The sequence below is a fragment of the Aegilops tauschii genome, chromosome 5, assembly GCF_002575655.3.
Source record: "Aegilops tauschii subsp. strangulata cultivar AL8/78 chromosome 5, Aet v6.0, whole genome shotgun sequence".
NCBI classification, from domain to species: Eukaryota; Viridiplantae; Streptophyta; class Magnoliopsida; order Poales; family Poaceae; genus Aegilops; species Aegilops tauschii.
In genome coordinates, this window is record NC_053039.3 from 458,451,238 (window position 1) to 458,521,783 (window position 70,546).

Below are 70,546 nucleotides of genomic sequence, written 5' to 3' on the forward strand. Positions count from 1 at the left end.
GATGGAGTCATCATCGGGGAGTCACGATAGAGTTAGGTTCCAAAGGAGGCTGATCTTTGAGCCTGAAACCGAACGGCAAGGTGTTGCCAAATTTCGATGGAGTGCAGGCAGGGGCGGGAGATGTGCTTGATGTCCTCAAAGAGGTGACTGATGTGTGAGGAATCGTTACTTGGAGCGATGTGTTCTATGTTGCATGTTTGCCTTGGAGTTTAACCTGTCATTCTTGACATTTGTTGAAACCATGTCGCCCCAAATTAGGTTAGCATCGCTGCATCTCACTGTGAGCCCTAGCTCCCGTGTTGCTCTCTTTGGCCGACCAGGGAGCCTTAACCCTGGCGACGCCAAGGGCTCCTTTGACGATGCTACTCCAGAGGCCAGAAGAGAAAATAAGTTTGATAGGGTAGTGGGTACAAATAAAAAGTTAGAGCGAAGGCTTGAGGCGGACCCAATTTTGAATTAATGAAGCCATCAGTCGACCAGGAATTGTAAGATAACAGGATGCCGAGAAACGGCTTACAACACACGATGGAGCATAAAAATGAATGATTAGCATCACGACTGAGGCCAACCGTCATTTTTAAGGCACATGTACTCCACACAGTGGCGAAGGACGGAAAAGAATTAAGGTGGGGCGAACTCATAAGTATTTTTTTTTCTTGTACATAAGCAATTCTAACATCATCTTTAATGTCGGGGGTAAATCTATCACGTGAAATGCGAAGTTCTGGATCACTATTTATGTAATCATGACAAAAAAAATAGTTATTCCTTCAACGCCGAGAACCTCAACATTATTTTTGTCAAATCTGTAGTTCACAACACAAAAATGTATTGTCATTACAATTGCACATTACAAGTTGTAAAAAAAAGCCGATGCAAAAAAAAAGTTGTAAAAAAATGCTAGAGTTCCAAAATTTAGACAAATTGTATAACTCTTCTCTTTTTCTTTGACTTTGCTAGTCCCTTCCCCTTCCTCTCCATCTTGTGCTGGTGATGCACGGTAGGTTTTAGCCGCTACCGATGTGCCGTCTCTCGCTAGATCACAGTCGCAGCCGCTACCGATGTGCCGTCTCTCGTTAAGGATACCCCTATATTGCTTCGTCGGACCCGGGGAAATTGCCAAAGCATTTGGCGATTGACACGTTGGAATATAAAGGACTAGTAAATAAAATCCTAGATAGGAAGTGGGTCGGTCTCAAAATAAATGAGTTGTTAGTTGTAGAATATTACTCTCGTCAAACTTGAACTTAACGAAAAAAGGAAAGGTTCATAGAATTTTCTTCCCCTTCCCCTTTCCCCGAACTAAATCGCCCTAAGACCATTACCATTAATTTGTATTTTCCCATCAACTAGCTAAAATTGATTAACCCTAGGATTAGAATCCTTTTTTCTTTTTTCCTCTATGTGTATTTTACATACCACAGTAATTTGCTATAGAGAATTTCTAATTTCTATTAAATCAAAATAAGATAATATAAGATATTATATTATTGCTGGAAAAAATGTTATTTGATTTGATACATTGTGATCCTTAACGTTGATGAATTAAGAAAAACGGAAAGAGAGGGATTCGAACCCTGGGTAAACAAAAGTCTATATAGCAGTTCCAATGCTACGCCTTGAACCGCTTGGCCATCTCTCCTACATAACTTATTATGGAAAATAAACTGAGTGAATAGCGGGTTTTCTTATTCCTGCAGTACAGGTACAACCGCAACCACTCGGGGGTTCCATAGTTCTATTGGAAAAATTCCTTTTGATCTAAGTGGAAGGATACAGGATTTTTTACTAGAAATTGCGCTCGCTATAAAATAAAAGTTTTAATTTGGGTTTTCCCGAAACTAAAGAAAAAGAAAATGGAAGAATTCTTCTTATTGCATAATAAAATAAAGAAACCTTAGAATTCCGTTTGCATAAGATACGCTACACCATACTATCGAAATCAAAAATAGGGTATGAGACAATTAATAACTTTGAAAACACGAAATAGTTGATAACATAAGTTGTTGTTCAGAAATAGGAAAGTGGCATGAAATCCAGTCTTAGTCAAATATTTCATATCTCTTCGTGTCCAAGCAGAAGGAAAAGGATACAATTTGAGCTGAGCGGAAAATCCATATCTCTCTTATCCATTTAAAGCATATGGATTTAGAGTAGAGCATATGGATCAATCTATTTATAATTATAAGAATCGAATGTGTTTGTTTTTATGTTATTTTGTGAAGGAATGAAAACAATTCTATATAGAATGGGTTGGGAATTATGCCTAGATCCCGTGTAAATGGAAATTTCATTGATAAGACCTCCTCAATTGTAACCAATATTTTATTGCGAATAACTCCGACAACCTCAGGAGAAAAAAAAGCATTTACTTATTATAGAGATGGTGCGATTTGACTCTTTTTTTTGCTTTTTTAGCCCTACCTATACCTCAGTCTTACGAAAAAGAGAGGGGGTTGGCATAAAGAGAACCAAATTTGTAAAGCAAACAAACCCACGCTTCGGGAAGGTGAGGCGAACTAACAATTCCTTCCGTCGTGTATCCTCGATTGATGCGGCTTCAGATACTTCAATTGTAGATTTGAGTATTCAGCGAAAGGTTACACCTACAGGATATGGTATGGTATGGATTACAGGCCAATCCTACTCTATTAGTATCCGTAGGCAGCATAGGGGAGAAAAGCACTACACCTAGAAATAGGAATCAACAAGAGAAAAACTTTGTTAGAAATTACCCCTTTCATCGGTATCAGGGCTGGGAAGAATGGTTGGGATAACAAACAACCATCAGGTTTGTACTTTGGATACCCCTATAACCATCAAAGACGCCACCGCCCGCCATGCTAGATCGCTAGCTAGGTTGCTCCGTTCGTGGAACCTGATGTGCGTCTCCGTTCATTTCTTTTCTTTAAGAACTACTCCAGTAGTTGCGTCTTTGTTCGTGTGTGATGGTCTCGGTTTGGGTGTTGCAGGCTAAGGCCAACACTATAGACTGCGAACTAGAGAGCGTGAGCCTGTGCTAGCTACTTTTTTGCAGCGAGAGATTACGGGGCTGTTTGGTTCCCAGCCACAGTTTGCCAAGCCAAAATTTAGCAGCCACAGTTTAGTTGGCATGTGTTTGGTTTTTGTCACACTTTGGCTTGCCACTTTATTGCCTCTATGGCCCATTTGTCATAGAGACAATTTTTTTTGCCAACTTTTGCAAAAGTTCTCAACCATACTTGTGTGGCTAGCCACACTTTGGCTTACACTGGTCTCCAACCAAATAGACCCTACAACCTGTAGGAGCAATGATTTATCCATAGGCATAAAATACTTTTTGCTCCAAATCAAGGTGTGGCGGCTGCCACACCTTGTCCATTGGGGTCCTCTCCACAAGTCGTCGCAACACTACTGCTGGGGCCCCTCCCTCCCAAGGTCAAGGGTGACGGCTCATCGGTGGGCATAAAGACACATACAACCAAGCACGAGGATAGAGGATAGCAAACACGATGGACTCATGGGACCACAACAACAGAGACACCTCATAAACCTTGTTGTCGTTTAACACCTACAAAACATGACACCACAAGTATGCACCCCTTACCCTAGTCAACGCCCTAGGGAGTAGGCGACACCGCCAAATGTGAACTAATAGTAGGTTTTCATTAGTGGGAGAGGGACCGGGGGGGAGGGGGAGGGAGGGGGAATTGACATACACGGTGCTTGCAACACCCGCAAACGTGGCCACCGACGTGCTTGGCTGGGGGTTCATCCTGGTCAGTATTTAGTACCATATGTCTCTGTCAAGAGCAGATCTGGGAACCAAAGGTCCTCCGCGGCAAGATCCATGCTCCACACATGTCGTTGACTCGCCGCACCCACGGGAGAGGACACGCAACCAACACCCATAGCGTCCCTGGCGACGCCTTGACGCACCAAAAGTCCTTCACCTGAGCAATGAAGCAAATGGGATATCACTACCACTCGCCCTCAACGGTGAGGGAAGGATTGACAACACGATGAAAACCCTAGTCGCCCTCGAGTTGCCCACATAAGGATGACATGAGGGCCGAACTGTTTTTCACCTTCTGCTTCACTAGCTAGCGAGAGCGTGTTCACTGTACTGTTGATGGATAAATGAAGGCGGACATTTTAGTAAAAACATAGTTAATTGTATGTGTGTTATAACGAGGACATCACTTATTCTAATGGCTCAACTCCAATCTTATCTGACATATACCTTACTCCCATTATATTTTAATATAGGAAGTAATTTGATTTGATTGAGTTACTGTAAACGGTTTAATTTGATTGCCCGTGTCTGACATGTAGCTAGAATGATTTTTTTAGGTTAGCTAGAATGATTTAATTTGATTGAGTTAATGCAATTATGTTACCCCACCGATACGGGGCTTGCAAAAGATTTAATTTGATTTGATGAGGTTTTTTTTTTGAGGGAAATGCCATCATGGCGGTTTATATTTCATGAGCAAAAAGGGCTACATCTTCTGACAAAATGTCTAACAAAAAACCCGGAGGCTCGGACTGCCATACAATGGTTCGCGAGTCCTCCGACATACTAGCTAACATATCAGCCGCCATATTAGCTTCCCTAGGGCAGTGTTGAAAACTAACTGAAGCAAAATTACGACAAATAAAAGCGCACTCCTCATAAATAGCTGCTGCCGGTCCAAGCGAGTTGCCTCCAGATTGCATCACTTGGATTACTTCCATACAGTCGGCCTCAATCATCAGTTTGTTGCAGCCCATGTCGTTTGCGAGAATGAGGCCGTCTCGGAGCCCTCGGGCTTCCGCCGTTGCCGCGTCCTCAACGAACCGAATGTCGCTACATGATGCTGCAATGAAAGATCCAGAAGCATCGCGTAAGATTGCACCTGAACCCCCTGAACCACTGTCCTCAGAAAAAGAGGCATCTACGTTGAGTTTTACAAATCCCTCACTTGGCTTGGTCCATCCATGTCTCTCAATCTGGCCTGGACCCTTTTTCTTTGCTCTTGAGAAGTTCTTGGACAGCGTCGAAATTGCTTGTGCTGATCGTGTAGGATCCTGTAGTTGTTCACCGTGCGTAAACTTCCTCCGTTCCCACCACAGGTACCAAACTGTCGTTGCGATTAACTCTTTACAGTTAACACTCGGAAGCAGCTGTGCCGGTACATTAGGAGTTAGAAGTAGGTCAGCCAACACTGCCGCACCTTCCCTTTCGAGGGAGCAAAGCTCGTTGATCCTGTTTGCCATGCCCAGTGCACACCAGACAGCTTGAACACGTTGACACTTGAAGAAAGCATGGCTGATACTCTCACAATCCAGACCGCAAATAGGGCACTGTGAGTTAGTGATCATATGCCGATTAGCCATAATGCCCCGACAGGGTATTGCACCATATAGTGCCCTCCAGTAGTGAATTTTCACTTTGGCCGGGACTCGCAATTTCCAGAGAATACTCCATATAGGACTAGTACTTGCGGAGATCGTAGAATTGGTTCTCCTCAACTTTCGTCCATGCTGGTGATCCCACTCCATATGATAGGCGGTCTTAACCGTGAATATCCTTGTCCGGTTATAATTCCATGAAACGAAATCCTCCATCATACCCAAGGCAAGGGGTATGTTCAGATTTCTTTGAGCATCAACGGGCCAGAATATATCTCTGATTAGTTGTTCGTCCCATTCTCTACTCTCCAAGTTAATTAGCTCAGAAACTTTGGTGATGATTATATTACCTCTCCTTGTCATAACTCTTCTGTTTGGGCTGCAAGGAACCCACGGGTCATCCCATATGCTGATTTGGGTGCCGTCTCCCACCCTCCAAATGTACCCTTTTTTGAAAGTGTGGATTCCACTCCATAAACTCTGCCAAGTGTATGAACTCCCTTTTTGAGGCTGCAATTTAGGATGTCCCCATCTGGAAAGTACTTAGCTCTGAGTACTCTAGCACATAGTGATTCCGGTTCAGCTATTAGTCTCCAGCATTGTTTGGCCAAGAGTGCCAAGTTAAAACAGTGTAGATCTCTGAACCCCATGCCACCATTTCTCTTCGGGACACACATCTTCCACCACGCAAACCAATGCATATGCTTCTTCTCATCCTCATCTCCCCACCAGTATTGGGACATAGCAGTAGTTATCCCATTGCACACTTGTTTGGGAAGCTTGAAGACTGACATTGCATATGACGGTATAGCCTGCACGACGGCTTTCAATAGGATTTCCTTTCCCCCAAAAGAAAGTAGTTTTTCCTTCCATCCTCTAATCCGGCTAAGAACTCTATCCACAAGGTGTTGAAAACAATCTGTTCTATCCACCCCCACAATTGGGGGTAAACCCAAATATTTATCTGTTATTGCCTCCACCATAATATTCAGGATCGTGCACACTTCAGCCCTAGTGTCTACTGGTGTGCAAGGGCTGAAGAAGATACTAGATTTTGCTTCACTTACCAGCTGGCCGGAAGCTGCACAATAATCATCAAGTGCGCGGCGGAGACTCGCTGCATTGGTGGCGTCCGCCCTCATGAGAACGAGTGAGTCATCAGCGAACAAAAGGTGGGACACTGCCGGCGCATCCCTGCACACCTTAACCCCCAACAAATTTCCATTCTCCTCCTCATGCATAAGTAGGCTTGAAAGACCCTCGGCACATAGTAAAACAAATAGGGTGACAGCGGGTCTCCTTGTCGGAGCCCCCTAGTAGGCACAAAATAATCTGAAAGGGAATTATTCACTCGCACCTGGTATTTAACAGACCGCACATATTCCATAATAAGTGTCACCCAAGCCACAGAAAAACCCAAGCGGAGGAATACCTTCTCTAGGAACACCCACTCGACCCTATCGTATGCTTTGTGCATGTCAAGTTTGACCGCACAAACTCCATATTTTCCTTTTATCTTCTTTTTGATTGCATGATAAGATTCAAAAGCCACCAAGAAGTTGTCCGTGATTAACCGTCTCGGGACAAATGCACCTTGGTTTGGAGAAATTATTTCTGACAGAAGAAACTTGAGCCTGTTGGCCAAAAGCTTAGAGATCACCTTGTAAACAACATTACATAAGCTGATAGGCCGGAATTCTGCGATCACCTCAGGGCTCACCACCTTCGGGATCAGTACGATGGTAGTATTATTCCAGCCCTTTGGGATTTTCCTCGTGTTCACTGCCAGCAAAACTTCGTCAGTTAAATCTTCTCCAATAATGTGCCAAAACCTCTTATAAAATACCGCGTGCAACCCGTCCGGGCCAGACGCCTTCAGATCACCGATGCTATACATTGCTTTTTTCACTTCCTCACGCGTATAGGGTTTATTAAGCTCTTCATTCATTGCCTCTGAAACCCTCGGTTGCACTTTATTTATCACCTCTTGGTCGGGCTCCAGGACACCCGATGTGAACAAAGAGGAAAAATAAGACGCCGCATGCATCTTAATTTGGTTTTGGTCCTCTAACCAATTTCCCGCATCATCCTTCAAACGTTTAATGAAATTTTTCTTTCGTCTCCCTGTTGCCGTGCGATGGAAGAAATCAGTATTCTGATCCCCACGACAAAGCCAATCTGTGCGGCCTCGTTGCATCCAGTAAATCTCCTCCTGTTGATGAGGTTTGATTTAATGCAAAACATTTATGGGCGGAGAAATGAAAAGAAAGACCTCACCTCCCCTCGTCTCTCCTATCAGTCTCAGCCCAGAACACAGCAGTCCCTTTCCCTTCTCCCTACGCCTCCAGCCCATCTAGCTCGCTCGGATTACGGCCGTCGGCAGCGGCGCTTCCAGAGGTGAGCGGCATGGCGGGGGCGGGGGCGGAGGAGGCGGTGGTGGGCGAGAGCTTCGAGTTCGCCTTTGACAAGGAGGCCTTCTCCGACAAGAAGCTGCGGGTCGAGGTCGTCGGCAGCGACGACGCCGCCACCCGCAAGCGCCGCCGCGAGGACGACAAAAGTGAGCACAGCACCTCCGACAGACCGATCGCATTTCCCCCCTTCTTTGCGCGCAGATTAAACCCCTACGCAACTCGGATCTGGATTCGTCTGATTTTTAGCTCTGTTTGTTCGTTAGGGATTTGTGGGTAGGTAAAGGGGGAGCGAAACAGAGGAGTTGTTTTTCTTAAATAAATAAAAAAGGTTTGGATTTCGAGCTGTACGCCTGTACTCTACTACGATGTAATCCAGGCGACTAATCTGGATGCAGCACATCTGTGGCGAAATATTTGGATGTAGCAGTAGTGTTCAGCAGACTGCATCATACCATTACTAAAAAGATTTAGAATTTATTTTGTAGTATGTGATAGGTCTGCAGGACCGGTGAAATGCGGACTGGTTAAGGGTAGCTATGTGTGATTTGTGTTTCCGTGTCTGTATGTGTGATCCAGGCAGCACAATTCTTCAGACTAGGATCGAAGGAATAAGCTGATCAATTATTTCACATCTGTCACAAGAAAAACGTGATTTGCTTGATTGCTACATTGAATCTGCAGTTGTTATATCTCTGAATGTAGCATCCAAAGGTCCAACACAAGTAAAAGGACAGATTCATCAAAACTGTTATTTCTGGAATGCATACATGGATATGATGAAATATATTTAGTTTTTTTTTTTGCAAATAAGAAATATATTTAGTTAGGAGGTGTGGAGTGAGGAGCTCCCTAAGTCTCTAGAACTCTCTGTTCCACATTTCATCTCAATTTCTGTTGTTTTTGCATTGATACATTTACAGTCGATATTATTCTGCTCATAATCACTTTTAGTTAGTACGAACACTTGTGGACTGTCGTACGCACCTGTAATGTTGGTACAGTACTAGCACAGTCCATTGGTCAACTATGTAGTGTACTTAGTTGACTATTTTTTCATAAACGAGCAACATATGTACATTTACGACCCAGTCCTAGCGAGATACCATGCTACTGCTTCTAGTTGGTTGGGAGGTATGGAATACTGATTAATTAGATAAAAGAAGATAACATTGCAAGACTTAGTCTGGTTTTTGTCACTTGAGTGCAAGTTGAACAAAATTCTAATAGGATCCCTGTGGTAACTTTTGTGAATACTTCACTCGCCGACATACGAGTGTGCTTATTATGCTTGATGCAGCTCAATATGCGTCCAGTTTTTTATATGTTCAACATTTTGTCGCTTTTCTAAAGGTTGATTAAATGAATGTGCGACATAGAGAACATGTTGTTCCAAATATTTGAACAGCAAAACGTCTAGTAATTTCGTTAAAAACCTTCCACTCCCCTAATTTTGCACACTTTCTCTGTATTTATCTGACATTGGTATTTTGCAGGTGATGAAGGAGAATGTGTCGATTCTTCTTCTATAGTGATGGCTGCACCAATTTTACGAGTTACTACCATGAATATCAATTCGGCGATTCTTGCTGTAAAAAGTCCTTTCTTTTTCAAGGTAATTTTGATGACATTCTGAAATGCATTTTTTCTATAGCCACTTTACTTAGCTTTCTGATAAACTCAATGCTTCTTAGCTTTTCTCAAACGGCATGAAAGAGTCTGACAAGGGACAGGCAACACTTCGAATCGCTGATTCAGGTAAGAGCGTACAATGTACTCTTAGATTCTTCATCTTATAATTGATGATTCTAGTTTGCTACTGTGATTATATTGTCGATTTCTGTATATTTTTTAATGGTTACTTGTGTGTTTGTGCTTGGGGGTGGGGGGGGGGGGGGGCTGGCACACTTATTTTTAGGTTGATTATGAATTGGTCATCCTCATCGACCTACAGACCACACCTACAAAATGGATTCTCGATTCTTTGTGTATTATAGTTTTTCGAGTTGATTACTGAAAGTCGATGGTCATACTTAAATGATCATGCAGGCATAAAAATAGCTAGCCCCTTTCCTTTGTGATCCTTTATTTAATGTTACTTTTTGAGATTTATTAAACTGTTCCATTTATCCTAATTCCTTCTTGCTCTCATTTCTTACTGGGAACAGAGGAAAATGCCTTCATGGAGCTTTTGTACTTTATGTATAGTGGAAAGTTGACTCCAACAACTGAGCCCACTCATCTGGTTGATATCTTGATGGCCGCTGACAAATTTGAGGTCGTTTCTTGCATTAAGCTTTGCGGTCAGCAGCTCACAAGCTTGCCTATGACCCCAGAATCTGCAGTGCTCTGCCTAGATCTACCATACTCCATTTCAATGGCACCTGCCCTGGCAGAGGCAGCCAAGAAATTCTTTGCTGAAAGATACAAGGATTTCCTGTCAACAAAGTGAGTAATCCCATTGGATTGAGATACCCCTTTCTTTTCCTTTGTTAGTAAGCATGTCGACATTCTTGTAACAAAATAATTATGTCAACTAAGTGATCCCCATTTCGTTTTGTTGCATTTCAGGTTACAAGACGAACTGATGAGGATCCCTCTTGCAGGGATCGTAGCCATCTTATCAAGGAATGACCTCGGGGTTTTACCTGAAGAAGCCGTCTATGACTTTGTGCTCAGGTGGGCTGATTCGCAGTACCCAAATCCAGAAGAAAGACGCAAGATCTTGAGTTCACAGTTACTTCCACTAGTACCACTAGTGCGAAGTAGGGTCAGAACCATTGTACTCGATTAGCCGTCTTGTATAATCAACTTCAGTCTAGAGTTGATTATCTTGTGTGTGATAGACCCTGTAGGGCTGTAGGCTGGTGAGATACATAGTACTGCTTAAGGGTAGTTATGTGTGATTCGTGTACCGTGTTGTTGCCGGTTATGAGCTGTTATGTTTGCTTGTTTGTCCTGCTATGCTGCAAAGTCGCTGAACTGTTAACGTCTTTGTCGGAAGTTGGCTGATACCTCTGTAAATCGACGGAGTGTAATCCTTAGAATCTATATTAGGTTATTCATGATAATCTCTGGACATTTTAGTAGATACTTCCTGGCAGCCGATCAATTTTTCTTGCCAATCTGTGCTCCCTGGAAACAGGAACTTCAGCAATGTGTGACCCCGGGACTGAATGCTGCTGCATAGTTCAATGTTGACAAAGTCTGTTGCTCTGCAACATATTTTGCCTTCTATGTCAAATGAATATTGAATAGTACTCCCTCCGTTCCATATCATATTAGTTGTTGCTGATTTAGTACAAAGTTGTTCCATATTAGTTGTTGCTGATTTAGTACAAAGTTGTTTCATATTATTTGTCGTTGATTTAGTACAAAGTTGTTCTATATTAGTCGTCGGCGCGCGGAGCTTTCGCCCGGACACATGTCAGCACCACCAAGAGGAGTCCCAGGAACCACCTCGACTGTCAACTCGTCTACCCCAGATTTGGGCACTGCCAGAGCAGGCCTGAGCCTCCCGCCACTACATCCATAGTCGCCCACACGACCAAAAGATGGAGCCACCATCGCCACCATGAAGCCTGTCGGAAAGCCAATCATGAAGCCCGCCGTTCGGGGCTGCCGCCACGGCATCCATGCCCCTGAGCATCGCCGACCATCCATGTCACAACCACCCGACCACGGTAGTAAGAGTGAAAGGGACAACCTTTCACTCCTAGCCCGACATCAGCCATCGGGTTTGGGTCGGCACCTCCACGGTAGGAGGCGCCCACGCCTGTGTCCCCAACCACTCCCAGTGGACCGGGGGGGGGGGGAGGGGGGGAGGGGGGGACAACCCAGTGACTATCGACGGCCACAACCAAGCATGCTCGAACGTCACCATGTCCGCGGTCATTGGCGTCGATCCGTATGATGACACAGCAACGCCCCGAGAGCAACCCCTGGACCGACGGCCCAAATGCACCAAGCAAGAAGGGCACATCGTGAAGGCGTGGACCAGGTCAACCCCCGTTACCTGTGCACCGTCATACATCGTCCACCACCAGGACCTAGATCCGCATCGCCCGTCGAAGACGTCATCCACCCGGATCACACCGTCGCCCAACCAAAGCAGCTGTGTCGCCCCATCACCTCCGACAAACACCTCCCGGACCGTACTTGACCTCACCTACCCGGAGTACCAACTTCGATTTGTCTCGGGCCCAGATCTGGTCCGCCCGAGCACAAACCGTAGGACAAGGCCATCCCGATGAGCAAGCGCACGCCATCGGCCCGTACCCAGGAGAAGAGAGACCACCGCCGTGCCGCGCCGGTGCCGACCACCTGTGCACCCACCACGAGCACCTACCACCATGCCGAACCAAGGCCACTAAGAGCCTAACCAGAGACAGTAGCCACCGACAGGAGAGCTCCTACCCGAGGGCCCCACGCCACCCAAGGCGAGGCAGCCAAATCTGGGACTGCCAAATCGGGCACCAGGGCAGCCCCGGGCGCGCCCCGACAGCCCACCACGCAGCACCAGAGACCCCAGCGGGCGCGAGGCACGCGCCAGCTCCCACCGCAGATGCCCTTGGCCGCGCCCCGCCGCCACAAGCCGGAGGCCTCCTGCCCATGCCAGAGGACACCTGCCCAGGGAGGAAGAGATCCCGCCGCCACCGTCGCCGACCGGGTTTTGCCCGGCGGCGCGCCTCGGTGGCGGCGAGGGGAGGAGGGGTTGGAGCTATGGCGGCTAGGGTCCCCCCCGGCCCGTGCGGGCGCATCGCGGGAGGGAACGAGGGGAAATGGGGGGACCCAGGTATCTCGATCATAACAAAAATTACTTTGAGATTTCGAGACCCTCATCGCTCCCCGCCGGCCGCCGGAATGGGCATGTGGAAGTGGATGCTCGGCAGGAAGGCGAAGCACGACCACAAGGCGGGATCGTCCTCTGCATCGTCGGGCAGCACCGCCGTGCACTCCACCTCGCCGCCAACATTATCCATCTCCCCTCCAGCAGCCCCTCCACGCTTCTGGCCGTACGTGAAGGTGAAGATATGCCGACGCTACTGGGAGACCGGCACCCCACTGTCGTGGTTCGATGCCCACCTCCCCAACGGGTGCCATCTGAGCCCAAATCAGGTGCCGATCCTCGCTATCCCGGCGTCCGGCCGCACCTGCCTCGTAGAGATCAACTGCCTGCAGGCTCGTATCCTGCACCACCTCCTCGCCGACTGCAGGTACGATGTGGACACTTGGTTTCAAGGCGAGCACAACATGCGTCGGCAAAGAACCATAGCCCACCCCGTGAGCCGCGCACGCACGCACCGAGCCCACCCAAAGCACGCGCCGTGACGCCGACTCCCTTCCCCTCCCCGTCCCCACCACCACCGCCGCGTCCAACCATGACTGCCGAAGACGAGGAAGTGGCTGGTGCATGCCATGATGGAGGACTCCAAGAGGGAGTTCAAGCGCAAGCAGGAGGAGTGTGAGGGCCTAGAGGAGATGATGGCGTTGTCGGCCGCAGGCGATGTCTATGTCCCCGAGCTTGACGTGAAGGAGGAGGTGATGGAGGACCGGTTGTCCACCTCGGAGTGGAACACGGCCTTGTACGGGCAGTCATGGTCATGGACGACCACAGTGCTATGCAGCCCGCCCTCACCACCACCGACAGTGCCGCCGGCCTCATGGGCGCCGTGGTCACCACCCCCACCACCATCACATCCAGCCCCGCAATGGCAGCCACAGGAGGCGCCCGCCCCAACTTGGCAGGTGTCGGGGGAAGGGAGGGGGGGGGGGAGACCACCTCTCGTCGCAGCCGCCCTACATCAGCCTCATCATGGATGACGAGGACGGCGACATCGTAGGCGGACACGACGACGGCAGGCATATCTACCCTTTTCTGTTATTTTTGTTAATTTCAAATATAACTAATGTGCGGACGTGACTTTCTAATAAAATTTTAAAAATAGTTCATGAATTACAAAAAAGTTTATTGATTCATAAAAAGTTTGCTGATCCGAAAAATGTTTGTGAATTTTTAAAAAAAATCCACCAATTTTGAATGAAATGTTCGCCGATTCAAAAGAAAATGCTTAAAAACCGTTCACAATATAGAAAAATGTTCACAATTTTAGAAAAATGTTTGTAACTAGTAACAAATGTTCACGATTTTTAGAAATGTTCCCATATTTATAAAAAATGTTCACGAATGATCGAAAGTATGTAGTTAAACAGTAATGCTTCTGAGTTTTTGTGACTATATACCCGCTTGAATTTTGAAGAATTATCTGCCAGGCTGGATTGGAATATTATAGTATGTTTAAAAAAACGTTTCTTGAAATTCAGAATAATTCTTTGAGTTGCCAAGTTTTTTGACAACCACGCCATTTTTTCGAAAATGTGAACATTGCTTCAAATTGTGAATAAAATTAAAAAAACATTTTCTTGCATTTGTGAACAAGTTTTTAAAATCATACGATAAGATGTGAACAAAATATGGTTATCGTCGTTGAAGATTATGATTTTTTTTTCTTCCGTTGCAACGCACCACCCCTTTTCTATATATAATTAAATCAGTCGGCCTCTTGTTTGACTAGGTTTGGCAGAGAAATTAATCCTCTGTCAGGTCTTGCTTGATCTGTTTATTAAGCTGGCTGGATCCGGCGTCGGTGCTGCTGCTGCCACGCTTCCTGCTCTGCTCACGCGACGTCTCCACCATCTCCTCCATCATGGGAGTCAGGTACGGCCGGGCCTTTTTCGCCGACTGCAGCTCCACCGCCGAGGCGCGCTGCTGCACGTGCGAGCTCATGCCAGCCATCAGGCATGCGCGCCCCGTCTGCTGGTACTCCCGCCGGTCCCCCACGCGGGCGCTCAGGTCGCGCAGCTCCTCCTTGATCGCCTCACACGTGGGATCATCTCCCGCCATGTTAGGGTCTCTCTACTGATCTCACGAATCACTTACAGATACAAGGATTTGGGTAGCTAGATTACATGAACAAGCAAGAACTAGGGGATTGAGGAGGAGAGCCAGAGGTGGGAGAGGAAGCCGCCGTGCCGTTTCAGTCGTGATCCAACCGGATGACCTGCTCGATCCACCCTTTCAAGTATTTGTAGTCGCTGGCTCCATGGCCTGGATGCTAGGCCCGACCCTCTCATGCCGGCCCACGGCCCACCCGTGGAGGGTTGCTAACACGCCATCCCAGGCGCCGACCGCTCCACCGCCTTTAGCCGGGAGTCCAGTATCCGCGCCGCGCCAGCGTGTTGCCCTCCTTCAGCTGCCTCCCGTGCGGCCGCGATGTCTTGGGCCGTGGCAAGGCGGACGCGCTCCCGCTCCACCTCCATGCACGGAGGCGACATGTCGGTCAGCTCCAGCGGCCTCTGGATCACCGCCGCGGGTGCGGCGGCGTTTGCGGCCTGCCCTGTCGCGGCGTCCTTGTAGCCGCAGGTCACCTTGATCAGGCGGGTGACCGACTCCGCAGGCCGGGCTCTCGACACGTACACCAGCACCAAGAAGCGCCTCTCCTCGTCCTCGTAGAGCTCTCCGACGTCGATGGAGGCGGCGCGGCCCTCGGCGTCCACGTGGTTGCCGTAGCAGCCCGACTTGACTTCCTGGACGTGCACGCCTCGGTGCAGGCACGTGACGGCGATGCGCGCCTCCTGCACGGCGACCGACAGGAGCCCGCCGATGCACTGCGCGAACGAGTCCTGGATCGCCGCCTGGTTCCCGACGAAGGAGAAGGTGCCGCCCGTGGCCTGCGCGATGGTGTGCAATGCCGCGACGTCGTGGTTGGCGCCGAAGCCGAACGTGTGGACCGGCCCGGGCCGGCTACCAGCGAGCACGAACAAAGGCGGCACAAGGTCCATGTACCTCTTTGCCCTGAGGCGCGAGTCCTGGCCGTCGGAGAGAAGGATCATGCTGGCGACGGAGTTCTTGTGCCGGCGGCCGACGAGCACCTGGGCGCCCACACGGAGGCCCTCGCCGATGTTGGTGCCCGACTCAACAACAAGGGAGTCCACCGCGAGCTTCGCCGAGGCCTTGCCCGCGTCCGACATGCGCGCGAGGCAGGTCAAGCGGGCCGCCCGACCCGAGAAGGACACGACGGAGAGGCGATCGGCGGGGCCGAGTTGATCGACGACGAAGGCCATGGCCTGTTTCAGCAGCGCCGGCTTTTGGCCCTTCGAAAAGGTGCGATGGCACCCGGGTTCCCCGACACCCCCTTATCCAAGCCGTTCCTCGATCTGAAGATTCGTGCAGTGTCATAGCCAGCAGCAGACCACATGCGGTGTCAGGTTAATTAAGCACTGAGACATACAGGGCAGGCCCTAGGCTTTTGGAAACAGTATGCATGCAGGGTGTCACCGCGGTAGGCCTGGCAGGAGGCCAGGCGGGCCATCATACGGCGGTGCAGTGACGCAGCTGGCAGGGTTCCCCATGCCCAAAATTGTTTAACTTTCTTTTTACATCAAGTTACCCACCCCATCACGTCTTGCATAAACAAATGAAAAAACGCCATGGCCCATAAAGTAAGCGGTCATAAGCTTTGACGTGGAGTTAGTCTAAAGAAAACCTGGAGTTCGTCTTTGGTTCTGGTACGGAGACCAAGGGTATTATCTAGGGTACATTGTCTTTTTTAAATAAACTTTCCACAGTTCACATCTCTGATGAATCACCACGTGCTAAAAATACTGCAAAAAAAAGTGCTAAAAATATGGGTCCACCAAGCTTAAAAGTAATTATAGATCTAACGGTTATATTTAATTGATCTGTCACATTAAGGGTCGGATGTTTCTGATTAATGTGGGAATTTCTAGAATATTTCTCTATATTTGACCTGTATTTTCCTTTTTTAGGTGTGTATTTTTCTTTTAGTAGATAATAAAAATAGATATGTTAAGACGCATCTGTACAAGGTTCACGATTCAAAATTGGAAAGATTAACATGGAAGCGGACAACAACTCTACATGATCCTTCAATTTATTTATGTCTGCACCAATGTTTGTTAATGATAGCAGTGGCGGTGCCAGGATGAAAACCTTGTGATGTCAAGCTTTTCCAATGATTTTTTTTTTGTAGAAAATGAAACAAGAACAGAAAACGCCATACTTTATTGCGGACATATTTATGGTAGCAGTCCTTTGTGATCATGCATATTTTGATCTGTACACATGATGGCATGGTACTAGAGTGGAATACACCGGTTTCAACATAAGTTACTATTGAGACAATGATAGAAAAATTTGTCGCCTATTCAGTTCTGCAGATCAGACTTGATATATTTTATTATGAAGAATGCAATTCTTATTTATAAATAAAAACAATAGCTTACTCCCTAATATTGCTACAGAAAAAAAGTGATACATAAGGAAGAATATCACAGTGTTGGCAGACAAAACTTACAAATAAAAATGGAAAAGTGGAGGCCTTGCCCTGGTGTTGGATCGGATATAGAGTGCCGACTAGTATAGGAGTATTGATCAACACGATAGATAATACATGTGCGGTTGCGGGTGGGTTGCTCGCGGCTCGCCGGACGGCCAGAGGTCGCGGTTCCTCACGTCTCACGGCCAGATCAGAGATCGCCAGCTCCGGGCGAGGCGACGGACGGGAAGACATTGCAGTGCGGCGGTTGTTCACGGCCATTCAAGAGAATGCAGTAGTTGGAGAAGTTGAAGGAGATCGCGTGATTTCGGGATCAACCGATCCGGTTCGTTCAGGTAAGTGATTTTGGACTTCTATATGGCCCAACCACTTGTTACCCAAATAGATAGTAGATGATAGATGGGTCTGTTTCACAAGGAAAGAAAAAAGGATGATAGATGGGTCAGTGTAGACGTGCAGTCAAATTCCATTTTTTGTTCGTTCACCAGCGTGGTATGCGTACCTGGGGTTCAACGACCTACGAAAATCCTGTGTTGTCAACCGACAACACAGGCATAACGTGGCTTCGCCACTGAATGATAGGCACATAATGCCACGGACCCTTAGAAAAAACGCTACCAGTAGAACATGTTTTAACTACTGTCATGGTCCAATGGTGTGCCTGGAATACCTTGCAAGATGTACCTCAAGGTGTACCCGGAACAACTTGCAAGTAGATGTACCTCATGGTGTGCCCGGAACATGTTGGAAGTAAATGTACCTCACATATTATGTGGACCAAGTGCACTCCGCCTACCTATACCTACGCCCGGCAGTACTAGGTATTGGTGTATGATGAACTGCAAAAAAAGCGATATCATGTGCATGGTACAAAGAGTTTTTTGGCTTCCATAGTCCAGGTTAGTACACTGTTGGCTTCCATAGTGCAGGTTAGTACAAGTTTTTGGCTACTCTATATGGAGTCCTAAGCGTCATCTCGTCATCCGCCCACGGGCTTAGTGGCGGGGGACAGGCCTAGGGAAACTATGGCTATAGCCCTAGGCCTGGAAACAATACCCTTTGTAATTCCTTAGAAAGTACATAAAATCATGAAAGTTCATCTCTCACGCTAGGCCCCAGGCGTAATCCACTGCTAGCTTCGTCACTGCACGGGCCCACACGTCAGCCTCCCAGCCACCCTTGGGCGCGTTCATTTTTATGGTTGATTGTACCAAGTTCTAGTATGCCTGATTATACCAAGTACAAGTATATAGTTGTCCATTCAATGTACCAGGTACATATACGACTAAATGTATCAGGTACAATTATACGATTGTGCACTCAATGTATCAGGTACATGTATGATACAATCTACCAGGTACAAACGGTTGTTCACTTAATGTACCAGGTCAAGTATGCCTGAATGTATCAGGTACAAGTATGCATTGTCCACTTAATGTACCAGGTACAAGAGTAGCCTTGTGGCGGCCGAGTGTACCAAGTCCAATTACTGTGCGCTAACTAGGTACATGTATGTTTGTGATGGGTTAATGTACTCACTATCGCTACAAAAGCATCAATCTCATCGCACCATTCCAAGTTGGGTTCTCATCCTGATGTTAGGGAAGGAGACAAGCTTGTGTTGGCGACATATGTGGGTGCACAATGGGAGTTGTCCGTGTTCGACGTGAACGGATGCGAGAAGCTCGTGAATGTTCTCGGGGAAGTGTTCGAAGGAGGTACCGCGGATGCATGTGTTGCTCGATGCTCGTAGAAAAAAAATCTTTTCCATTTTTTATTGATGATGTGAATACTATTATTATGTTGGGTGTTGTTTTGTGGGGTCGCCTAAATGTGCCAGGTACAATTATTCCTCAGTGTACTACGTACAAGTACATAGTTGACCATTTAATGTACCAGGTACATATATGCTTGAATGTATCAGTTACAAGTATACAGTGGCCCACTTAATATACCAGGTACGATAGTATCCCTGGGGTGACCAAATGTACAAGTCCAATTAATGTGTGTTGTTGATTGTACCAGGTACATATATGTTTGTGATGGGTGAATGTAACAGGTACAAGTTATGGGTAACTACCAATATTACTGCCCAGCATAGTGCATCTCATCCGAGCAGTCCTCTCCTCCTTGCAGGAAGAGTCGTTGGACGACTCGACATAGTGCTTCTATATTTACTTCATATCTGAATCCATTGTTTCAAAGAGGAATGGACAACAAAATTTAGCATGGGCAATCCAGCGAGCACTTGTCGAGCATGGTGACTACCGTATGGGCGAATGGTACGTTTGCAGTGGATGGAGCAGTGGTCTGAATCGGCTGACGATGAGAAGCGTCCCGGATCCCGTTCAAGTAAGGGCAGGGCGGCCGGGGTGTTGGAATGACGGAACTGACAATAGAGAAAATAGATGGAGATAAAGTTTGTATTAATGGATGTGTCGGGTCGGGGGGGGGGGGGGGGGGGGGCGTACGCTTTTAAGCATGGGCCTTAAGTGCGGGGTCGGGGGAGAAGCGGCTGGGGGTGCCAGAGTCCTGCACGGCTATCAAACACATGATGAGTAACAGCTCTGGCAACTGTGATGGTTGTCCGTTATTGTAAAATCTAGTTTATTTGGTGTTTTGCCGTACTTATTAGTTTAGTTCTACCTAATTGCCGTGTTGTCACATGAAAAGTTTATCGATTATTCTAAAACATAGTTGTCGATTGTTCAAAAGTAAAACCTTTGCAATTGAAATAAACAGAAAATATAATTTTGTTTTGTGTTAGTTGTGATTGATTTCGAGGTGGAAATCCCCATTTCCATCACTCGTCACCCTAACCGACTGGTGGGAGCTTCCTTCATTGCCGCCAATTCCCTCCACCCACATGTTCTTCATCGCCGGCGCCAGAATGTACCAGGTACAAGTATGCCTGAATATACCACGTACAAGTATGCCCTCATGTACAACGTACAAGTATGCCCTAATGTATGTGTGGGGTCCGCGGGGGTGTAATTTTAAGCACGGGGCCGAAGGAGAAGTAGCCAGGGGTGCCGAGTCCTACACGGCTTTCGTACGCATGATGAATAACAACTCTAACGACTGCGATGATACTCACTATACCGCAGTAAGACATCAATCTCATGGCACTATTACAAGTTGTGTGCTCATCCCGATCTCAAGGAAGGAGATGATTATGTTCGCGACATATGAGCGAGCACAATGGGAGTGGTCCGTGTTCATTCATCGGGTTCCATGTTTGACACACACATTCATTTCCGGTAAATATGTAATGATTTTTTTTCTTGAACCACTCGCCCCGAATATAGCAAGTCCAATTACTATGTGCTGATTGTACCTGGTACATGTATTGAAAAATAAAAAAAATATTTTTTAGAAGTATAAATTTTTTAGTGACAAACATTGAAAAAGTTTTCAACGCTTGCAAAAATTTCGTCGTGAAATGACAATTGTAGAAGCTATGGCCAAAAAAAAAAAAATCATCACTCTAAACTGATATTGGAAATGACATTTTTAGAGCATCGATTTTTTTTTTAGCCAGTGCTTCTACAAATTATTTCACGATAAAATTTTGCAAGGGTTGAAAACTTTTGTCAATGTTTCTTACTAAAATTTTCAGAAATTTTGTTTTTCTAATATTTGTTGTTTTTACTGTTCAGCCGAGTGCTAAGAAATTCCATGTCCAGTAATGGGGCCTTTCTATTAGATGCATAGCTAAGCCGAAAGTAATCTGTATCCTATCCAAAAAAAAAGAATTAATCTGTACCCGGCACATTACCATCCATGTAACGGGCACATGCACATCTGAGCCATCCGGATAGAAGTAATCTGTATTCTGTACCTCACATGTTACCAAATACTGTATGTATTGGGCACATGCATGAACCCTTGCATGCACACGGTTGCAAGGCACAAGCCTGCTCGGCCTGCAGCAGAAAGATTCTTGCTCACCTGTTGTTAAAACGGCCACACGCCACGCGCTGTCAAAAATTACGGTCCCAATGAGCGAAAGATGTGTAGTCACATGGATGCATGTGACATGCTGAAAGCCTCAGTGGCCCTCTAGATTTATCACCGAGCAGGCCGATGGGTGTCAATCCGGATGTAGAAAGGCGCAGTGGATTCTGCCCTACAATGAACAGTGCGAGCAGCTAGGCTTAGTTTTCTTTGTCTCCCGCATACTAGACCTGCTAATACAACTTTGTACAGAGCCTTGGTCCAGATCTCGAGCAGCTGTTTTGTGGATGAACGCTGGTGATAACCGGGTGCCTAAACACCCGGGTGTCGAAAGTCCATTCTCTTTGGCCCTTCATGCTGCCGCTGACGTCGAGCACGGTGACGAGGTCGAGCGGCGCGCGCGCCACGTCGGCGGGCGCCCTGGCATGGACGAGCACCGCGAACCTGTCCCTGAACGCGCCCCTTCCGATGGCCGGGAACTCGCAGTGAGTCTTGAGGACCAACCCCCGGCCGTTGTTTGCCAGGGGTTTCTTCTCCTCCACCGGCTCGTCGTCTTGGTAGTACGCGGCAGCCGGGGCCGGCGGCGGCGGCGGCGCAACCTTGGTGTGCGACATCGATGTGCTAGCTAGGGTTCGGTCGATTTCGTTGGCTAGATGGATTTGAATCGGCCTGTGCCTAGCCCAACTGCCGGAGTATATGGAAGGAAAATCTCCTATAACGTAACTTGCTCCATGCATGCAGGGACATCCCAAAACATATTATTTCTTTCCAGAAATGTAGGATGTTTTCCATACCTATATGGCCTGCACAGTTTTTTTTTCAGGGTGAAAGGGATTTCATTGCTCAAGGAACCTACAACATAGGAACATCCGCAGGCCCAGATCGCACCCACACAGCTGTGCGATCCTCCACACGGCCAAAGGCAGCTTTTTTTTTTTTGCGGGAAAGGAACTTTTCATTCATCAACCATAGTGATTACATTCAGAGATGACGATGCTAGCTATTTCGACTAGGGAGTTTCGAAGCCAACAGGCAGTGCGCTGTTGCGAGCGCCCCATACAAGCAAGGGTGTGACTCGTACATTTGCATACCTGCTAATTTTAGCTAGACTAATGTTCCTTTCATGAGTCAGAATCCTTCTGATCTCACTAATCTGGTTCGCATACCTCGATCGCTCCATATCATTAGATTGCACCAGCTTCAACAATTCGGCGCAATCCGTTTCAACAACCAACGGCAAGCTGGACCAATGGAGAGCAAGCCGAAGCCCCTCGTCCATAGCTGCCATCTCCGCTTCTAGAGGGCTCCCACAATTAAAGAGCACCCGCGTCGCAGCGAAGATGACTGCGCCTTCATGATCACGCAAAATCATCCCAGCCCCGGCTGTACCATCCTCCTTCAGAAAAGCACCGCCAACATTCAGTTTAGCATAGTTCACATCAGGGGCCTTCCATTGAGGTGTGGCTATTATTTCATGTGTTTTCTTTGACATGCTTCCCGAGTAATCGATCACCTGCTTGCCCTTTGTCAAGTCCACCTCGGGATGTTGTTGTATTGCAAGTAGGGAATTGATATAACTCGATAGGAACCGGCGCGAGGCCTCGATCGGGACTGGGGGTTTATGATGTGTGATCTCATTTCTTGCATACCAAATCCTCCACATGATCATCAAGGAAGCAAGCTTCTGTACATCCGGCAGTTTATCAAGCAGACGTAATAACCAATCTGGCTCAGCGTCGCGCAGGTCGGCTGGGGTCGGTAGTGCCCAATGCTCTCTCATAGCCTCCCAAAGCACCGCTGCATGAGGACATATGACAAGAGCATGGTGCACATCCTCCTAGCATGGTGCACATCCTCCTTTGCCTGGCCACACAGCAAGCATGTTGAGTCCAGTTCAATGTGTCTGTGCGTCTTGGTAGCTTGTGTAGCTAGGGCCTCTTGGGCAGCTTGCCATGCAAAGATACGTACTTTGGCTGGTGCCCCGTTTTTCCATATCAGGTTCCACACCGAACGTCGTCCGTCCGGCTGGCCGCTTGAGGCGCCGTTGTCCTGCTTTGCCATCTGTTCCTGCAGACTAAGGTAGTAGGCGCTACGTACCGAAAAGCAGCCACGTTTGTCCGGGTGCCAAGCAAGGAAGTCGGAGTCTAATCTGCTTGAAGCCTTGATCTGAAGGATGCAATCAATGTCTGGCTGATAGAAATGCTGCCGGAGAAGATTTATATTCCACGGACCATCAAGGTTGAGCAGTTCAGAGACCCACTTTAGGCGACAACGACGCTTCGGGGTGATCGGCCGTCGAGACTGATCGCGAGGGAGCCAAGGATCTCGCCATATGCGGACCTGCGAGCCATTACCAATACGCCAAATAATACCTTTTTTTAATAGCTCCAGCCCATACTCCACTGCTTGCCATGTTGAGGAGGCATTATCGGTGAAGACGGTGTCGACCAGGAACCCATTGGGGTAGTACTTTGCCTTGAGCACTTGTGCACATAAGCTTTGGGGGTTCTCAATTAGCCTCCATGCCTGCTTGGCAAGCAACACTTGATTAAAAAGCTTCATGTCCCGAAATCCGATGCCACCATGTGACTTGGGCCTGAGCATAATGTCCCACGACACCCAGTGAGTACGGCGTTGTCCCTGTGCCGCCCCCACCAGAAGTTGTGTATCATTTTTGTTAAATCCTCGCATAAGCCGTCAGGGAGCTTAAAGACGCCCATTAGAAAAGTCGGAAGCGCTTGGGCGACTGCCTTAATTAGCACTTCTTTCCCTCCCTGAGAGCCCTCCCCCCATTGCACAATTCTCTTCACCATTTTCTCTTGTATGCTTTGGAATTTACCCCGAGTCATTCTCCCCTCCGGCGTGGGCAAGCCTAGGTACTTAGGTTCGAACTCCACTTGGGTAACCTGCAGCAGCGTTTTAATTCCTTCCTGAGTATCAACCGGGCAAGATTTTCCAAACATGAGAGAGCACTTATCAAAGTTAACAAGCTGACCCGTCCCTTGAGCATAAGAATTGATAACTTGCTGCACGCGTACAGCTTGATCCACCTCTGCCTTGAAGAATAGGAGTGTGTCATCGGCAAAGAGCAAATGTGATATTCCAGGGGCATTGCGGCATACTTTTAGTGGCACAATATGATTGTTATTTATCTCTCTTTGGAGAAGTGTTGATAATCCATCTGCCACAAATAGGAACAAAAAGGGCGAGAGGGGGTCTCCTTGGCGCAAACCACGGGTGGGGAGGAACGAATCCAGCAAGGTTCCATTAAATTTGACAGAGTAACTCACCGAGGTCACACATGACATGATCCACTTGATCCATCGGTAATCGAAACCTAGGCCTTTCATCGCATTCTCCAAGAAACCCCAGTCAACACGGTCGTACGCCTTCGAGAGGTCGATCTTATACGCACAAAAGTTCTTCTCTGGATTTTTATTTTGCTCAATGAAGTGGAAGCACTCAAAAGCCACTAGTGCGTTGTCCGTGATCAACCTCCCGGGGACGAACGCACTCTGGTTGATGGATATAATCTCTCCCAGCATGGGCCTTAGTCTATTTGCTAAGCACTTGGCTATCACTTTATACAACACCGTGCAAAGGCTAATCGGTCTGAAGTCTCTGAGTGTTGTAGGTACATCCACTTTGGGTATAAGGACAACGGCAGTGTGATTAATATTAGCCGGCATCTCCCCTGTAGCAAAGAAAAGCTTCACTGCCAAAATAACTTCCTCTTTCATAATGCCCCAGTTCCATTGATAGAACCTCGCGGGAAAGCCATCTATGCCAGGTGCCTTTAAGGGCCCAATTTCAAACAAGGCATCTGAGATCTCACTGGCAGTGAACTCCTTGCACAACCTTTCATTCATCTCCACCGATACCTTGGACTCGAAGAGTGCAACTATTTCCTCCGGATTAAGGTTGGGGTCGCGGGTAAAGAGGTTTTGGAAGTAAGCAGTAGCCATAGACTCCAGCTCGGCGGATGAAAATATCCAATTCCCATTTGCTTGCAGCTTTGAAATTTTATTTTTCTTGGCTCGCCATATGGCTTTCCGATGGAAAAATTTGGTATTCCGATCACCTTCCCTGAGCCAATTAATTCGGGACCTTTGGAGCCATAACATCTCTTCTTTGTATAGTAGTTCATTCAATTTATCCGACACCCTGCGTACCTCTGTGCTATCAGCTCCACTATTTAACATCCCTTCCAATTCAGTGCGTACCTCCTGTAAATGCTTTAAGATATTACCAAATTTACGGCTGCTCCAGTTTTGCAATGATTTCATGACATTTCCGAGACAGCTTTGGATAGCCTCCATATCACTTTTATCGCCAGCAGCAGCCCATGCCTGTTCAATGACCTCGGGTAGGTCTGATGCTCTCTCCCAAAAGAGCTCATACTGCCTGCACCTTCTCTTGTTCTGTTTCAATTGTTCAGCCTGCAGCCTGACTAGAAGGAGACAATGGTCAGAGCAAGATGTAACAATATGTTCCACTGAGGCATCCGGAAAAATATCCCGCCAAGCATCATTCGCCACTGCTCGATCGAGTCGTACTCTTACGTTCTTCCTACCGGCGCGTTTGTTATCATAAGTGAAGGGAACACCACTGAATCCGAGATCAGTGAGTGCGCAATCATCCAGAGCTTCACGAAAGGACTCCATCTGTCTCTCAGCGCGGGGGGTTAAAGAGAAGTGCTCGAACTGCCAGACGGCCTCATTGAAGTCACCCACAATGGTCCATGGTAGGTCTGACTTTTCTTTAAGCTCCCGCAATTTGTCCCACATAAGGTGTCTATTCTCCACCCTGGGTTCACCATAAACACAAGTTAAGCGCCATGTCACATTACCCGGAGCAGTACCAATATGTGCGTCAATGTATCTGTGAGTAGTCTCTTTTATCTCGACATGCAAGTGCTCATCCCAAAAGAGAGCCAGCCCACCACTAAGCCCTTCACTACTGACACCCTCAAAACCTTTCAGACCAAGCCGGTTGCGCAGACGCCGAACTCTATCTTTAGCCTGTCTAGTTTCACATAGGAAGATAAACTGAGGATCGTGCACTTGATTGAGGGACACAAAGGTCACGAACCGTTCAGGAACCGCCAATCCCCCGGCAATTCCACACTAACCCTTTCATAGCTTCAGTTGTTGTCGTCGTTCTATGCGACGGTGGCGTCAGTACAGCACTAGGGATCCTGGTAGAGCCGCCGGGGTCAAATTGCACTCCTTCTAGACAAAGGCTGTTGCGAACCCTTCCCAAGTCTGCTCCATAGTGACTTTGTCTAAAAAAAAGCTACATAATGACTAACAGTGTTCTGGTTCCTACTAATGTGAGCAATAGTAACATCCCTATGTCAAAAAAAAACACTTAATTTCGTTAACCATCATCACATGCAGCGATCTGTTCAGTTCAGGCGACTGGATTAACTTCACAGTCTGTCGTGGAATTGTCACGGCAGATGTCCTTAGTGTGAGGACTTAGTCGCGAGGCCAACGCATCTATGTGGTAGCTTGAGAGGGGTTGATCGGGACGAGAGACGCAACACACAAGACAAGGATTTAGACAGCTTCGGGCCCCGGGAAACATCATCCGGTAAAAGCCCTACATGCTGTTTGTGGCTAGGTCTCATTATGCTCATGGGGGAGACGCCGCATAAGCCGGCTCCCCTTTGTTGTGTCTAGCCTTAACGATTGTTTCTTTTTTCTCCCCTCTTTGGGGTGCCCTGCCCCTCCTTATATAAGTTGAAGGGACGGGTTACATGACCAGTCCTAGTAGGATTAGGATTACTCAATTACAAGTGGAGTCCTAGTCTTGCTTCCTTTGTAAGGGAATATTCCTTACGCTTTCCTCTTAAGCCGGCCCACCATACCATGAGCTGGCCTTCTGGGCCTTGGGCCAAGTCTTCTATCTGACCCGCCGTCGGGGCCATCCATGAGTCGTCTGGTTCATGAGCTGTCTGACCAATGAGCCGCCAGACCCATGAGTCGCTAGTTCTCCGCCGGGTCATCGGTGAAATGCCAAGTCCGGCCGGATCATACTTCCGGCCGGGTTATACCACGGGGTATATCCCCGACATTAGCCCCCAGTTTAATTTGGATTTATCCATGTTAAACTGATCCTGCAACATAAACACAAGAACAAATTTGACAAGTTGTGCTCCGGGTTAAATATTCTTATAAGCCGGCACCTGATCATCCTTAAGTCCTTGACATTTTCTCCTGGAATATCCGGGTCAATAGGCCAGCTTCATAATCCATTTGCTGACATTGGCTCTTGTAAAGAAATATTATAAGAAATAATCCATTTGAGTCAGCCTTCAAAGCTCTGACTTAACAAAAATATTGGTCTTGAAATATTCAACTGATATTCAGCCGGCTTATGATTGCCAAAATTGTCGGGTTATAAATAAATGATGTCGGGTTATGATTGTTGCAGACACCGGGTTAATCTGGTCTGCTCCAAACTGAGAATTTGAAGATTTTTTCTTCCTTATACGCATATCACCTGTAGCCCCCAAGTGCCGGGTTGTCATGCTTGCAGCAACCTGGGACTTGTAATTGCCTTATGCTCATGAAAACTTCAACCAGTGTAGCCCCCAAGGGCCGGGTCATTATGCAATAATGAGCAGGGACTTTGTAAATATGATCATGTAAACTTAACCAGCAACGTGTAGCCCCCAAGGGCCGGGTCAGTAAGATATTACCGAGCTGGAACTTTGTATATGATTCATTGATAATAACAGCATATGATGTAATCTCCACCATGGGGCTTGAACCCACGTCCACAAGGTTAAGAGCTTTGCACTCTACCAACTGAGTAGTGGATCTTTCAATATAATGGATTAAGACTTGTGCACCTTGAATTTTCGACAGGAGCAATTGGTAGCCCCCCAAGGGCGGCTCATTTAGAATGTGATGAGTCGGGTCTTCAATAAGTTGAGCAAAAAATGACTTTGCATTAGCCCCCAAGTGCCATGGTACATGCTGGCAGTAACATGGGACTTGCATATTCGATGTAATATCAATTTGAATAATGTAGCCCCCAAGTGCCGGGTCGTAAGCCTGCAGCGACTCGGGACTATTCCTTCCATTGTAGAATAAATCATATCCATTGATAAAATAATAGCCATTGCGCCAAAGCGACTTTGAATACCTCATCTGTTGATAAGTAAATCTGGAGTTTAAATACCCGGCGGCTCTTGGCCGATGGCAATTTAATACGCCTCCATTGTAATCCAGAATTTTTATAACCCGGCGGCTTATAGCCTTTGAGAAAATCAAGAATTGATAACCCTTTTGAGACACCAATTTCAATCTTTGATGATGGTCTTGAACTTAATCATTTATGTACGTCATAGCTCTGTAAATCCTGCACAGAGTTTAAACAACATATGCCCTGGCGACTTCACGTCAAAAGCCAGGGCGGGTAACCACCCAAATATAGTCTTATCCTGCACACAAGTAGATCACAAGATCTCTTGGCGGTTTACCGCAGGGCGGGTCATAATATCTCACATATAACCATTGTGATATTGAATTTGTACTGCCGGTTTACATGACCTGTGCAGTAAGGGTGATAACCCAATCTTTAGAAATCAAGACTTCCAAATATTTATGATTGTCATATGATGGCGACTTATCATCCAAAGTCAAGCCGGGTTAATCGAAGCCACATATATGCTTCAGATATGAACAAAAAGGGTCTTAAGACAAAATCAAAGATCGCTTTCAAAAAACTTAAGCCAAATAGAAAGAAAAATTGAGGCTTCTGATTCGAATACGATCAGTAAACCATTCCAAAGGGGTTAAGCTAGGATTCGAATACGATCATGTAGCCCCCAGTGGCTTTGGCGTTGCGCCAATCAAGAGGGTACCAACAGCTATGTTCTCTTTGGTTCGAATACGACCTATGTTTGAACAGGAAGCCCCCTAATGATCTTGAGAGTTTTTTTAACGACTCTGATTCGAATACGATCAAAGTCGGTTCCCAAAAGGGGTTGAGCTATGATTCGAATACGATCAAGAAGCCCCCTAGCGAGCTCGGTAGTGTGCCGATCAAGAGGGTACCGACAGCTATGTTCTCTTTGGTTCGAATACGACCTATGTTTGAACAGGAAGCCCCCTAATGATCTTGAGAATATTTAACGACTCTGATTCAAATACGATCAGGGTCACACCAAAAGGGTTATGCTAAATTTAGCACTTAAGTTGAAGGATAGCCAAGATAAATTGGGTCAATCTAGTGGCTATCCATGCGGAGAAAGAAGACTCTGGAATTTAATTTGGAAGGCTAATATCCCTCAAAAGATAAGGATTTTTGCTTGGAGGGCCGCGACCGATAGCTTGGCGGTCCAGACCAATAGAGTTAAGCACCATCAGATTACTTCAGGTATGTGCTCCATTTGTGGAGTAGAAGAGGAAAGCACATTTCATGCCCTAGTTATTTGTCCTAAGGCTCGTGCACTGCGACTGGCCTTGAGAGAATCGTGGAATATTCCTGATGAAGAGTGGTTCAAATTATCGGGACCAGATTGGCTATTGATTTTATTGGATTTTTTGAGCTTGCAACAGAGAGAGCAAGTTTTGTTTCTGTTCTGGCGAGCATGGCACCTGAGAAATGATTTAATTTTTGGGAAAGGGAAGGAATCCATTGCTGCATCTGCAATTTTTGTGGTAAACTATTGGTCTTCTTTTACGTCCAGTCACAACTCTGTTGAGGTTGTTACTAGTAACAAAGGTAAAGGAAAAATGGGAGGTGCTACACCAGGTTTCGCAACATCACAAGAACAGGTGGGATGGAAGCCTCCTCCAGATGATTATATCAAGATCAATGTTGATGCCAGCTATGTGGAGAGTATTAGTGCGGCCAGTGTGGGGGTGGTTGTTAGGAACTCATCTGGTGAAGTTATTATTTCTTCGTAACTTTCTAGGTCAGTGTTGCAGCGTGAACGAAGCCGAGCTACGTGCTTGTCTGGCAGGCCTTTATATAGGTATTACTCTGTTGGGGAACGTAGCAGAAATTTAAAATTTTCTACGTATCACCAAGATCAATCTATGGAGTAATCTAGCAACGAGGGGAAGGGGAGTGCATCTACATACCCTTGTAGATCGCGATGCGGAAGCGTTGCAAGAACGCGGATGAGGGAGTCGTACTCGTAGCGATTCAGATCGCGGTTGGTTCCGATCTAAGCGCTGAAGAACGGTGCCTCCGCGTTCAACACACATGCAGCCCGGTGACGTCTCCCACGCCTTGATCCAGCAAGGAGAGAGGGAGAGGTTGGGGAAGACTCCATCCAGCAGCAGCACGACGGCGTGGTGGTGATGGAGGAGCGTGGCAATCCCGCAGGGCTTCGCCAAGCACCGCGGGAGAGGAGGAGGAGGGAGAGGGGTAGGGCTGCGCCGAAAGAGAGACGTTCTCGTGTGTCTTGGGCAGCCCAAACCTCAACTATATATAGGGGGGGAGGGGGCTGCGCCCCCCTCTAGGGTTCCCACCCCAAGAGGAGGCGGCCAGCCCTAGATCCCATCAAGGGGGGCGGCCAAGGGGAGGAGAGGGGGGGGGCGCCCCACTAGATGGGCCCTAAGGCCCATCTGGACCTAGGGTTTGCCCCCTCCCACTCTCCCATGCGCCTTGGGCCTTGGTGGGGGGGCGCACCAGCCCACTTGGGGCTGGTCCCCTCCCACACTTGGCCCACGCAGCCTTCTGGGGCTGGTGGCCCCACTTGTTGGACCCCCGGGACCCTCCCGGTGGTCCCGGTACATTACCGATATCACCCGAAACTTTTCCGGTGACCAAAACAGGACTTCCCATATATAAATCTTTACCTCCGGACCATTCCGGAACTCCTCGTGACGTCCGGGATCTCATCCGGGACTCCGAACAACATTCGGTAACCACGTACAAACTTTCCCTATAACCCTAGCGTCATCGAACCTTAAGTGTGTAGACCCTACGGGTTCGGGAACCATGCAGACATGACCGAGACGTTCTCCGGTCAATAACCAACAGCGGGATCTGGATACCCATGTTGGCTCCCACATGTTCCACGATGATCTCATCGGATGAACCACGACGTCGGGGATTCAATCAATCCCGTATACAATTCCCTTTGTCTATCGGTATGTTACTTGCCCGAGATTCGATCGTCGGTATCCCGATACCTTGTTCAATCTCGTTACCGGCAAGTCTCTTTACTCGTTCTGTAACTCACATCATCCCGTGATCAACTCCTTGGTCACATAGTGCACATTATGATGATGTCCTACCGAGTGGGCCCAGAGATACCTCTCCGTTTACACGGAGTGACAAATCCCAGTCTCGATTCGTGCCAACCCAACAGACACTTTCGGAGATACCTGTAGTGCACCTTTATAGCCACCCAGTTACGTTGTGACGTTTGGTACACCCAAAGCATTCCTACGGTATCCGGGAGTTGCACAATCTCATGGTCTAAGGAACTGATACTTGACATTAGAAAAGCTCTGAGCAAACGAACTACACGATCTTGTGCTAGGCTTAGGATTGGGTCTCGTCCATCACATCATTCTCCTAATGATGTGATCCCGTTATCAACGACATCCAATGTCCATGGTCAGGAAACCGTAACCATCTATTGATCAACGAGCTAGTCAACTAGAGGCTTACTAGGGACATGGTGTTGTCTATGTATCCACACATGTATCTGAGTTTCCTATCAATACAATTCTAGCATGGATAATAAACGATTATCATGAACATGGAAATATAATAATAACCAATTTGTTATTGCCTCTAGGGCATATTTCCAACATACTCTTCACCAATCCATTATTTTGGAGACTGATTGTGCTTTTGTCCGTTCTTTCCTTGCAAATGAGAATCTTGACAGGTCTCCGCTCGTTGATCTGAAGAAAGAAGCCTTGAGTATATTGACGATGCTCAAGAATTTTAAAATTGCAAAAATTAATCGGCAGGCCAAGGTGGCGCACGAAATTGCGAAGTTTAGCTTTATAAATAAATCTGATGGGATTCTTCTTAATAGTGTTCCGCCCTGTGTGGCGAATTTTGTAATGAATGATTGTAATAACATTATTAATTAATTAATATAGGGTTTTTTTTTCAAAAATAAAATCGAATACGATCAGCTCCCAATGGTCATTAAAGCAGGGTACCTATGTTTGAGTTGTGCTTTATAACAGACTCTCTTTGGTCCCTTTAATTTTTCCTGAGAACTCGAACTTTGCGAGAGATAAATTCTTTTTGAACCGGAAATTCTTAAACCGGATATTGAGAGTTTCAAAGCTTGGTGATAGACAAATTTACCTTGAACCGGATTTTGAACCGGATTTGAAAGCTTCAAAGCTTTGTGGCAGATAAATTTCATTTGAACCGGATTTTAAACCGGATATTAAGAGTTTCAGTGCTTTGTGGGAGATGTCAAGTCTCTTGATCCGGATCTAAACCGGAATCATTCTTTTTAAGCCGGAAATTTTCTGACGGCCTTTAAATTTTCACCAATATGGCGGTAGCCTCCGGGACCGGGTTATTTTTTCCTCCAATGACCCGGAGTTCTTGAATGCATTGAAACCGACCAATGCTGCCGAGTCATATCATTGTAGCCCCCGAGTCTCAAGACGACTCGAGGAGTTGGCTTTGAGATTCTCCATATTGACCATAGCATAAGGTGTATATCATTGGTGTTGATAGCGCGATGTGAATCCACAGAAGGTTGAGGTGACTGCGGCGGGTTATAAATGATCCTGTATGAGCCGTGTCAGCAACTCGGCCAATGGTCCCTTCTAACTGGCTATTTGAAGTTAACCAAACTGTAGTGGCGGCGACTTGTGCGCCTGCCCATTTGAACCATCCAGTGCAGACGGCGGCTGATAATACATGATAATTTGCCTCCAATTTTGTTGGAAGAAAAACCGGGCTTCCCAAGCAGTGACTTGCTCATACTCAATAATCAGCTCACGCAGACGGGTGTGGCCCTGTATGTTGATATAGACCAGGCCGCGAGAGACAGATGGTAAAAAACAACCGTAGCATTAGAGGTGGTACAGACAGATGAGTTGGTCACGACGTTGTAAACCGGTGTGGTCGGGCGAGTCAATCGCCGGCGCGGTAAGCCGCGCGGATGGGCGAGTCAACCACGTCGTGTTGATGTAGTGAACAATTGTCCTACATCAAAAACATCGCAAGCCAGAGTAATTGCTCTTTTTTAAAGAAAACAATATATAAAAATTTACTGGATTGATTTCACCTGATATGTCAGGCCAGAAATTATCCACCGCGGAGTTGATGATCATCACGGTGAAGCTGAAATCAATCATGGTCGAGTCGGCCGCGGGAGCAGACAGATGAGCCGGCCGCGGCGTTGTAAGCCGGTGCGGACGAGCAAGTTGTCCTCCGCGTTGTAAACCGGTGCGGACGCATGAACCGACGGCGAGGGCGGACGGGCGAGTCGTCCGTGGCGTTGTAAGGTGGTGCGGACGGGCGAGTCGGCCGACGCGTTGATGTAAACCGGACCGCAATACGCGTGTCCATGAAGCTGCGCGGCACAACCAAACATGCCTCCGCGGTGTAATACCACCCCTTTTTCTTTTAATAGCCGTCCTGCATAAAAATATTACAGGCCAGAGTAATTTTTTCTCAAATGATTTAATATGTGCTGATAAAATACATAGAAAGGATAGCACCTGGTATTTTTTGTTGGACAGACAAGTTGGTCGCGGCGTTGTAAACCGGTGCGGATGGGTGAGTCGCCAGCGGTGTTGGAAAAACGTCACGGACATGGGTGAGCCGGCCGCGGGCACGAACGACGAGTCAGTCCCGTGTGTTGATGAAGCGGGGGGCGGCGACTTGCTCACGTATCCCTCCAGCAGTATGGCACGGACAAGCCCTAGTGCAATAATATTGGCACACGCTCCTTTGCGACACCTTTGTAATAAATAATGGTCCTGCGAAAAAATACCAGAGCCCAGAGTAATTGTTCTTGGAAAAAAAATTGTGCTAATAAAATATATAGGAAGGGTAGCACCTCATAGTATCGTGCAGTGACGGTGGGCCAGCTTGCAATGGACACGCGGCGACTCAGAACAATGCCGGTCGTGAAACAACATTGCGGCGGCTTGTGAAGGCAGGGCCGTGGGCCGTGGCCAAAAAACACACCGGCTGCTTAGAACGGCACGGCGGCTCCGCGGAAAAGTGAAGCGGCGGATCGACGGCCAAGGCCAACTGGGCGGGTCGAGGCGTAGCCGCAGCTACAACAGAGACCGAGACGGCGGAGGTGTCCCGATAGGTGAGTCGCAGCGACAGATGTGAGTCATCACGGAGACTATGGTGATTTGGGGGTAGAACCCGAGGCAGAGTTGGGTCAGCGCGGCAGTTGGCGAAGCGTGCTGACGCAATTTACAGGCGAGGCACTAGCAGAGGCCGACTTGAGGACGGAGTGGCCGCTTGCCAACGGAGACCGGCTCAGTCGGAAAACAGGCCAGCAATGTGCAGTTGCGACAGCAGAATCCGGGTCGTAGTTGACTTGGCTTCCCAACTCTCATCCAATCAAGTGTCCAAACCGGTATAATAGCTATCCTCTTCCTTTCCTTCTTTTTGATTTCCACGTTGAGTGGAGTGGATGTATTTGGCTTGTTCCTTTCCCTCTTTGATTTGACTTGCCCTGGAGGACGTGCGTGTGTACACTGCTTGGTTGTACCAGTATGCATGCTTGGGACTTTGGACGTATACGTGCCCCTGTTACGAAACTTGCATTGACTTGCTTGACTCCTCTCCTTATGCTGCCGTTTAGACGATATGCAGGCATAATTTTCCAATTACTCTGCATGCTTCGGCTTTGGTACTTGGCTGATCAGTGTTACATGTTCCAATCAGAAACATAAGTCGCCGGATTTGTTTTTAAATCTGCGGAAAAAGTTCCTATTGCCTCCATGACAGAAAACGATTCGACAAAGCGCATGTGACTGCTGCTGTTTGACTCGTGCGTCCGTAACAGAAACCCACTGAATTGATGAATTTCCAAACCGGCTCCTTCTCATCCGAAAACTTGCGAACTTCTCGAAACCCTAGATGAGATCCCTTCAAGAACTCAACACCACCGTGCGCACGCCCCACGATGGGCGCCAACTGTCGTGGAATTGTCACGGCAGATGTCCTTAGTGTGAGGACTTAGTCGCGAGGCCAACGCATCTATGTCGTAGCTTGAGATGGGTTGATCGGGACGAGAGACGCAACACACAAGACAAGGATTTAGACAGCTTCGGGCCCCGGGAAACATCATCCGGTAAAAGCCCTACATGCTGTTTGTGGCTAGGTCTCATTATGCTCATGGGGGAGACGCCGCATAAGCCGGCTCCCCTTTGTTGTGTCTAGCCTTAACGATTGTTTCTTTTTTCTCCCCTCTTTGGGGTGCCCTGCCCCTCCTTATATAAGTTGAAGGGGCGGGTTACATGACCAGTCCTAGTAGGATTAGGATTACTCAATTACAAGTGGAGTCCTAGTATTGCTTCCTTTGTAAGGAAATATTCCTTACGCTTTCCTCTTAAGCCGGCCCACCATACCATGAGCTGGCCTTCTGGGCCTTGGGCCAAGTCTTCTATCTGACCCGCCGTCGGGGCCATCCATGAGTCGTCTGGTTCATGAGCTGTCTGACCAATGAGCCGCCAGATCCATGAGTCGCTAGTTCTCCGCCGGGTTATCGGTGAAATGCCAAGTCCGGCCGGATCATACTTCCGGCCGGGTCATACCGCGGGATATATCCCCGACACAGTCCATAATATCCACCGGCATCCGCACATTTCTATTTATAAATTTGACTAGGTTTATGAGAAATGTCAACACCTACAATACGAGTAAATACATTATGAATATATTTTTATAACATACTTATTTCATAGTGGTAATATCATCTGGAAGTATAGAACTTGCGTCGCATGTCAGTTTGATGCTAAAACTTTCAAAATACAGTTTTGTCGTCACCTTTTTTTTGCATCGGTTTTATGATCACCTAACTTGACTCAAGCATGCAGAGACAGTCATAGTACGCGTATCCATGTATATGACCCCACCTGTTAGTGAGTGGGTGATGTATTGCGGCCCATTTTAGGCGCGCTATTTTTTTCAAGATATTTGTAAGACATAAGTAATAAAGTTATGTTCAAATATTTGTGTGTTAAAAATATTATACATACACCTGATGGTTAGTAAATAAAAACATTTAAATATAAATTTGTATATTATATGTAAAATATTTGGTAAAACATAAGTAATAAAAATATTTAAGATATTTATAAAACATAAGTAATAAAATTATGTTCAAATATTTGTGTGTTAAAACTACTATACATACAAATGATGGTTAGTAAATAAAAACATTTAAATATAAACATATGTATCTCTACTCTTATAAAAATCCGAGTTGGTGATGATGGTGTGCCTGCCATTTTGCAATATAGACCGTCCAATTTATATCTGACGGATAAAAAGTAAAGTATGGCAATTTTACAAAAAGATACCCACACCTCTGTCCACATTTGCAGATAAGGCCTTCCCTCGTTCATCCTTATCTCCCACAACCTCATTGTTGAGCAATTAAAAAAGAAAGCCTCTGGAACAATTTGGCATGGTGGCCGATGCAGGCATCATCCATCCCCATGCCCCCGCTCAGTCCGACCACCAATCGCCACCACGCCCCACTCCTCCTCACCTTATTTCTCCTCTTTCTCGAGATATCATTAGTTTTTACACATGGATTACTCCCGCATGGGTCAATCACAACAGGTGTTTTATAAAAAAATGCATCTTGATGTTTCGTGCAATGCACTCGCATCTTGCTAGTGCTAGAGAAAAGATGTAGTGCTAGTAATACTAAAGGGCCTATTGCTTCTAGCGGTACATCAAGAAAATTGTTCCTAATGTTGCAAAATATTACCCACCAATGTCATGATAAAAAAAACATAGAGGAATCCCTTGCCTGGGCCGGCCCATGTAGTAGAGACCTTCTATACCGTGCTCTACGCGTTGAGAGAAGACGCAGCACGCCCGTTTGGGCAGGCCCATGTCTCGGCGGCTTGTTTTTAAATATTTTTCTTTTCTGTTTTTCTTTTTTTCTACTTTAAATAATTTGGGGCTTAAAAAAAGTTCTAAAAATTAGAAAAGTGAGAATTTTCGAATAAAATATTTAATAAATCATAAAATGTTTGTGGATTCATAAATTTTGACGTTTTGCGAATTCAAAAATGTTCATGAATAGAAAAATATCCTGAAAATTCAAAAACTATTTCTAACTTATAAATTCATGAATTCAAAAAATTGCGAAAGTGTTCACGAATTTAAAAAATGTTCACAATTTCAAATATGTGCATGAGCTTAAACAAATGCTCATGATTTCAAAAATTGTCATGATTTCACGAAATTGAGAATGACAGTGTATCTCGCTGACGCAACAAAATGTGGTCATGGCGATTAAAGATTATGATTTTTTTCTTTTGTTACAACGCACGGACCCTTTTCCATCAATTTTGCCGACACAAATGCACGCAAACCTAAAAATACGACCGTGCGTTTTGGGGCGCACGTTGCAGTTGGCCTAAGGCATGCATGCGGTCGGTGGAGGGAAGAGCACCACGCCATGCGGCCGGTCGAGTAGAACACACACGCACGGGTGGCGACCGACGCTTGATTTTGACAAATAAGGTGGTGTTTGATTCTCTAGTCCTAAGACTTTTTTTAGTCCCTAGGATTTTTTGAAAAAGACTCTCAAAAAGGTGCTTCTAAAGACTTTTAGCAAAAAGTCTTAAAAAAGTCTCACCCTGTTTCGCTTGCTAACACCCTGGAGGTAGAGCGCCTCGGTATTCAAGTTTTCGGGGGAGAGTACAGGCGCGGCGGTCAGTCTCGCTACCTGCCGCACGGCGAAGTCAAATCACAATCAATGGCGTGGGGACTTCCCCACCCTCCTCTCCTCCCCGCTCTCCTCTCTCTTATTAGTGGAGCACCTCACAGTCCCAAGGCTCAGCACAACACTGCTGCCTCTTTCTCCATTTCCCCTTCCTCCGCCGCCACCTAGGGTTACGGCCGCCGGTAACAACTAACATTACCTGTGATAGCGCCGGCGGGAGGGTGGTTGCCCGCGCGAATGGCCGGAGGAGACGCGTCGACGGGGCCGGAGGTGGACGCGGGCTTTGAGTTCGCCTTTGATAACGAGACCTTCTCCAACAAGGTGCTGCGCATAGAGGTCGTCGCCGCCAGCCGCAAGCGCCGCCGCGAGGGGGACGAAGGTGCGCCCGTACAGTTACAGTACTAGTCTGTATTAGCCATTAGCGCTAGTAGATTCTAAGCGTCACACTAATCTAAGCACGAGCATAGGTTCCGGCATGAAAGTACCGGCCAGATTTGTGAGCGCCTCCAAAAATAATAATCCATCTTTCCAAATCTGGCTACGCGAGTTTTCGCATGGTTTCTTGGATGTAAATTTCTCGCGATTAGGATCTGGATTTGCGGGAAATTTTCTGGCTTACCTGGGGGTTTCTTTTGTCTGTCTGTTTTTTTTCTTCTAGAATTTGTGGTTAAGAAAAGGCGATGAAATATATACAAGGTTTTTTTTGTTATGTTTGGTTTGTTTTAGATTAGATTTCAAGGTGTTGTGGTTTATTCTAAAATGTGTTTCAAGTTCTCTGACATCATTCTTGTCAAATTACAATGCAGCGGATGTGTAGCCACATATTTCGATGTACCATTGCTGTTCAAACTACTGTACATCATACGAACAGTATATTTAAGTTGAGAATAGCCGCTGAAAAGCTAAAACGATTTGGAATTTATTTTGTACTCCCTTCGTATGTATGTGATGGGTCTGTATGTAACACCCACGATGCGGCTATATCTCCCACGTGTTGAGGCACGACTTAGAGGCATAACCGTATTGTGGTTTTGTCGCAAAAAGGGTCATCTTTACACAATCACATGTAATGAACAAGAATGGGATAACGAGAGTTGGCTTACAATCGCCACTTCACACAATACATAATATAATTCATACATCATCCAAAATCCACACATAGACCGACTACGGTCAAAATCCAAATGAAAATAAGATAACCCCAAATGCTAGATCCCCGATCGTCCCAACTGGGCTCCACTACTGATCATCAGGAAACGAAACATAGTAACGACCACGTTCCTCATCGAACTCCCACTTGAGCTCGGTTGCGTCATCTGCACTGGCATCGTCGGCACCTGCAACTGTTTTGATAGAATCTGTGAGCCACGAGGACTCAACAATCTCACACCCGCGAGATCAAGACTAGTTAAGCTTATAGGAAAGGATGGTGTAATGAGGTGAAGCTGCAGCAAACACTAAGCATATATGGTGGCTAACATACGCAAATGAGAGCGAGAAGAGAAGCAACGCAACGGTCGCGAAGCTAGAAATGATCAAGAAGTGATCCTGAAACTACTTACGTTCATGCATAACTCAAACCGTGTTCACTTCCCGGACTCCGCCGAGATGAGACCATCACGGCTACACACACGGTTGATGTATTTTAATTAAGTCAAGTGACAAGTTCTCTACATCCGGACATTAACAAATTCCCATCTGCCTCATAACCGTGGGCACGGCTTTCGAAAGATAATACCCTGCAGGGGTGTCCCAACTTAGCCCATTATAAGCTATCACGGTCAACGAAGGATAAACCTTCTCCCAAGAAGACCCGATCAGTCTCGGAATCCCGGTTTACAAGACATTTCGACAATGGTAAAACAAGACCAGCAAAGCCGCCCGAATGTGCCGACAAATCCCGATAGGAGCTGCACATATCTCATTCTCAGGGCACACCGGATGGGCAAGACGTCGGGTTGGCATAGACCTTGGTTGCCCAGGGGGCGCCGGACATCGCCCAGTTTGGGCCAGCACTCGAAGGAGCACTGGTCCGGGGGTTTAAATAAAGATGACCCTCGGGCTCGCGAAAACCCAAGGGAAAAAGGATTAGGTGGCAAATGGTAAAAACAAGGTTGGGCCTTGCTGGAGGAGTTTTATTCAAGGCGAACTGTCAAGGGGGTCCCATAAATCACCCAACCGCGTAAGGAACGCAAACTCAAGGAACATAATACCGGTATGACGGAAACTAGGGCGGCAAGAGTGGAACAAAACACCAGGCATAAGGCCTAGCCTTCCACCCTTTACCAAAAATATATAGATGCATTAATTAAATAAGAGATATGGTGATATTCCAAAATATCCATGTTCCAACATGGAACCAACTTCAACTTCACCTGCAACTAACAACGCTATAAGAAGGGCTGAGCAAAAGCGGTAACTTAGCCAAACAACGGTTTGCTAGGAAAGGATGGTTAGCGGCTTGACATGGCAATATGGGAGGCATGATATAGCAAGTGGTAGGTAGCGTAGCATGGCAATAGAACGAACAACTAGCAAAGCAAAGATAGAAGTGATTTCGAGGGTATGGTCATCTTGCCTGCAAGGTTCTCAGAGTTGTCGAAAGCTTGATCCTCGTAAGCGTACTCAACAGGTTCCTCGTTCACGAACTCGTCTCCCGGCTCTACCCAAAACAAGAACACAAGCAACGGAACCACAATCAATCACGGGAAATGCACAAGCAACATGATGCAAAACATGCATGATATGCGGGATATGATATGCGATGCATATGCGTGCTCCGGAAGAAAAATGATGAAAAAGGCAGTAACTTGGCAAACCAAGCATGCCACTGGAAAGATGATATGATTTCGGTCGAAATCGATATAAAGATCACCGGAAACGGATACACGGTTTGCAAATGGCAAGCAAAACAAAAATGGCACGAATCTGCGATTAACAGCATGATGGCACTTAGAATGCAACAGGTAACTATGCTACAGCACCCCAAAATAGCAACAAAGCAGATGACAGTAATCTACAGGGGATGCTTGACAAAAGATGAACACTGAGCTACGGCTATATCACAACATAACAGGTTCAAACAAGCATGGCAAAAGTGCAAAAGATATCAGGTTCACAGACACATTGAAATTACTGGACATGGCATAAACAGCATCAGATAGCAATGTTCAGAGCAAGCAAAACATATGCTACAGGAACTTCACATGGAAAAACAAGGCATGGAATGAATCTACTAAATGCATAGAACAAAAATCCCTTACTTACTATGAGCCAAAAAGGACCGGAAGATATGATGGCAACCAGGTAAACATAGCAAGTTTCGTTAACAGGTTTCGGACTTAGCAGAAAACAGAGCATGGCAGTAACAGCATTATGTAGGCATCTTGGTGAGCTTGATGCACTCATCACAAAGTAAATCATGACAAAACAAGCATACCTACAGCAAGACGGCATGTTTATGAAGCTATCCATGGCAAGAGAAAATTCATAGCATATATGAAACAACTACAACAACCTTGGCAAAATTGAATATCATGTTAACAATCTGCCAGAAATATTTTATAGCAAAAGTAGAGCAAGATTAAGACATGCTATGGCACTCCATAATTACAAACAGGGGCATGTATGGATAGAGCACAACTATATCTACAAAACATCCTTACTGAACATGCTCAAAAGGAGCATGGATATCTCTGTAGCCACATGGATACATGGCAACAAAATAACAGCAGAAACAAACTTAGTGAAAATACGAAGTCCCTGAAATCAGAAACATCGCGAAGCCTAATTTGCATACTTGTGCTAGTCACCACAGAGATCACAAAAATACATGGCATACACCTCTGTAAAGATGGCATGGCATACATCAAAACACATGTAGAGCTCCTACTCATAAGATGCACACATCAAATGCAACAAAAATAACAAATCCTCAAGTTCTGATAAGCAACAGCAGTTAACAGCATATAGCACTCTTGCACCAGAGATTTGGGCATCAAGATGGAATCAAATGAACATGGCATAATGGAATAAAATGAAGAGCATCTCGAGGCGAACATTTCGATATATCATGCATGCAAAACGGAGCAGTATGCAGATAGTTATGATGCAATGAACAGAGCCATATATTGTAAAATATCTGGGACTTGGAGAATTTCGGGGGGAAGAAAGTCAACCGTCGGTCGGATCGAGATCTGGCGCGGCCGAGGCTCGCCGGAGCAGAGAAGGAGGAAGGGCGCCGGAGTTGGAGGGCTCGGGGTCGCCGGAGATGGGCCGGAGGAGGCGCGGGCGGCGAGGGAGAGGAGGCGGCGGTGGGCGTCGGGCGGCGGGGCGCGCGCTCGGGCGCTGGCGGGGGCGGCTGATGGCGGGGCGCGGCGGCGCTGACGCAGGAGGCGCGGGGTCGACGGGCCCGGCGGCGCCGGCAGAGAGGACGGGCGGCCGGGCGCCGGCGCGGGATCTGGCCCGGGGCGGGCTCCCCGTAGGCCTGGCGGGCCTGCGGCGGAGGAAGACGGCGGCGGGGGAGGCGCACGGGCTCGGGGCGACCGGGCCGCGGGGGCCGGCCGTGGCGCCCTCTGGTAGGCTGCGGGCGGCGGCGGCAATGTGTCTGATGGCGGCGGGGCGATTTTGCTAGGGTTAGGGGTGGTTTTGCGAAATTTCGGAGGGGGAGGTGTTTTTATAGGTAGAGGGGGCTAGGAGACTCCAAATGGAGTGCGATTTTCGCCCACACGATCGTGATCGAACGACCTAGAGCATGGAAGGGACTTAGATGGGTTGTGGGCTGTTTGGAGGGGGGTTTTGCTGCAACACACAAAAGGACATTGCGGTTGCTCGGTTAACCGTTGGAGCATCAAACGACCTCCAAATGGAACGAAACTTGACAGGTGGTCTACCGGTGGTATACCAAGGCCACTTGACAAACCTCGGTCCATTCCGAGAACGTTTAACACCCGCTCACGAAAAGAAACAAGAGGGGTGCGCCGGAGGAGGTGGGAGTGCCGGATTGCAAAACGGACAACGGGGAAAATGCTCGGATGCATGAGACGAACACGTATGCAAATGAGGTGCACATGATGACATGATATGAGATGCATGACATGAACAAAATGCAAAACGAAAAACAAAACCCAACCACGGAGGGGATATCATAACACATAGCCAAAAATGGCAAGAGTTGGAGTTACAAATATGGAAAGTTACATCCGGGGTATTACACTGTATATGCTGGTGAGATACCTACAGGTTATGTGTGTTTATGCATGATCCGTGTAGCCCGTAGGTAGGTGTGATCCAAGCAGCACAATACTTCAGCAATCTTTCCCAAGAAAAAATTATTTTCTTTGATCTCTGCACTGAATCCGCGGTTGTCATATCTCCAAACGTAGCACCAAAGGTCCAAAACAAACAGAAGAACAGATTTGTCAAATTTTTATTTCTTGAATGCATGCTTGCATGTGAAGAAATTGTTCCCTGATTATATTAGCAAGTGTCCCCTTTACCTTTGATTATTGAGTGCAGTCATACAAAATTCTAATAGAATCCCTGGGGAAACATTTATGATTACATTAGCATGCTTATTATGTTTCATGCAACTCAATGTATATCCAGTTTTTGTGATATTTAACATTTCTTGCAGTTCTTGAGGTTGATCAAATGAATCTCGCACATAGAGAATATGAGGTTCCATATAGTTTAAGAACAAAAAAACTTGTCAAGTAGTTCTGTTCCGTGCCTCTTCTTCTCTAGCTTTGCATTTTCTTCTATATTATCCGACCTTCGATTTTCGCAGGTGGGGATGAAGAGGATATTGACTCTTCTTGTACTGTGATGGGTACACCGATAATACAAGTCAAGACCATACATGTCAGTTCGGTGATCCTTGCTGCAAAAAGTTCTTTCTTTCTGAAGGTAATTCTGACAATCTATGCATTTGTTCTATAATCAGTTGACTCATCCTTCTGATAAACTTCCTGCTTTTTAGCTTTTCTCAAATGGCATGAAAGAATCTGGTCAAACCCATGCAACAGTTAGAATTGCTGATTCAGGTAAGTCAACTGTGCAATGTACTCTTCTTCATCTTCTTATAATCGATGGCTCTAGTTTGCTATTGTGATTGTATTATTGTGTTATGTTTTTTTTAATTTGTAAAAATGTGATTATTATAGAGAGGCCTGTTTTAGAGTTTCCTGCCACACTTTTATACTTTGATAATGAATTGGCTATTCTCACTGCCAAATGAATATTTTCTTGTGCGTTACTGGTTTACCAATTGATTACTGATAGTCAATAGTCATGCTTAAATAATCGTCTGGGCATAAAAAATAGCTATCCCCTTTTTGGTGTTTTTTAAGTGTTTCCGTTTGAGATTTATTGAATTTTTTTATTAATCCTGATGCCTCCTTGTTTTCATTTCTTATTTGGAACAGAGGAAACGGCCTTCATGGAGCTTTTAGGCTTTATGTATAGTGGAAAGTTGACACCGACTGAGCCCACTCTTCTGCTTGATATCTTGATGGCTGCTGACAAATTTGAGGTTGTTTCTTGCATGAAGCTCTGCGGTCATCGGCTCATAGACCTTCCTATGAACCTAGAATCGGCAGTGAGGTGCCTAGATCTCCCATGTTGCATTTCAATGGCAGCTGCCCTCCAAGAGGCAGCCCAGAAATTCTTTGCTGAAAGTGAAAGGTACAAGAAATTCCCGGAGTAAGTAACCCCTGTTGGAGTGAGATACCCTATTTTTTTCCTTCATTATCTCAAGTGAAAGAACATTGTTGTCTCAAAAAATCATTATCTCAAGGCATTGCATGGTTTTGTCTCATGTCAGGTTCCAAGATGAACTAATGAGGATCCCTTTCCCTGGGATTATGGCCATCTTGACAAGGAATGACCTTGAGGTTGCATCTGAAGTAGCCGCCTATGACTTTGTGATCAGGTGGGCCTGTTCATGGTACCCAAATTCGGAGGAAAGTCGCAGGATCTTGAGTTCTTTTTTAATTCCAACAGTGAGTGTACACAAGGCAAATGCCTTATTGTCAGATTTCATACAAAGCATGAAGAGTATTCTGAAGCTGTAGTGGTTGCGTGCCTTAGCCACTAGCTTGATGTGCCTTGCCCCTATTCCCTTCCTGTTTCTGCGAGCGAGGAGAAGCCCCTGCCCTTTTGAACCATTCAGAACCTGAACTGTGATGCTCTAGTTATTTGCTAGCATTTGCTCTTCCTTTTGGCGACTGTAACGTAGCATGTGAAAATTTGATGCTGGGGGTTCACCATCTCAGCACATGTGTGTGTTCTGCTACGCACAGAACGTGCTGGCCAGTTTATGTACACTTCGTCGTAAGTTGGCTGATATATATCGCTGACTCTCTAATTTGGAGTATAATCCTTAAAATCTATGTTATGTGATGATCTTTTGCTGATTATCGCTGGATGTTTTATTACATACTTCCTGGTAGTCAGATAGATTTATTTTAACAATGTGTGCTCCCTGGAAACCGGAACCGAAGCAATGTGGGTTACCCCAGGACTGAATACTTTTGTCTAGTTCACTGTTGACAAAGTCTATTGCTTTGCAGATTTCGGATTTCAATGTAAATGAATTTTCGAAAGTTTATTCACTAGTTTGTTCAGTTAGACTAATGTATCCAGGTTACCTGAATGTGGCTGCTGTGAGTAGGCCGACACTTGCCAATGCCATCAAACTACAACTGAAAGTCACCTTCAAGTGCCATGGTTTTTGGGTATACTTTTCGGTTGCTCTTGTTGTTCACCTATTAGTATTTCTGTACATGGTTGAAACTGGGATGATTTTTATGTTCCCTTGAATGCAGATTACTATGGCATTTTCACCTTAGTACTAACAAAATAAGCAGGAGCCTGAGCTTTGAGGTTCGGGGTTCCTATTGAAAGATAGTACAAGAATGCATGGGCCTGAAACCTTAGCATCATGCCATTCACCAAACGAGAACCAGTTCCTGAAATCGGACACCAGAAAGAAAGAAAAGGAAATTTTGTAGCGTGGCCATTTCATACGGGTGGACGGACACTGAACTTGCAGTTATTCCTAGTTCCTCTTGGAACAGACAGAAGATGGTGGGCGTCGCAGCTCTTCTTGAACTACTAGCTAGCAAGAGTGATCAGTCAGGAGTCAGTCACGACAACAGACAGCGAGCAAGGTGGTGATGTTGCCGTGCGGTGCACATGGACGGCATGCGGCCAAATTCGCTGTTTAACCCTTTTTGGAAAGTTAAGCAAGATCTGACCCAGTCTCAAACAATTTCATGATCTGACCCTTTTTCTTACCGTCATAGTGCCTGGCGGTAGAGTATAACTGTATACCGCCACGGACCTTGGTGGTAGAAGATTTAACTACGCCGTCACGTCTGTTTTACGTGAAAAGCTCCCTATCGCAAAGACAAGGCCGTTATTGCCGTTTGTGACCTGTTACAAGGGCACCTTCACCACTGATCGTGAGGAGGCTGTTGGACGCAGTGATCTATTTGGTATTCCTTGGTCGGAGTTCATTGCTGACAACAGCCCCTTCTTCGTTGACAATGAACTCCATCTGCGAGTTAATGTCAAGATAAGGGCATGAAGCTGAGGCCCTAGGGATGCATGTTGCAGCTGCTAGCTTGATGTGCCTCGCCCTAGTCCCTTTTTCATTTTGCGAGCGAGGAGGAACCCCTGTTATTCTGAAACATGAGGAAACCTTAACTGTGTGCTCTAGTTATTTGCTAGCATTTTGTTTTGCTCTCCTTTGATGACTGGTTTTGTAGCATGCAAACATCTCGAATTTGATGCCGGGGGTTTCACCGTCTCAGCATATCAAAACTGTTATGTGTGCAATGAATCAGGTCCGACAGCGGGTTTTCCAACAGGCCGTACAAGGAGCTCTAGGAACTCTGAATAGTTGTTTGAATACCGAGTTACATTTCCGTACGATTCGTGCTAATATTGGCATTCTCGGGTGCATGTGAGTGTTTCTGCATGTTAATTTATTATTGTTTTAAGTTGGCTGATATACGTTCCTCTCTAATTGTGTGTAGTGTAGTGTAATCTCTAGAATCTGTGTTATGTGATCATCAGTTGATGAGTATCATTGAACATTATTTTCAAAAAAAGTATCATTGAACATTTTAGTACATACTTCCTGGCAGTCGATAAATTTCATTTAACCATGTGTGCTCCCTGGAAACAGGAATGTTTTAACGTGTAATCCCAGGACTGAATACTGCTGTATAGTTGAATGTCGACAAGAATGTTGCTTTGCATACAAGGGATTTCAGTGTAAATGAATTTTAGAAAGTTTATTCACTAGCCGAATGTATCCAATCTCTTTACCGGAATGTGATTGCTGGTGGTGGTGCTGTGTGACTCAGCAAGCAAATACCAGTTCTTGAGATTGCTCACCCAAAAGAACAAGGGAAATCCGTAACTTACAACATTTGCACCATGCAAAATGTGCTGGGCAGTGAGCAGGACATGGCAGGTTACAAGTTTTGAAAAATGCAGATCACTATGTGACTGTCACATCCAAGCTGATGGGATACTACTCCCTCCAAGCCGAGGCTGCGCTTGAAATCGTTATATCTATATCTATCTACACCTAATAAAAAAGTCATTAGTGCTTCTGGCGGTACATCACATAAATTATCTTCAAAACTGTAAAATATTACCCACCGATGTCACCTATAAATGACAACAAACGTTTCACACGGGGGAATCCTCCATCTGGGCCGGCCCCCTATAATGCGCTCTGCACGCTGGGAGAAGACACAGCGCGCCTGTTTGGGCCAGCCCATGTGCGGGCGGTCTGTTTTTTCTGTTTTCTTTTTCCTCTTTAAATAATCGGTACTTCAAAAAAGTTTCAAATTTTTTAAAAAGATAATTTTTAAATAAAATTTTAAAGAAATCATAAAATGTTTATGGATCCAAAAAATGTTCACATATTCAAAAAAAATATTCGTGGATTCAAAAAATGTTCGTAATTGTTTTTAGAAAATGTTCGCATATTCATAAAATATTCACAATTTTAAGAAAATGTTTTGGAAATCAAAAAATGTTCATGTTTTTTTTAAAGTTCGTGTATTAAAAAATATTAATGATATTAACAAAATGGTCAAAATGTTGCCATGGCCTTTGAAGATTATGAATATGTTTCTCCCGTTACAACGCACGGGCCCTTTTGCTAGTTTATACAAAGGTATTTACCTTTTTTTTAGAATACAAAGATTTAGCTTGGAGCATGGTCAGAGGAACTCTAGCAGATCTCGTAAAAGGCCTCAGCCCTTATAATAACCGTCAGTTTACAAGTTTTGTCAAAAAAGAAATAATGAACCCGAACAGATCCCACATATTAATGGGGGAGGGAGAGACTTGTATGTGACGTATGTCTACAACTTCAAATAAATCAGCTCAAAATTTGATATACATTTAAAAGTTCAGAAAAGATAAATTTGAATGTGAATAATGGCAGCTTTGGGTGAATAATACTTTGACACTATTCATGTATAACTTTTTTTTCCTGTCCTTTAACGTAGGTTGAATTATGAGCTGAAACTTTTTAAGGTTATAGGTCAACCATTGATGTATGTCTAATTTTTTTGAGAATGTTTGAACATGTGGATAATTTTTTACGTGCAAGTCTCCTCTCGAATACAGCTGCGCACGAAGACTACGCCGCCAGCCGCAAGCGCCGCCGCGAGGAGGCCCAAGGTGCGTACGTACAGGCACGGCGCCACTGGCCGTCGGGATTATACTCCACACTAGTAATGGAGTACATTACACTAGCAGATTCTAGGCACCACACTAGTAATTAGTTAATCTATAAGCACAGATGTACGTGCGTACGTGTATGCGCCTGCAGGATGAGTGATTACATGGATGTAAATTTATCTTATTTCACTCAACCTGGATCTGGATTTGTGCAGAATTTCTGTCTGATTTGGGGGTTTCAGTTACTTCTGTTTGCAATTTAGAGATTTGTGGTTTAGTCTTGAGTTGCATTTCAGGTTCTCTGACAATTTTTTTTCTCGGATGAATCAATACCAAGTTTATTCTGAAGAACCAGTTAACAAATTATTACTCCCTCCCTCCTATAATATAAGAGCGTTTTTGACACTAGTGTAGTGTCAAAAACGTTCTTATATTATGGGACGGAGAGAGTACATGTCTTTATTTTGTCTATGCGTCCAATTGAAATGCAGCAGACCTGGTGTTCAAACTAGATAGATTCAGAACAATTTGTTTGTGCTAGGTCTGTAGGCTGGAGGCTGGTGACATACATGGTTACATGGTACTTCCTCCGTTCTGATTTACTCGTCGTGGTTTTAGTTCAAATTTGAACGGAGAGAGTAGTAATGTGTGATTCCCTTACCTACATGTGATCCAGGCAGCACAATGCTTCAGCCTTAGATTAAAGGAACAAGCTGATCAATTATTTCATATCTTTCACATGAACTTAGCTTGATTGCTATATAGTATTGGTTGTAATAACATCTTATATTATGGGAGGGAGTACATTAAATCTACAGATGTTATATCTCTAAATGTAGCATCCAAAGGTTAGAAGCTCATATGAATGAGCAACTGTCATCTTTCAAGTGAACATTAGTTTGTGACATTGATTACGAGTCGACTAGTCTATGAGTCGCATTCTGGGTGTCGACTAGAAATCTTGTGTAGACTAGTTCGCCGAGTCGAGGAGTCGAAGGACTAGTCGTGCACCTTGAGTCGTTTGACTCATTTATTTTTTTATGTTTTAGGGATTGGGAGGGGATAAGTGAGCCAGCCACCCTGCCCCTTTCCCTCCATTGCTTATGCTCTTCATGGATCTGCACTCCTCTGCTCTGGCCCTTTCCCTCCATTGCTTCTGCTCTCCCTAGATCTACCCCTACGGTCTCCCTCCCTCTGCTGCCTTCTGGCTACTGGATCCGCTCGTCCCTCAGGTTGCAATAAGCAAGCAAGCATACTAGCAAAGTAATTTCTCCCTTCTTTGATTCGATTTTTACCCCCTGCCCTCTTCCTTATTTCGTTTTGTTTGCTTCAGTTTCAAGATCCTTAGGTCTGAAGTGCAACGTCTATGCCAGAAATATCTCAAGTATTGTATTCAGCAGCTGTAGCTCAGGCCAATGAGCAATATGATCCATCGAAGGATCCTGCAAGAAGCCAACTAGGAGCAAGGATCCAACATGGAAATATGCTTACTGGCCTAATCTGCAGGACAAATTGACGCTCCAATGCACTTTCTATAGTATATATTACATATTAATACTAGGTTTTAGTAATTGATTACTGCAAGTTGTGAACTACAGTACCATGTCGACTAGTCCAACAGTAGTCTAGACTAGTCACGATTAGTCTATGAGTCTCAACCTTCGAACGACTCATCGACTCGTAAACGTTGGTTTGTGAGTTCTTTTGTATAAGCATGTGTCATCCTTCATGATGGAGGAGCCCCTGTTCCACATTTGATGTCAACACCACATTTGAAGTGAACATTAGTTCATGTTCGCCTCAATTTCTGTAGGTTTTGCGTTCAAACATTTAATGCGTACATTAGCTTGCTGTTAATCACTTACTTTTAAGCAGTACATACATATGTTGACTGTGGTACACGCTGGTATGTTGGTACAGTAATGGCACAGTCTGTTGATCAACTAGGTAGTACAACCCAAAACTTTTTCTAGTAACTCTTTCATGTGCCTTCTCTAGTTTTGCATGTTTCTCTATATTTATCTGACCTTGGTGTTTTGCAGATGATGATGGAGAAGGTATTGACTCTTGTACTCTGGTAATTTTACAAGTAAAGACGATGCGTGTCTGTTCGGCGATTCTTGCTGCAAAGAGTCCTTTCTTTCTCAAGGTAATCCTGGTATCTTGTGAAATGCGTTTGTTTTATAATCAGTTGACTCAACTCCCTGTTAAATTTCATGACTTTTAGCTTTTCTCAAATGGCATGAAAGAATCTTGCCAGAGACATGCAATGATTAGAATTGCTGATTCAGGTAACTCAAGTGTATGGTGACTCTTCTTCATCTTCTTATAACCGATATTAATTCTAGTTTGCTATTGTGGTTGTATTGTTTATGTATGTACCTTTTGAATTTAATTTTTTATTATTATGTAGAGGCCTGTTTTGACTATCATGCCAATCTTTTCTACTTTCATAACAAATTGGCTATTCTCATTTCCTCTGCAGGCTTTGCCTAAGTCAATTGTCAAACTTAAATAATCATCTATGCATAAAACCATAGTTGTCTTAATTCTTATGTACTTCTTTATTGAACTATTGCCATTTGGGATATATTTAACTGTTCCACTTCCTTGCTTTCATTTCTCACTTGGAACAGAGGAAAAGGCCTTCAAGGAGCTTTTACACTTTATGTATAGTGGAAAGCTGGCACCAGTAATTGAGCCCACTCTTTTGGTTGACATCTTGATGGCTGCTGACAAATTTGAGGTCGTTTCTTGCATGGAGCATTGCTGTCAGTGTTTGTCACGCCTGCCTATGACCCCAAAATCGGCAGTGAGGTGCCTAGATCTTCCTTGTTCCATTTCTATGGCTGCTGCCCTGACAAAGATGGCCAAAAAATTCCTTGCTCAATGGTACAAGGATTTTCTGTCAACAGAGTAAGCGACCCCCCTTGGATTGAGATCTCATTTTTCATTTTTGAGGAAACATGTGGACATTGTTGTCACAAAATCATAATCTCAAGGCATTACATGGCTTCATCTCATTTCAGGTTTCAAGATGAACTCATGAGGGTCCCTCTTGCTGGGATCCAGGCCATCTTATCAAGCAATCGCCCTCGGACTGCATCTGAAGAATCCATCTATGACTTTGTGCTCAGGTGGGCACGTTCACAGTACCCAAATTCAGAGGAAAGGGACAAGATTTTGAGTTCAAGGTTACTTCCATTAGTGCCACTCAGTATGACCGATGCCATTCGAATTGATCATCCGTCTAACATAATTAACTTCACTATAAACCGTGATCTGTGCAACAATCTCTTCCCATTAGGAACGGTGCGTTCAGTGCCGTTCAATTGCGAAGGGCTTGCCTTCTTCATCTCGGCATGCTGCTGTAAGGAGAAGGAGCAGTTGCAGTTTTTTAACCTCTCAATAAATATGATAGAAGGCAAAGGGGCGACATGGGGGCCTATAGATTATAAGATTGAGGTAATGACAAGACGTTCGCTGGAGTTTGTCACCAAACACAGGCACACCACTCCCCCCAATACTAGGCAAACTGTTGGATGCAAGGTTCCTTGGTCGGAGTTAATGGCTGACGACAGCACCTTTTTCATCGACGGCAAACTCCATGTGCGAGTTCATGTGAAGATATCACAGCAGGCGTAGTAACGCGTGCATTAGCTGCTAGCTTTTTGTGTGCCGCGCTCAAGTCCCTTTTTGTTTTTGCTGAGCGAGGAGCAGCCCCTGTCATTCTGAAGTACGAAGAAACCTGAACCTGGGTGCTATAGTTATTTGTTACAGTAGTATTTTGCGCTGCTCCCTTTTGGTGACTAGAGTTAATGTTGCATGTAAATATCTAGAGTTTGATGCCGGAGTATTGCTGAGGATCTCTTTGATAGTTTGATTCGAGGGACTGCTATCCTTATGATCTATGTTATGCTATTATCAATATGTAATCCTTGTAATCTGATTTATGTTATAACTTGCGTGCTCTCTGGCTATATGGACTTTGGCATCATGTGCTGCTGTATAGGTCAATCTTCACAAAACCCTGTTGCTTTGCGGATGAAGAAAAGTTCAGTGAATGTCTAGTTCCTTTTCCTGAATGTTATTGTTGCCAGTAGGCTGAGACTTGTTTTAAACCATGGCAGGAATCAGCTTCAAGATTCATGTTTTTCAGTTGCCGCTCACCTTTTAGTATCTCAGTAGATGGCTAAAATTGTAACAGACAGAAAAAATACTGAGTTTGTGTTTCCAGACACCCTCTAATGCAAATTACTCTGGCATGTTGATCTAACAACGTACATTCTGAATATGATCATGCAATCATTCTGAAAATGATGATCACTATGTGACTGTCACATCCAAGATTTGAATATGTATCAGGCAAGCACATTTTCCAACTTGCAAATATGGAGGAGGCGAATCATCGACATGAAAAATGCCATTCTCACCACTCATTGATAGTACTACTTTTTAAGAATCAACCGGGGTGAGGTGATCCGTACCTAAATTATACTCCATCCAAATGGTTACGAGAACTGAACCGATTGTACACTACATAGGCATGCTTGGGCACATGGAGAGGTATTGCCGCCCTTAGACCAATGAGTTTATAACGTAGTATCAGAAATAATGTTCTCACCTCGCAAAAAAAAAACTTGCAAGAAAAAGAAAAGAAATAATGTTCTCAGCAATCAAGGAGTTGTTGTTGTTTATGTCTTGGAAGATTCCATGCATCCCACTTCCGGCGAATGGTAAGCAGCGCGATGGGCCAGATTGAGTTGACCTCATCAAAACATCCAAAAGTTTGGAGAATTCATAAATGCTGAAAGTCTTTTGGAATGTAAATCCATTTATAAGACTAGCCACAATGGGTAGTAACATAGAGTAGTAACATGCTCATGTTACTACTCTATGTTACTACCTCTATAGTGGGGAGTAACATATGTGTAGTAACATGCAACACTTCCTTTAATCTATGTTACCACCTGCCTCTCTTTCTTCATTTATTGCTCATCTATTTTATCTAGATATGTGTGATGTTACTACCTTTGTTACTCCCATTGTGGGTAGTCTAATGAGTGCTCTCCAGGGCCGGGTTAGCAAAAACCCGGGGCCATGCCAAACTAAAAATTGGGGTCCTATCTCACTAAAAAAAGTGAACTAATGAGCAATTATAATGTATATATATCTTGTAGAAAAAAAATTATAATGTATATAATACTATAATGTCTTACATAACAACTGGACATGTAAAAATTCATACCTATTCAACTCTGGGCTCCTATTTATTTGTACAACATCATTCTTTTAGTATTCTTTGAAGTAACAATCTCTAACGAAGCAACGATCTTTGTCAAAAGTTAATTAGGAGTCGGTCACGGATCAATCCGACAAGGTGACGAGTCTGAAATTTGGGAGAGAAACCTAGCAAGACAACAGCGACAGTGGCCTGAATCCGATCGATCTGATGAGTCCAAGGCAACGAGAGGATCCCATTTCCTGTAGCGATGCTCGGACGCCGACGGGACTGCTGTTGCGATCGAGACGATCCCGATCGACTGATGTAGGCCTGTAGCGATCCCGTTGTTTTTTTGACGGTCGATCCCATTTCCATCTTATCGATCGAGGCATCGAGCAGTTTTTTTAGAGAGATCGATCCAGCACCAGCGCTCCTGCGCTCGATGGCCTCGACTCAGGCCCAGCCCTAGCGCCTAGGATTTTCTTTTTTGAGAAATACTAGGCCTATGTAAAAAAATTGCCCCCACCCCCAAAATTATGGGCCCTCTATGGGCCGCACATTCTGCACCACTATGGGCCCGACACTGGTGCTCTCGGCGAAGGGTTCGGGGGAGCAACTAGTTAACGAGCGCTCCTTCGGAAGCCTCGCAACGATCAGCGCCACTTGGCGCGCTTTCAGCCATTCGCCACGTGTCGCGCTCAGGACGCTCCCTCCAGATTTTGTTTTTCTATTTTTCCGCACGCGTTTTCGGCTTTTAAACGGTTTTTTTCGACGTTTTGGTTTTTCCCCGGTCTTCCGTAGCGTTTCGACCAAAAAAAATTTGAATTTTTTTTTTGCGTGAAAAACACGTTTACTTTTTTTTCCTTTCGTGAAAAGTCACGTTTTTTTTCGCGAGAGGCACGGTTGTGCTTTAGCGAGAGTCACGGCCGTGCCTTTCGGAAAAAAAAAACGCGTTTTCTGCTTTTTTTTCTTTCGCGAGAGTCAAGGTTTTACTTCCGCGAGAGGCACGGTTGTGCTTTCGTGGGAGTCACGGCCGTGCCTCTCGGAAAGGGAAAAACAAAACGCGTTTTCTGTTTTTATTTTATTTTGCGAGAGTCACGGTTTTGCTTCCGCGAGAGGCACGGTTGTGCTTTTGCGAGAGTCACGGCCGTGCCTCTCGTCACCAAAAAATCCAAAAAAAAGAAAACAAGCACACCGGTCCTTCGTGCAAGACCGACCCCTCACCGGTGCACAACCTCGATATTCGAGTCGCCTCTCCTTCTTCCTCCGCCGCTGTGTCAACTAGCTAGGGTTACGGCCACGGGCGCTCCCAGAGGGAAGTGGCGGTGGAGGCGGCGACGCACACGCATGGCCGGAGGCGACACGTCAACGGGGGCGGGGTCAGAGCCGAGGACGGCGAGGGAGGAGGAGGTGGACGCAGGCTTCGAGTTCGCCTTCGACAACAAGAAAAAAATTAAACATTTTTATAAGACATGGTGAACATTTTTTCTATACACGTTTTCACATCTTAAAATGCTTGATTAACATTTTCGGAATACATGGTTTACATTTTAACATTTTTAAATGCTTGATTAACAGTTTCCAAATAAAAAGATTAACATTTTTTAATACATGGTCAATATTTTTTATATACACTCTAACATATTCCAAACGCTTGATTAACATTTTTTAAACATGTTTTCAACAATTTTTTAAATGCTTGATTAACATTTTTATATAAATGATCAATTTTTTCATTATTTTTTCTATACACGTGTAACATTTCTCAAATGATTGATTAACATTTTCCAAATACTTGTTCAGTATTTTTTTCAAAATGCTTAATTGACATATTTATATACATGATAATTTTTTTATTTTTAATACATGATCAACAATTTTTATATACATGTTTTACATTTTTCTAAATGCTTGATTACCATTTTTCAAATACGTGTTCAACATATTTTCAAATAGCAGACTAAGGAATAGCCTAGTGATGGAAAGGAGTTGATGCCTTCCCACTCACGCAGGTTCAAGGGATGGTATTTGCAGTTTGGGTTTGTTGCATCAATTATACTGTAAGGGCCTCCCTTACTGTATTTCTGTAAAAGAACATATTTCAAATACTTTTTATTGAGTGTTTTTTGTAATATATATGTTTAGAATATTTTAAACTATAATAAACAAAAGTACAAAAATAAAGCAAAAAATGAAAACAGAAAACAGAAAAAAAAAACCAGAAAAAGAGGTTGTAGCTTGCCACGCGCGTGGGTCGGCCCATCGCGCTCACCCCTACAGCGAACCAGAAGCTGGACTCGCTGAAGGCATGATATAGTGGCGCCCCCGAGGCCCAGAGGTCGTTGCCGCTGCTATTGCCATCCGTGGTTTCTTGAGGTCGCTTGATCAGGATCTTGCTGTGATTCTTTAGGTGCAGGTGTTGGAATTCGGGCCCAACCCGTCTTCTCTAGAAGGGCTGCCTGATCATAGCCTGTTTTCGTCACGTCTGAATGTTCATACGGCCATCCCCGATCATCCCCTTGACATGCTTGTAGCTCAATCCCATGATGTTGAGGTGGTGGCTGGGGCGTTTTCGTCTCTTGATTCCGCGAGCGTGGGGATGGCGGTCGCTGCTGGAGGTTGTCGGTCTGGAGGAGGATCCACCTGGCCATCCACTGGATCGGGCCTGACCAAGCCCGAGGTAGAAAACTCAGGCCCGAGCCTAGCCCGGCCGTCGGGCCTACTTTTCAGGTCCAAGGCTGGCCTGCCACTGCAAAAAAACTATCGGGCCTCGGGCCGAGCCTCTTCACTAAATGGCAAAAACAGCGGGCCGGCCCCCGCCCATCCTAGTCTTCAGCCTCAAAACCTAGGTCCGGACCCGACCCAGGAGCAGTGTCGGGCCGGGTCGAGTCGGGCTTTTTCGGGCCGGGCTGCCCAATGGCCAGGACTACCCATGGGGCAGCCAACACTTCCCGTCCCTCTGTGTCTTCACGGGTGCTCCTCTCCTGCTACTGCATAATGCTAAGACTTCGGCCGGGTTTTTTTTGACAAGACATGAGGCCTGAACACGTAGCAGAACCCGTAGCACGACATGGAGGGAGCAACTAGTTAACGAGCGCTCCTTCGGAAGCCTCGCAACGATCAGCGCCACTTGGCGCGCTCTCAGCCATTCGCCACGTGTTGCGCTCTGGATGCTCCCTCCAGATTTTGTTTTTTTTTTTCGCACGCGTTTTCGGCTTTTTAAACAGTTTTTTCCCCGTTTTTTTCGACATTTTGGTTTTCCCCGGTCTTCCTTAGCTTTTCGAAAAAAAATTACGCGAAAATTCGTGTTTTCTTTTATTTTTCTTTTGCGAAAAGTCACGGTTTTTCTTCCGTGAGAGGCACGGTTGTGCTTTAGCGAGAGTCACGGTCGTGCCTTTCGAAAACAAAAAAAACGCGTTTTCTGTTTTTTTTCTTTCTCCAGAGTCACGGTTTTACTTCCGCGAGAGGCACGGTTGTGCTTTCGCTAGAGTCACGGCCGTGCCTCTCGAAAAGGGAAAAACAAAACGTGTTTTCTACGCGTATTTTTTTTTCTTTCGCGAGAGTCACGGCCGTGCCTCTCGGAAAGGGAAAAAAATACGCGTTTTCTGTTTTTTTTCTTCTTTCGCGAAAGTCATGGTTTTGCTTTCGCCAGAGGCACGGTTGTGCTTTCGCGAGAGTCACGGGCGTGCCTCTTTTGGAAAGGAAAAAAAATGCGTTTTCTGTTTTTTTCCTTCCACGAGAGTCACGATTTTGCTTCCCCGAGAGGCACGGTTGTGATTTCGCGAAAGGCACGGGCGTGCCTCTTTCGGAAAGGAAAAAAATGTGCTCCCGATTTGGTTTTTTCGTCCTGTTTTTTTTGGTCCGGTTTTTCATGAAAAAAGTTCGTCAAAACCTATCAACATGGGATCTAGTTTTAAAGATCTCGACGCGAGGAATCCAATGGTGAAAACGGTTTGAGATTTGGACGCACGGTTTAAGAGATAAAACGTTTTGAATAAACGGATCTATGAAAAAGGAAAAACTACGAGGTTGCGACAAGTGGCACGCTGCATGTGCGCCATTTGTCGTGACCTGAGAAAGGTGGAGTGTTCTTTGTAATGAGTACTCCTTAATTAATGATTTCGCACGACATGGCCCGAGACGTGCCGCAAATGGGCAGCAGGGCCCGAAGTGAGAGTATGTAGCCCACAACACAGCCCATCACATAAATGGGGGTTAAAATTCAGTGCACGCACGAGGAATCGATCATTCGATCTCCTAGTTGACAACGACATCGCTTACCACTGCGCTATGCTCGAGTTTTCATACGGTAAGTAAGGCATGACCTATTAGAAGGGAAAGAGTCGGGTTTTACATATTTTCCTTCTTTATTTTCTTTGATTTTTTCTTTCTTCTTTTCAACGTCTCTTTCGTTTTCTTTTGTTTCTTTTTTTCCATCTTGTTCCTTCGTTTTTTATTTTCTTTTTTCTTCTCCATTTTTTGTTTGGGTTTCTTTTTTTCTCCATTTTTGTTTGATTTTAATTTTTTTATTTTTCTTTGTTTCTTTCTGTTTTTTATTCTGTTCTTATATACATGACCAACATTTTTTCAAATACTTTTTCAATATTTTTATATACATGATCAACATTTTTTAAATACTTGTTCCACATTTTTCAAATATTTCTTCAACAGTTTTAGAATGCTTGATTAACATTTTTTTAAAATTCTTGTTCAACATTTTTTAAATACATGTTCAACATTGTTTGAACGCTTGATTAACATTTTTTCACATACTTGTTAAACTTTATTCAAATACATGTTCAACATTTTTAAAAATGCTTGATTAACATTTTTTAAATACTTGTTCAACATTTTTCGAATGCTTGATCAACATTTTTGAAATACTTGTTCAACATTTCTCTGAATACTACTCCCTGCGTTCCTAAATATTTATCTTTCTAGATATTTCAACAAGTGACTACATACGGAACAAAATGAGTGAATCTACACTCTAAAATATGTCTATAGACATTCATATGTGGTAGTCCATTTGAAATATCTAAAAAGACAAATATTTAGGAATGAAGGGAGTACATTAACATTTTCTAAATACTTGCTCAACATTTTTTTCAATGCTTGATAACATTTTTGAAATACTTGTTGAACATTTTTCAAATACTTATTCAACATTTTCCAAATGTTTTTCGTTGATTTTTTTGAAATATATATTTTAAATAATAAAAGAAATAGGTATTCTTAGTCCGTCATGCTATTTTTTAGAAAACCCCCTGCTGTTTCTGACATTAAACCCGCAGTACATATCAAATGTTTTTTAAATACTAATATCTTTTAAACCGTAACTTCAAATTTAACATATTGTATATGGAATTTGATTAGAAAATTATGTAGAATCTAAATATGATGTTATTTTACCTGTTAACAATTTTAAAAAGAATACTATCTAGGCTGCAATGTTAATCAACAATGCATTATCCGTATTTTTTCTTCATACCAGTACTGATTCAGATGGGGGATGAATACCTCAGCAAAATTTGGATTGGACATCAGATTAAAGATAAATTTGTTAGAGACACCCAATAAATAAGGACATGCATGACAAGAAATAAAAGGACCCAGTAAAAATAGGATGTCCGCTACAAAATAAATAAAACAGAAAATGCAGAGGAGATCCGGTAAAGATGAGATGTTGCACTATTCTCCTATATATAAGAAGAAGAAAAAGAGGAAATGCATGAAAAAAAGTAAGGAGGCATGCATGACAAAAAATAAGATAAAAGACAAGTTTGATAAGAAATAAATAGTGATGAAACAGGGACCAATACGTATGTATGGCAAGAAATAGTGATGAAGTAAGGGCGCAAGTACCTGCGTCAACAGGAGACCATAAAAAAATGTTCTTTTCCAGAAAAAAACCTCCTTTTATGATTAAAAATCATGTATCTTTTTAACAACCTTTTTAACTCTTCATGTATTTAAGAAATAGCTACAAATTCTCAGATTATAAAACATTTTTTCTAAATTAAGAGCGTGTTGTATTTTTTTTCTTCCGTTGCAACACACGGGCCTTTTTGCTAGTATATTTAAAATATTTTAAATTATAAGCAAAATTACAAAATAAAACAAAAAACGAAACCAGAAAACGTAAAAAAAACAGAAAAACAGGCTGTAGCCTCGCTTGCGCGTGGGCCGGCCAAGCTGGGTTCCTCCCGACGCGAGGCTGTCCCCTTTGCTCGCTTAAAGCGAGAAATAGGGGTGCCCCCCATCACGTTACTGCCCCACACATTATTCACGAACAAACCGGATCCCGCGTGTTAAGTCAAACTGCCCAGGCAAAGCGAGCGAGCGACGCGATGGCTGGACTATTTTGCGTACGCAGTTCGCGTACAACATCATCCAGTTTTGGGAACCTTTTGGTAGGTTCCCTGAACTGGTTTACTTTTCTTTTGGGCGCTTATAGGCGCCTGTGCGCCGGCCGAAAGTTTCGGCCGGTCGCATCCCGTGCGTCCGCTGCGCTAACTGCCAACCGTCAGATCAGGAGCGTTTTGTCCCCTACATCTCGCATCCGAACACGCACGGGAGAAAAAAGAATAAAAAAGAGGATGCAGCCCAGATCGCCAAAATCCATCGCATCCCTGCCCCCACCCGCGCAGCTGCCGGAGTCTCGCTCGCCGCCTCGTCGTTGATGGCTTCGTTCCAGCAAAAACGAACGCTGCAGTCCGGCACCATCGATTTTGCCGTTGCAGCAAAATGCTTCACCGACTCCAGCAATTGGATCCGCTGGTTCCAGCAAACAAGCACAACACAGGTCCCAGCACCCTTCGACACCGATTCCAGCAAAACAGACAGGTGGTTCCAGCAAAAAAAACACCGAGAGCAGGATGTCACCGGTTTGAAACAAAAAAAAACATGGTTCCAGCAAAAAACAATATGGTTCCAGCAGAAAAGCGATATGGTTCCAGCAGAAAAGCGATATGGTTCCAGCAGAAAAGTGATATGGTTCCAGCAAAAACTAAAAATTGTTTCCAGTAAACAATGTTTTGATCCAGCAAAAACTAAACATGGTTTCAACAAATTTTTGATACGGTTCCAGAAAAATTGAAAAGGTTTCCAGCAAAATTGAAATATCAATGCAGCAAAAAAAAAAATTTCATGCCGGCCACCGCTGTCCCAGCGCCATCCTCGTCGGTTGTAGCAAAGTCAAATGCTGGTTCCAGCAAAAATTATATGCAGCAAAAAATCCTGGCGGCCATCGCCGTCGCCGCCCAAAACTATCCTCCCCTGTTGCAGCAAAATCGAAAGATGGTTCCTGCAAAAATCAAAACTGGTTCCAGCAAAAAAACAAAAATATGCATGAACTTACCGCAGTCACCGTCCGTCGCCGTTGTCCCCGTTGACGCCGCTAGCAGCTCGCCCATGGCGCAAAAGAATCCCCTCCACCCAAGCAGATGAATCCGTCCATGGACAGGTCGAATCCGCCCATGGCCTCCGCCCAAGCAGAAGAATCCAACCATGGTTGCTTGCAGCAGCGAGCATCTCAAGCAGCCTTGCGGGGGGTAGAAAACATGGACGCATGTGCGGAAGGGGAAAAGAGGATCGAGAGCAGAAAAATGGGATCTGAGCAATGGAGAAAAGAAGATAAGGAAGGTGGAAGCGGTTTCTAGATGTGTGGGGCCCGTGGCGTGTGGCACGCGTGCGTGCGGCCGGCCGAACGCTCGGCCGGCGCACCAGCTCTAAACATTTACCTTTTCTTTTACTGGTTTCCCTTTTCTTTCTGGTTTTTTTCGTTTTTTCGTTTCATTTTTGTCATTTTCTTATTTATTTTCCTTTTTTGTTTCTTTCTCCCTTCAAGTCTATTATTTATTTACTTAATATTTTTTTTGCATTTTCAAAAAATGTTCGAAAATTTCAAAACTATGTTCAACTTTACAAAATGCTCTTGACTTCAAATTTTGCTCATACATTCAAAATTTCTTTGCTTTTTAAATATTGTTTGGTATTTTCAAAAAAATGTTCCAGTTATTCTAAACTAATTCAAGATGCTTTGGTTCAATGTTTTTCAGAACTTCTAAAAAAATGTTCCTATTTAAAAAAATTGTTCATTTTTTTATTTTCCTTTATTTCAGTTCTTCAGGAGTATTAATAAATGTCCCCGTTTCAAAAAGTATACATAAATTTTAAATATTGCTATTTTTTCAAAATTTTGATCGTGTTTTTAGAAAATTGTCCGGAATGTTTTTGTTCAAAATTTTCAGAAAATGTTCCCCATTTGCAAAAGTTGCTCAGAAATTTTAAAAATGTTCATCTTTCCATGTAATCAGGTGTTTATAAAAGTGTTCTTGTTCCCAAAATTGCCCACATATAAACAAAATGTTTGGAATTCCACAAAGCGTTCGCGTTTCCACAAAATGTTTGATTTTTTTTAAATTTTGTTCTAAAATTTGAAAATGTTCGCATTTAAAGAAAATTCACCTTTTCTAATCTTTTGCATGCTTTTTTCAAAACATGCGTGATTTCAAAATTTACACTTTTTTCGAAATACTAGAAGAAAAATTGTTCGGAATTTTAGAAAAATCACTATCAGAAATTTTGCTCTTGTTTTTCGAAAATGTTGACATTGATTTTTAAAATTTATTTTAATTTCTATTTTTTTTGTTTTTAACTATTTTGGAATTTCCAATTGTGTTCACATTAATTCGTTCTTGTTTTGTAAAATGTGTTTTCAAAAATATGTACACTGTAGTACACGTAAAGAAAATAGCTTCCTTTTTTTTGCGGGGAAAGAAAATAGCATTCTACAGGGGAATATCTCACAATATTAAATTCTTAAGGAGATACGCTGTGTGTTTTCGTTTGGGAGTAGTCGTTTGCTCTAGTGGCTAGCAGCGCTCGTGTTGAATAGGGATATTGCGTGTTCGATTCCTAAGAGTGTCACTTTCTATTTTGCGATTTTACTGATATATACACTACTCGGGCGTTGTCTTTCAGTGGGCCGGCCAAGTCGCACACCTCATGTGTGTCGCGCGTGCCATTCGCCGCAAAATGCGGCATATAGAAGCTCTCCGAACGACCCCCGCCCCCCTCTAAGCCTTATCCACAGTTCCACACACACAAGGCACAATCAACATATCAGAACGGAGCAGAGCAACCACGCCGCCTCGAAATGCTCCGCGTTTCGCGTCAATCCCTCGCCGTCCTGGCACCTTGTCAGCCTCCTGTCTCGCGTCCTCGCCATCGCGGCCCCCTCTCACTGGTAGTGACCGGGCTCCACGACGTGCTTGGCCCCGCGACGCCTGTACGTCCGCTATATTTACCTTCATTTGGATCTTGGCACTTGTATGCCCTATCTTTTGCCTTTTTTAGTGAAAATGTTGTGATATTTAAATTGTAAAGTTTGTGAATATGACGGTGTGTGTATGATGAAGTCATTAGTCGGGCATGTCCATCGCGGATCAAAAGGAGGCAAACAATATGAGCCGCTTGTATCACAGATTCTGGACTAACGCCGGCACCTACAAGCCCCCGTCCGTTGGAGCTAACAATCTTCCCCAACACACTCGTCTCTTCATAATCTTCTCGATCCTATCCCAGTCGAGCCGTTGCCTGCAACCCCATTCCTTCCCAACCATGCTCTCGTTCCATGCCAAGACTGCGGCGCTCGTTGACTACCATCTACTGGCCTTCCAGGCGACCACCTTCACAGCGTGTTTGGTTCGGGGGAATTCGAGATGGGGAATGGGAGTTGAGAGGTGAGGAGATTAAAAGTCCACTGTTTGATTAGAGGGAATGGGAGTTTAAGTAGGAAGGGGAATGGGAGTTGAGGAAGCCAATTCCCACCTATTTCTTCCCAGGGGGTACCCTGTTAATTCGTGAGCAGAGTTTTATCCCACGCTAATTCCCATTATATACCAAACAAGGGAATAGGAGTAAAAATCTACTTCCCATGACTAATCCCTTCATAAACACCCTTGTGCAAACTCCCATTCCTCTGCCTAAGTGTTTACCAAACAGGCTGTCAGCGTTCTCATCCTACAAGAATTTCAAGCCAAAACATTAGCATGCATGTAGGAACCCGTGATTCAAAACAGAAGTTTGCCCTGGCTTACAAAATCTGAGAGGGATGAAACGACTAAAGATTCAGCCTGGCTGGGATGAGATTGTGCCCCTTGTTTCACAGAAGCCTCTGAACCTCCATTTACCTGAGATTCACAAGTCATCGCCGTGTGGAGATCAGGAGGTACAATTGTAAGGTGGCGAGATTAAATCCAGACTTACCTCCAATGAGAGCACCCCGCCCACCGAGCAGTCTTCAGAGCTAGTCACAACTGATCCACTCATCAACAAGTGAAAACCATCCATATGGGCTTCGTTCAGCGTGGCCATAGTAAATTTTGATCCCACAAGGCCACAAGTATTGCACATGCATAAACATCAGACAACAACTATGAAATAGTTCAGTGATGACCACAATGAAATAAGTTCATCAACACACGAACATCCCTAGGCAAAGCAAGTTCATCAACACAGGCTGTATTCAGACAGGTTCAGTTTATTTAGGTACCACACAACTGAACTATTTCATGTACGACAACTTATGAACATTCAGGTACAAACACAATTGAACTACTTCATAAGCGGTAATCAAATCAATTCTTCTTCCTGAGCTCAGCCGCTCTGTGGCAGTTGTTTCGACGATGCCCTTCAACTCCACAATTTTTACATCTCCCCAGCTTCCGATCTGTTTTGGCACGTCTCCGCGATCAGGGCAGGTTGTCCGCTTGTGACCTTGTCGCCGACAAATCATGCAGAACCTTGTTCTCTTACTCAGCTTTCGTACGACGCCTTTTCTCTGCTTGTTGAGTTTTTGTAAGCCTTCCTATTTCCTTCCTCTTGGCTCGAGGTAATAAGCCTGCCAACATATTCCCTGATTCATTAGTTGACTTTACATCATCGTTCCCAATAGCCTCGCCATTTTGACTCCCACTCCTACTTGGTCACCTTCTGCCTGAAACTAGTTCACAACAACCCCATTTTCAGCCATATGGTCCTCCAGTCCAAGGCTGTCTCTAATCTCCGGAAATGGTTTCATTTCTTCAGCACAACGTTTGAATAATGCAACCAGTCGATCATAACCTGAACACCGGTGTCTCCCATTCGTACAAGCTACATTGCGTGCATGTACATAGTGAAATGCCTATAACTAAATGGGTTGTTGCTGTTAGCATTGTCCTTCTGGTACTGTTTAGAGGTGGAGCCAGGATGTCCCGGACGTCTCTAGTCCACCTCTTCACTATGTGTTTCTTTGGTATTTCTGTTATTCGGATAAAGTCCATAACCTACATCCAACAATTATTTGTCAGAAAAATGATCCGAATATGAGAAAGATCAGCAATATATGACTTGCATTCCATGTCTGCACACAGGATTACAAGTACCTTCAGAGCGTGGCTGCACAGCAAGCCCATGTGAGAAAAATGGCCACATTCACAGTCAAATTCCTCTCAACCGTTCAGCACTGTCACCTTGTACGAAATCCTGCACCACTTCTCTCTGCGACTTGCATACATATGGATTGCGACATATAGCTTCCCTTTCTCAATCTCTTCCACCCGGTAAGCACCACACTTGTAAAGTATATGCCCAAACTGCTTGAACATTGCTCGGGTGTATATCTTGCCAGCATGCCTTTCTGTAGCCATGTTTGCTCGTAGAAGAGGCCTCCCCTGCGAAAACACTTTTCTAATTGCCATCGAAAGATACATTATTACAATTCTCATCCGCTTCTCCTTGATGTTTTCTTCCGCTTCCCTGTCAAACTGCAGAAGCATGTACTTCCAATCCTAACTCTGAATTTAAAAAGAAGTGTGCACAATCAGTTCACTGTACTGAAAAACAGAGGATTCCAAAATTCAGATTAACACCTCCATTTACCGGATGTCTGTCCTTTACTCGTTTTTCCCATGCATTATCAGGACATTTCCTGGAACATATGCCACACTTAAGCATTCATGAGGCCCAGCAATTTTCTATGTTGCAAGTTTCAGTCTAAAAAAATATATCCAGTTCTATGCTCTCTTTATCGTTTTCAATTCTATAAGACTTTTTCAGTTTCCATTTGGATACTCTGCAGTCATAGGAATTTAAGCTATTCGTATCATAATAATCTTATACTAATGCACACACATGTAGCTGTGCTATAATTACACACGCAACATTTCTTAGATTCATGTCTATGTTCGTGCAGAGAGTGCAGAATGCATACCTCCGTGTCCAGCCATGAGTTTTTGGATCAATTTGCTCAATGGAGTGTTCATATGCTTGCGCCTTATATGCACTCCCTGCCTCCGCCGCCGCACAGATCTACGCGTTCGTACTAGAGGCACTTGCTGGTGGCAACTCGCTGCATGGCGGCAACACCACAGGATAATGGAGAGGCTTGAGGGGTATGTCGTTGTCGTTCACTTCCTCTATGAGAGTCCTGCTGCAGATGAGCACGGGCGGTACAAAAATTAGATCCTTAGGCCATACAAAAAAAAACGCAGCCGAGAAAGTACATCCAAGCTCAGATCTGCACCTGTTGAACGGCTGCATCAAGAACCCCATGGCCGCCGGAGCAGAGTGTCTGCAACCCTAAACAGAACAGGTTTCCGCCGCCGAGTCGCTCTCACTAGAAGCAAACCGGAAAGCCCGAGAGGTAGGAGACAGTTCCACCCACTCACCCATACCTGCATTAACTCCCTCGCAATGACGTCGTTACCGGAAACTGATCCACGGACCGGGACGTCGATGACGACTAGAGCCACGGCTCGGACGAGAAATCGCCACTGCGTCAAAGTGCATACCATCCTGGCCCTGGAGCAGGCATTCCATGGGCCTTGGAGCAGTCACGTGGGCTTAACAGAACGAATCTTCACGACATATCGAGCGGAACAGATTACGAGAGCCTGTGTGCTCGTGATCACATACTCCGTGTCCGCGCTTCTATTTTAGAAATGGATCGAAATGTCATCTGCATATGGGGCCTTACAGGCGAGCTCCTCCATGCACACCACCGGATCCAGCGAGTTTGACCCTTCTCACCCGACGTGCTACTCCCTCCCCAATAATGCTAGACATACAAAAAATGTACAAATGTTTTACTTAACTATTCAAACTACTCCTCTCCTACCCCATGAATTCAGCTAGGGTGGGCCCCTTCATCCTCCTGTTACCAATCATAATCCTCCACATCAGTTTGTTTGTAAAAAAAAAGCAACCTTTTGTAGTCCCTTCGCGACAAGCTCCACCCCCTCCCGCCCCCAAATCCCCTCAGTGTGCCGCGGCTCAGCATTGCCTCCCCCTCCCCCTGATAGAACACGGGTGCGTGTGCGGGCGCAATTCACCTCCCCTTCGAGATCCATAGACGGCGTCGGTTCATCTCGAATGAGCCTGGCGTGCAGTTCGCCCACACGTGCATGTGCAGCTCCTCGGGCGTCCTCCATCGACACCCCCCTCCATGTCTTCCCTCCGCAATCCGAGGACGGCGTGTATGTCCTCCTGCTACGAAGCGAAGTCGGTGGATCGTTAATGTACACTTTGTGGTGAGTTGGCCGATATGTTGCCGATGGCCACTCTAATTCGTTGGAGTGCAATCCTTAGAATCTATATTATCTCTGGACATTTTAGTGCAAATTCTCTAGACATTGTTGATAAATTTCATTTAATAAATCTGTGCTTGTTAGAAGGGATAGAGAGGGATTGGTGGAATCGGTATTTATTGCTTGAGCCTCGTAGGCGTATATACAATGAGTACATGATTTTTTTAGTACAAGGCAAGGTAGAACAAATCCTACGTTTCCTACATGACCATTATACTCAACACCCCCGCAGTCACAGCGGTAGAGACGCAGATGATAAAATGGAGAATTTCGAAGTCAAGCTGACAGACCCTGATGTCTACTACACAACCTTCTTCTTGTAGACGTTGTTGGGCCTCCAAGTGCAGAGGTTTGTAGGACAGTAGCAAATTTCCCTCAAGTGGATGACCTAAGGTTTATCAATCCGCGAGAAGCGTAGGATGAAGATGGTCTCTCTCAAACAACCCTGCAACCAAATAACAAAGAATCTCTTGTGTCCCCAACACACCCAATACAATGGTAAATTGTATAGGTGCACTAGTTCGGCGAAGAGATGGCGATACAAGTGCAATATGGATGGTAGATATAGGTTTTTGTAATATGAAAATATAAAAACAGCAAGGTAACTAATGATAAAAGTGACTGTAAACGGTATTGCAATGCTTCGAAACAAGGCCTAGGGTTCATACTTTCACTGGTGCAAGTTCTCTCAACAATAATAACATAACTGGATCATATAACTATCCCTCAACATGCAACAAAGAGTCACTCCAAAGTCACTAATAGCGGAGAACAAACGAAGAGATTATTGTAGGGTACGAAACCACCTCAAAGTTATCCTTTCTGATCGATCTATTCAAGAGTCCGTAGTAAAATAACATGAAGCTATTCTTTCCGTTCGATCTATCATAGAGTTCGTACTAGAATAACACCTTAAGACACAAATCAACCAAAACCCTAATGTCACCTAGATACTCCAATGTCACCTCAAGTATCCGTGGGTATGATTATACAATATGCATCAAACAATCTCAGATTCATCTATTCAACCAACACATTGAACTTCAACGAGTTCCCCAAAGTTTCTACCGGAGAGTCAAGACGAAAACGTGTGCCAACCCCTATGCATAAGTTCACGAGGTCACTGAACCCGCAAGTTGATCACCAAAACATACATCAAGTGAATCACGTGATATCCCATTGTCACCACAGATACGCACATGCAAGACATACATCAAGTGTTCTCAAATCCTTAAAGACTCAATCCGATAAGATAACTTCAAAGGGAAAACTCAATCCATTACAGGAGAGTAGAGGGGGAGAAACATCATAAGATCCAACTATAATAGCAAAGCTCGCGATACGTCAAGATCGTGCCAAATCAAGAACACGAGAGAGAGAGAGATCAAACACATAGCTACTGGTATATACCCTCGGCCCCGAGGGTGAACTACTCCCTCCTCGTCATGGAGAGCGCAGGGATGATGAAGATGGCCATCGGTGAGGGATTCCCCCTCCGGCAGGGTGCCAGAACAGGGCCCCGATTGGTTTTTGGTGGCTACAGAGGCTTGCGGCGGCGGAACTCCTGATCTATTCTGTTCCCCCAAGTTTTTAGGGTATATGGATATATAGAGGTGAAAGAAGTCGGTAAGGGGAGCCACGAGGGTGGAGGGCGCACCCAGGGGGGTGGGCACGCCCCCTGCCTCATGCCTTCCTCGTTGCTTCCCTTACGTACACTCCAAGTCTTCTGGATTGCTTCCGTTCCAAAAATAACTCTCCCGAAGGTTTCATTCCGTTTGGACTCCGTTTGATATTCCTTTTTTGCGAAACACTGAAACAAGGAGAAAAACAAAAACTGGCACTGGGCTCTGGGTTAATAGGTTAGTCCCAAAAATAATATAAAAGTGCATAGTAAAGCCCATTAAACATCCAAGATGGATAATATAATAGCATGGAACAATAAAGAATTATAGATACGTTGGAGATGTATCGGCATCCCCAAGCTTAATTCCTGCTCGTCCTCGAGTAGGTAAATGATAAAAACAGAATTTTTGATGTGGAATGCTACCTAACATATTTCTCAATGTAATTTTCTTTATTGTGTCATGAATGATCCGAAAGATTCAAGATAAAAGTTTAGTATTGACATAAAAATAATAATACTTCAAGCATACTAGCAAAGCAATCATGTCTTCTCAAGATAACATGGCCAAAGAAAGTTATCCCTACAAAATCATATAGTCTGGCTGTGCTCTATCTTCACCACACAAAATATTTAAATCATGCACAACCCCGATGACAAGCCAAGCAATTGTTTCATACTTTTGATGTTCTCAAACTTTTTCAATCTTCACGCAATACATGAGCGTGAGCCATGGACATAGCACTATATGTGGAATAGAATGGTGGTTGTGGAGAAGACAAAAAGGAGAAGATAGTCTCACATCAACTAGGCATATCAACGGGCTATGGAGATGCCCATCAATAGATATCAATGTGAGTGAGTAGGGATTGCCATGCAACGGATGCACTAGAGCTATAAGTGTATGAAAGCTCAACAAAAGAAACTAAGTGGGTGTGCATCCAACTCGCTTGCTCACGAAGACCTAGGGCATTTTGAGGAAGCCCATCATTGGAATATACAAGCCAAGTTCTATAATGTAAAATTCCCACTAGTATATGAAAGTGACAACATAGGAGACTCTCTATCATGAAGATCATGGTGCTACTTTGAAGCACAAGTGTGGTAAAAGGATAGTAGCATTGTCCCTTCTCTCTTTTTCTCTCATTTTTTATTTTTTGGGCCTTTTATCTTTTTTTATGGCCTCTTTTTTTAGTCCGGAGTCTCATCCCGACTTGTGGGGGAATCATAGTCTCCATCATCCTTTCCTCACTGGGACAATGCTCTAATAATGATGATCATCACACTTTTATTTACTTACAACTCAAGAATTACAACTCGATACTTAGAACAAAATATGACTCTATATGAATGCCTCCGGCGGTGTACCGGG

The 70,546-nt window shown here is 45.0% G+C and overlaps 5 protein-coding genes and 2 long non-coding RNA genes across 7 annotated transcripts; 2 read left to right on the forward strand and 5 right to left on the reverse strand.

The window, feature by feature from the left end:
• Positions 1–7,509: 7,509 nt before the first annotated feature.
• LOC109762183 (BTB/POZ domain-containing protein At2g46260) lies at positions 7,510–10,870 on the forward strand. Its single transcript, XM_020321003.4, has 5 exons — positions 7,510–7,930; positions 9,278–9,396; positions 9,476–9,539; positions 9,950–10,229; positions 10,353–10,870. Exons 1-5 carry the CDS (start codon positions 7,780–7,782, stop codon positions 10,573–10,575), a joined length of 837 nt encoding a protein of 278 aa, XP_020176592.1. The 5' UTR covers positions 7,510–7,779; the 3' UTR covers positions 10,576–10,870.
• Positions 10,871–13,785: 2,915 nt separating this feature from the next.
• Positions 13,786–21,711, reverse strand: LOC109762181 (E3 ubiquitin-protein ligase WAV3-like). Its single transcript, XM_020321000.2, has 3 exons — positions 21,452–21,711; positions 14,951–15,939; positions 13,786–14,675 (listed from the first exon to the last, which is right to left on the reverse strand). Exons 1-3 carry the CDS (start codon positions 21,709–21,711, stop codon positions 14,371–14,373), a joined length of 1,554 nt encoding a protein of 517 aa, XP_020176589.2. The 3' UTR covers positions 13,786–14,370.
• A 395-nt stretch (positions 21,712–22,106) lies between these two features.
• LOC141023008 (uncharacterized) lies at positions 22,107–22,877 on the reverse strand. Its single transcript, XM_073499313.1, has one exon. It carries the CDS (start codon positions 22,875–22,877, stop codon positions 22,107–22,109), a length of 771 nt encoding a protein of 256 aa, XP_073355414.1.
• On the reverse strand, positions 22,874–25,884 carry LOC141023009 (uncharacterized). The gene is made up of 6 exons (XM_073499314.1): positions 25,671–25,884; positions 24,388–25,547; positions 24,004–24,153; positions 23,438–23,623; positions 23,066–23,263; positions 22,874–22,960 (listed from the first exon to the last, which is right to left on the reverse strand). Exons 1-6 carry the CDS (start codon positions 25,882–25,884, stop codon positions 22,874–22,876), a joined length of 1,995 nt encoding a protein of 664 aa, XP_073355415.1.
• Positions 25,885–38,222: 12,338 nt separating this feature from the next.
• LOC109762180 (BTB/POZ domain-containing protein POB1-like) lies at positions 38,223–45,222 on the forward strand. The gene is made up of 5 exons (XM_045228708.1): positions 38,223–38,364; positions 43,774–43,892; positions 43,966–44,029; positions 44,411–44,687; positions 44,809–45,222. Exons 1-5 carry the CDS (start codon positions 38,223–38,225, stop codon positions 45,056–45,058), a joined length of 852 nt encoding a protein of 283 aa, XP_045084643.1. The 3' UTR covers positions 45,059–45,222.
• A 14,295-nt stretch (positions 45,223–59,517) lies between these two features.
• On the reverse strand, positions 59,518–61,497 carry LOC120965282 (uncharacterized). Its single transcript, XR_005757927.2, has 2 exons — positions 61,280–61,497; positions 59,518–61,197 (listed from the first exon to the last, which is right to left on the reverse strand). It is a non-coding gene; the product is annotated as an uncharacterized lncRNA (long non-coding RNA).
• A 2,831-nt stretch (positions 61,498–64,328) lies between these two features.
• LOC120965283 (uncharacterized) lies at positions 64,329–66,669 on the reverse strand. Its single transcript, XR_005757928.2, has 3 exons — positions 66,491–66,669; positions 65,352–66,397; positions 64,329–65,252 (listed from the first exon to the last, which is right to left on the reverse strand). It is a non-coding gene; the product is annotated as an uncharacterized lncRNA (long non-coding RNA).
• Positions 66,670–70,546: the final 3,877 nt, after the last annotated feature.

What these genes read in the sequence shown, in the direction of transcription:
- LOC109762183 (XM_020321003.4), top strand. Translation starts at nt 7,780, where the DNA reads ATGGCGGGGGCGGGGGCGGAGGAGGCGGTGGTGGGCGAGAGCTTCGAG. An exon ending in CCGCCGCGAGGACGACAAAA is followed by an intron (nt 7,931 to 9,277) that starts GTGAGCACAGCA and finishes GGTATTTTGCAG; the next exon opens with GTGATGAAGGAGAATGTGTC. An exon ending in AAGGATTTCCTGTCAACAAA is followed by an intron (nt 10,230 to 10,352) that starts GTGAGTAATCCC and finishes GTTGCATTTCAG; the next exon opens with GTTACAAGACGAACTGATGA.
- LOC109762181 (XM_020321000.2), bottom strand. Translation starts at nt 21,711, where the DNA reads ATGTCGCACACCAAGGTTGCGCCGCCGCCGCCGCCGGCCCCGGCTGCC. An exon ending in CTCGACGTCAGCGGCAGCAT is followed by an intron (nt 15,940 to 21,451) that starts GAAGGGCCAAAG and finishes TCGCACCTTTTC; the next exon opens with GAAGGGCCAAAAGCCGGCGC. An exon ending in GTCGGCGCCTGGGATGGCGT is followed by an intron (nt 14,676 to 14,950) that starts GTTAGCAACCCT and finishes ACATGGCGGGAG; the next exon opens with ATGATCCCACGTGTGAGGCG.
- LOC141023008 (XM_073499313.1), bottom strand. Translation starts at nt 22,877, where the DNA reads ATGAGAGAGCATTGGGCACTACCGACCCCAGCCGACCTGCGCGACGCT.
- LOC141023009 (XM_073499314.1), bottom strand. Translation starts at nt 25,884, where the DNA reads ATGTGGGACAAATTGCGGGAGCTTAAAGAAAAGTCAGACCTACCATGG. An exon ending in TCATGTCATGTGTGACCTCG is followed by an intron (nt 24,154 to 24,387) that starts GTGAGTTACTCT and finishes CTATTCTTCAAG; the next exon opens with GCAGAGGTGGATCAAGCTGT. An exon ending in GTATTGGTAATGGCTCGCAG is followed by an intron (nt 23,264 to 23,437) that starts GTCCGCATATGG and finishes TGCATCCTTCAG; the next exon opens with ATCAAGGCTTCAAGCAGATT.
- LOC109762180 (XM_045228708.1), top strand. Translation starts at nt 38,223, where the DNA reads ATGGCCGGAGGAGACGCGTCGACGGGGCCGGAGGTGGACGCGGGCTTT. An exon ending in AGTTAGAATTGCTGATTCAG is followed by an intron (nt 44,030 to 44,410) that starts GTAAGTCAACTG and finishes TATTTGGAACAG; the next exon opens with AGGAAACGGCCTTCATGGAG. An exon ending in AGGTACAAGAAATTCCCGGA is followed by an intron (nt 44,688 to 44,808) that starts GTAAGTAACCCC and finishes GTCTCATGTCAG; the next exon opens with GTTCCAAGATGAACTAATGA.